General features: G+C 38.9%; 2 protein-coding genes across 3 annotated transcripts in view; one reads left to right on the plus strand and one right to left on the minus strand.

The window, feature by feature from the left end:
• Positions 1–8,426: 8,426 nt before the first annotated feature.
• Positions 8,427–32,113, minus strand: tcf25 (transcription factor 25). The gene is given in 18 exon segments (NM_001079322.1): positions 8,427–9,389; positions 9,935–10,007; positions 10,808–10,887; positions 12,711–12,801; positions 15,223–15,381; positions 17,180–17,267; positions 18,098–18,257; positions 19,990–20,095; positions 20,905–20,997; positions 21,658–21,751; positions 21,951–22,050; positions 23,643–23,773; positions 25,029–25,111; positions 25,793–25,858; positions 26,470–26,612; positions 29,896–29,970; positions 30,098–30,232; positions 31,859–32,113. Coding segments are annotated over 18 exon segments (2,037 nt in total). The 5' UTR covers positions 32,054–32,113; the 3' UTR covers positions 8,427–9,224.
• Positions 32,114–61,853: 29,740 nt separating this feature from the next.
• Positions 61,854–72,089, plus strand: part of tat (tyrosine aminotransferase) — a 14,019-nt gene continuing 3,783 nt past the window's right edge. Inside the window, 9 exon segments of one of the 2 annotated variants that reach the window (NM_001006789.1) lie at positions 61,854–62,004; positions 63,275–63,384; positions 64,419–64,662; positions 64,965–65,069; positions 66,549–66,616; positions 67,009–67,167; positions 68,495–68,633; positions 68,813–68,865; positions 71,753–71,905. In NM_001006789.1, coding sequence (NP_001006790.1) covers positions 64,425–64,662; positions 64,965–65,069; positions 66,549–66,616; positions 67,009–67,167; positions 68,495–68,633; positions 68,813–68,865; positions 71,753–71,905 — 915 coding nt within the window. In that variant the 5' untranslated portion in view covers positions 61,854–62,004; positions 63,275–63,384; positions 64,419–64,424. 2 annotated transcript variants of the gene reach the window in all.

Raw genomic sequence — 72,089 nt, forward strand, 5'->3', positions numbered from 1 at the left:
GTACCCATAGCAGAAGAGCATCAGAGATTTGCCTGGGAGAATCACCACTTCCAATTCTGATGCCTTCCTTTCAGATTAAATACTTTCCCAAGGACCTTCACCAAACTTCTTATGGCGTTAATAGTGAAGATGAGACAAGAAGGCCTGGAAGTGTACTACTATCAGGCAATCTTCTGATTGTGGCCAAGAACAAATCCGCTCACTCTAAATCAATAGGTATATATCGTAAAAGATAAACTGATCCGATTTGGTTGGATTCTTAAAGTGAAACTGACATGAAAAATGACTTTTTAATATATGAATCTACATAAAAAATGTTGACCATTCTTTGCTGAGAGAGCTGCTTGTGTAAGTAATTGTTATTTGAAGTTCCTAAGCCTGACTATTTTGCCAACCTGACTGTCCCTTCTCAGCCTGTCAGTTATAGCTTCTAATGCTAACGGTCTCCTGGTGCACAAATATGGCTGCCCCCTCATAGAGGAACATGGGGGATCAGATAGGGAATGTAAAAGCATTGGACAAATACTTTTATGGCAAACTTATTAGCAGCATGCAGCAACAATGTTATGATAGATGTAAAAAAGGTTTCATTTCTGGTGTCAGTATCACTTTAATCAAGAAAAAAGTCCTCTGGATACTACCCAGAGAATAATATATCTCGATGCTCTTTTCGATACCAACTTGTGGCTGATCTCTCTTCCTCTGGAGAAAATTCATAACATTTCCATGGAGACCAAGTGGGGCTACCAAATTCAGCTCTTTATATTGTCAAATGGGCAAGAAGGAGGATGAGGTCAGTTCAATTTCAGTGTACCCACTACCAGAATTGGGTAGAGGTCTTCATAGATGCTTCAGGTCAAGGCTGGGGAGCCCATATGGAGGGAATCGCAGTCCAAGGTCCATGGGTAACTTTTCGCTCCCACTTTCCTTAGAATATTCTTGAACTGAGGCAGTATTCAAGGACCTAAAAACTTTCAAGCCAATACTTCTGGGAAAGCTGTCAAAATAAGATCAGACAATATGTTGGCAGTGTCCTACATCAGAAAACAAGGTGGTGGGGCAGTGTGAGGCTGCTGAGGGAGACAGGACTAATTATGATTTGGGTACAAAAACATCTCATACATATAACAGCACCTCATGTTTCAGAAGTCCTGAATCAGCAGCCAGATGCCTTAGGGCTCTGGCACACGGGGGGAGTACATGTTCGCCGGTGGGATGGCAGGGGGAAGGCAACTCGGGGAGATTAGTCGCCCGCGAACAGGGAGTTTTGCCGCGGGCGACTAATCTCCCCGTGTGCCAGAGCCCTTAAGCAGAGATTTCCTAGACAAGGGATAATGGGAGCTTTTTGTCTGTTAATGACTATTTACAAATGCTAACAAACTCCCAGAACAAACCCGTTAGGTTCACCTCCCACAGGCAGCATAGGGCAATGAGGTTTCAGTGTTGAAAAGTGTAAAGTTATGCACTGTGGTAGAAATAATATAAATGCGAGTTACACACTAAATGGTAATGTGTTGGGGGATCCTTAATTGAGGATCTGGAGTTGTCTAATTCCAGGCAGTGTCATTCTGTGGCTACTAAAGCAAATAAAGTGCTGTCTTGTATAAAAAAGGGCATTGACTCAAGGGATGAGAACATAATTTTGCCCCTTTATAGGTCCCTGGTAAGGCCTCACCTTGAGTATGCAGTGCAGTTTTGGGCTCCTGTCCTTAAGAAGGATATTAATGAGCTGGAGAGAGTGCAGAAATTTCAGTGGAAGCAGCGTTGGGGGGTTTTTCACAGTGAGGGCAGTGAGGTTGGGGAATACCCTTCCTAGTGATGTTGTGATGGCAAATTCTGTTTTTGCCTATAAGAGGGGATAATTTCACAAACAAGCATAATATCCAAGGCTATTGTGATACTAAAATCTACAATTAGTATAGATATGGTATATACCATATAGTTTATATATGCGAGTATATACATAGGTCGGTATAAGTGTGTATATGTGTGCACTGGGGTTCATTTGGAGGGGTTACACTTGCTGGACATTTGATATATTTTTTTTTTAACCCAACTTAACTATGTAATTATGTCAAAATAAGTCATATACGTCATGGAAGTTATCTCTAATCTCCTTGGAATGTAGAACCCCCAATGTAGTGTTTTTAGAGGACCAGTGGAACCACAAGAAAAATGGTGTAAAATGTGCAAAAAGTTACAATTGAGGTTTCACTGTATTTTACAACTGTGGCAGGAGAACATTAATTTATTATACATACACGAGTGACATCGCAAGACTATTTTAAGGGTTATTTTTTTACTGGTTACCTAAAGATCTTGTATTACTCCATAACATTTCACACTTTAGTGCCAGATGCTTCTCCAGCATGAAATCATTTTGAAAATGGAATCCTGTGCCCTTCTGAGGAAGAATGGAGCCACATTGCTCCTGCCAGGCGTGAAATAGCTCTCTATGCTCTCCTTTCTCTATTGGTAATGAGTAATGTTCATGATCAGAAAGAGTTCCATGGCATTGCTAGTTTAGTTGCATTGATGAAGAAAGGAATAATAAAATGTACAGCAGCAACAAAGGGGCTAGCAATCCTGCTGAACTTTGCCCAAGTACAAAGGCAGTACTACACATAAAACTATACTCCTCACTCACCTTGGGCCTTTTTGTTAACAAGGGCAGGGATGTCATTCGCTACCCTCTTATTTGCTTTGAAGTGGAGAGTCATGTTACTGAAACCTGGCTTTGGGGTGGAGTGTAAGCGTAGGAATTTTATACACACTTTATTACTATGAAGATCAATAGTACGAACATGTTTAAGAGAACTTACATTTAAAATGTCGTTTCACCTGAATACATGTAAGAGATATAATAAAAAAACAGGCAGATAAACCCAATGATATGTAGATATACAAGGAAAAGTAACCTGTAGAAAAGGCTTTAACATTACATACATGTTGAATGTAAATACACTATATTCTATATCCCCTGGAGGGGGGGGGTCACTAACTAAATTCATTATACATGTAGCCTTTATAGCCAATGACCAGGAGTTCCCCTTCCCATTTTCTTACCTTAAGGGAACTGCTTTTGTCCTTGGGTGAAGTTCAGCAGCATCTTTTCAGCAATGCCTTGCACAGGTCCATAGCAGCACTTGCAGGACATTGCTGAGGTGGCAACACTGATGAAGTACTTTAAAGTCATGTGACTGGATACTTCCCACAAGTAAAACTTTAGTAGCCCTTTAAGGCATGCAATATACAAAGCTTTTTTGCTGTTATTGATATGAAACGGATATTGGTGCTGATTTAGTAGCTGGAGAACAACACGACCATAGCCATTATGGAACACAGGTAACTACAGTCTGCACTACAGCAGGAGGTGATTGCTGAATTCCTGTGCAACATCCTCTACCCAGTATAAGGAGTCAAGGTAAAGGGTCCAATTTCCAACCTACTAGTGAAAAGATTATATGTTAGGGATCTCTTCCATGTAATTCCGAATTCTTCTGTGTTCAAACCATGCCTGGATCCCCAGTTTGAAAAAATTAGAAAAAAAAATCTCAACATTTCCCATCAGAAAATAATAATAAGCTAGGGCTAGCAGTTCCAGCACAATTATACTAGAAGTGCTAAACTGGAGATGTGTACTAAAAGATGGTAAATATACCTATGCTCTTGGCATCTAACTATAAACTTTTAACAATCTACTTTGTTGCTGCCAGTTTATGGGAAACACAGCTTGGAGTAATAAACTGTTATCTGCCCCGTGGGAAACTCTTGCTTTATATTAACCTGCATAACACGTACACATTATGAATGACAAATTCCCAGGTAGACTGAGATTTCTTATTGTACAGCGCTGCGGAATATGTTGGCACTTTATAAATAAATGTTAATAATAATAATAACAATAATAATAATCAGGGCTATGGCCAGGCCTTGGTAGCACATTCACCTTTTGCTCCTTGAACAACTCTTGTGTTAATCTGGCCTTGTGTTTGGGATTGTTGCCCTGAAGAAAGACTAATGTCTCCCATGCTTCAGTGTTTATCAAGTTTGAACAAGTTCTCCTGCAGCATTTTGTACTAACCAAGCAGCCCCCCAGCATGATTATGCCACCATGTTACTTCATTATAGGAATCAGAAAGCCATTTCAAGTGCTGTTGTGTGTTCAGTCTGCAGCACATTAGTAGACGGAAACTTTTTATTCTTTTTCCATTTATATAAATTTTATATGCAGAACAGTAAATACTGTATGTCTCGCCTTTTTCCTCCTTTACATAACAGCAATTTATATTTAGACCATGCTGCTGTTTTCACCCCTTTTCTACAATACATTGCAAGAAATCAATGATGGCAGAGAGAAGTTTAACAGAACAACAGAAAGGGCAGCTGAAGTAGGAGCAGTGTTGGTTCAAAAGCTGCTCCATGTTTCGCTCCAGGGGGGAAACAATCAATGACACAGGAAAGCTATATTTTCCAGGGAAATAAAGGAACCATTTGAGACAGACTAAAAATACTCAGTCTGATGCTTCACATGAGTGCAAACATTTTTATGGAGCAGCATTAAGACCATAACAAAGGCTATGAAGAAAAAAAAAAGGCGGAGTTATTAATACTGTGAGACAAATCCTACAGCAAGTTTACATTAGATATTAACCCTTCTGGATAACTACTAAGGGGGGTTAAATGGGGGATCTCTACTCAAAACTTTTTTGACATAGTGGAAGAAAATGTAATACAACTTTCCAGTATATATATTTTCAATTATTTTAAGGTTACAATTTTACTGCTTTTCTATAGATTTTTAATGTCCTCCTCTGTGTTCCCTTGCTACTCCTACCATTGCAACAATCTCTAGTCAGCTCTTCTCTAGCCAATTCCGACAATGCCTTGTGATTAACAGACCAGCAGAAACAAGACTAAGAGAAGTGTGCAAGGTATTGTGGGAACTGGAGCTAAGCTGGACCTAACTCTGATACAGTGTTTAAATAGCTATAGTAGTACAAACAGTGACAAAAAAAAAGCAGAAAGCAGACATTTAAAATGTAGATTCGTTGACAGCCATTAGCACCAGGAGACAGTAGGCCTCTTAAGGAGACATGATTTCTGAATTTATAAATTATACCCAGAGCTATGGCTTTATCACTGACTTTCAAATGTGGCTGAACCAGTGAAAAATCTGAGCTGTCAATCACATATTTGCCTGCTCCACGGTGGGGCAGGCAATATATGATTGACACCTCAGCTTTTTAATGACAATTAAATTGAGCACTTCCTAGCTATCACTTAGATGGCAAATGCAGAAGATTTAAAGCTTGCCTTAATAACAGTATACACAAAAATGGCGCCTACCTGCTGTGATTGTAAAGACTGCAGAAAAAAAAATTACATAGTGTAAGTAAAGTTTATTTTGCTCAACTAGCATGATAAAAAAGTATTTGGAACTAGAAAGGGAAGTTTGAGAACAAACTTCATGTTGGGTTGAAAAACGTGAAGTCACTGAATGAAATCTGATCTGTTGTTGCCTCCGTCCACTTTTTCTAACCTTGGACCCACAGTTATATAATAAAAACCACTGTGCAAAGTTTGGCGCCCCTGGTTTTAATAGTGTCTGAATGGCAGCAACTTAAATTTCCCACTGAAAGTCAATGAGTGACATCTGATTGGCGGTTGGTGGCTCCTCCCACTTTTCCTAACTCTGAACCGCAGTTACCTGGTGACTATCTCTGCAAAGTTTGGGGATCTTAGTATTAATATTTAAAGAATGGCAGCAGTTTAAATTTAAACACATGAAGTCTATAGGTGAAATCTGATTGGCTGTTGTTGACCCCACCCACTTTTCTAAACTTAGAACATAGTCACCCAGTGACAAACTGTGCAAAGTTTGGGACCCTGACATTAAACATGTGAGAATGGCAGCAGTTAAAATTTCCCCACTGAAAACAATGAAAGAAATGTGATTGGCTATTGGCGGCCCCGTCCACTTTTTCTAACCTTGAGTACGAAGTCACCCAGTGACTGCGTACATAAGTAGTGCTTTATAAATAAAGATATACAGTACATACATACCCAGTGACTGACTGTGCAAAGTTTGGGAACCCTGGCATCATACCAATAAAATTCAATAGGTGAATTCTGATTGGCTGTTGGTGGCTCTGCCCACTCTTCAGAAAACTAAAACTGCAGTCCCCTATTGGCCAACTGTGAAAAAGCCGGTAGTGTAGCATCAAAGCTGTAAGATTGGCAGCAGTTTCAATTTCCCTATAAAAGTCAATGGGTGAAATTTGCTTTTTTTTTTTAAAAAAAGAAACTTAGTCCACTAGTGACCAGCTGTGAGAAGTTTGGGGACCCTGGGGTTAATACTGTGAGAATGGCAGCCGGTTGAATTTCCCCATTGAAAGTCAATAGGTAAACTCTGATTGGCTGTTGGTGGCTTCACCCACTTTTCCTAACCTTGAACCACAGTTACCTGGTGCCTAACTCTGCAAAGTTTGGGGACCCTGGGGTTATTACTGTGAGAATGGCAGCAGGTTGGATTTCCTCCAAGTCAATAGGTAAAATCTGATTGGCTGTTCACAGCTCCGCCCACTTTTGGGCATCCAACAATCATCATATTTTCATTCAGGCTGACCCCATGACTGTGTGATTCAAGTTTGGGGAGTGTAGCCTCAAAGCTGTAAGATTGGCAGCAGTTTCAATTTCCCCATGAAAGTCAATGAGTGAAATTTGATTGGCTGTTGTTGGCCCCTCCTACTTTGGGGTCATTCAACAAATGTAGCTGTTTAATTCGGGGTGACCCCATGATTATGTTATTCAATTTTGGAGGGTGCAGCTTCAAAGCTGTAAGTGTGGCAGCAGTTTGAAAATCTTCCCTGTCAAATTGGGGTGTTCGGAGCGGCGCCACAAAAAGACGGGGGGTGGGATCGCTTAGAAAAGCACAAGCAACCTGCTCCGCTATAGGGCAAAGAAGTGTGGGGAGTTTGGGAGTTGTACCCCTAAAACTGTAGGAGGAGTAGCGTTTAGAAAATGGGGGGCGCTAAGAATAAGAAGAAGCGGAAGAATAAGCTTAAGTCCAAGAACAGTAGGATGGGTTTTTCAACCCAACATAATTATTTCCCAGGGCAGGGGGTGGGCAAACTTTTTGGCTCAGGGGCCACATTGACTTTTAAAATTTGACAGATGGGCCGAGCCAGCACCAGATGCGTAACAACGTGTTTTGCGTCGCTGCACAATCCTCTATTTGTTGCAGCCCCAACCCTAATAAATTCAAATATGTACAACAATCTGTGCAAAAAACCTAATGTCAATTTGCAGGGATATTGGAGTTTATTTTCTATGGCTTTCTCTTATCTTTATTTATTCATAGTACGCTTAATTAATACATTCACAGTGCTGCTGGTGTACTACTATATCTAAATTAAACAGCAAATACCCATAAAAAAACCTTGTGTTTATATTGGATCTCTAGAAGATACACTGGGTACCAAAGAGCCTGTTTTGTGTTGATGCAGAAATGTTTTTTTTGTCCCAGTTATCAATGGGAAGGAGAGATGGTATCAAATAACCTCAATGAGCTGCACTGAAAAACAGGAGCTTTTACTCCCCCCTCAGTTCCACCCACAGACACTGAAGCTCTGGGGCTCATTTCTCCCCGCTTCACAGGGGGCTGTGCGTGCGTGGTCTGCCTTAGGGCAGTGAGTGCAGAGGTTCAATGTTAATGCCCTGCAAACGTGTCCAATCGCATTGCACACACAGCCACCTATAAAGGAGTTCTCCTCTTGAGTAGATAAGTGATAAATGTAAGTAGAAGTCTGTGCACGTTTTTTTTAAATAAATCAATGGGGAGAAATGAGCCCCGGAGCTTCAATGTCTGTGGGTGGAAGGGAGGAGGAAATAAAAGCTCCTGTTTTTCAATGCAGTGCAGGCCAGATTGGGCACAATAGGTCCAATCGGCCTAGGACCTGCCCCGACACACCCATCCTCGACAGGCCAGATTAAAAAGACCAACGGGCCCGACATGGTCTGTGGGCCGTAGTTTGCCCACCCGAGTTAGACGTACTTTCTGCCGTAAAATACAGACATATATTGGGCGTACACTCACATTTTCCAACATACTGTCACCAAGCTTGTGCATACTGGGTATAAAGGGTGACCCTGGTTGCAACAACAGGAACAAAATTAGAAACTGTATTTAACTTCTCTTTCTTCTATCTTATCTTCTTAGGGCTCTGGCACACAGGGGAGATTAGTCGCCCGCGACAAAACTCCCTGTTCGCGGGCGACTAATCTCCCCGAGTTGCCATGACCCGCCATCCCGCCGGCGAACATGTAAGTCGCTGGCGGGATGGCACACGCGGCGGCGCGATTTCGGGAAATGAATGTCTATTTGAAAATCTTAAATTAAAAAAAAATATATATATACACATATATATGTACGTATACATTTTATACACTGTTGTAAATGTTACACAAACATAATCAGGTACAGGACCTGAGCATATGAGCCATGGTACGAGGATTTTCAAATATCATAGAGGACTGTTCCTTAACACTTGAAAAAATAAACAATGAAACTCAATTTTTAGGGACTTTGTAAATGTTTATTTTCAAAGAACCTCTGGTTTCTAAATCCTTAGAGTGAATCCAGTGCCAGAAGGCAGACCAGCAGACGCATCTCTTCTGTAAAGCAGTAGAAGCTTAGGCTTGGAAGCAGAGAGGCAACTCTCCCCCCTGCAGGGAACAGGAGACAAGGATCATGACACCAATTTGTGTCCCAGACTACGAGCTGCAGTTACATACAAATAGGCAGTTAGTGCAGCTCATCACTTAAACAAAGATTCTGTTTCATCGTCAGAAAAATGACAATTTCCCATATGACCAAGTCTAATTTCAAAAGGATTGCTGTGGCTCACATGAGATTTATTAATGAAAAAAGTAATTCCTCTGCCTGCTTTGCACTTATGGATGCATGCTCAAATCATTCCTTACAGAAGTTGGTCTAGTACTAAAGCCACATGCATCTAACGTACCTCACCCCCTCAGAGGTAAATGTTCTGCCGTGCAGTTTCACAAATATTTTATAAGGTTTCAGGAACTTCACAAAACGTTAGGTTTCGGTCAGCTTAATAACGGAAACTGGAATCCAAGATTCATTGCAGGGGCTTCAATTCAGTTATTGATTAGTCACATGAAACTTGTGCTGATGGAGCAGAGTTTATATGGAGGCCTTAATCCCATTCTGCATCTGCCTCCCCATCTGGATTGTCCTCACGTGGTGGCTCTTGGAACTGGATGTTTGCCAACATGTCTCTCATCGCAGCCATGAGTCTGTTTACCCCTTGATTTAAGTCCCTGGCAGCTCCAGCCTCATCACCTTCCTGATGGTCCTCTCCCTATGATAAAAAAAAATGTAGGCCAAGTGGCTTTGGTTGCACAGCTATTAAATAAGAGTATGCAAAATCAAAACCTCAGCAGAAGACCTGGTATTTTATTGGAGGACCTGGTACTGTATGGGAGAATGACAGAGAATAAGAGTTGAAAGCTACAGCGTTGAAATAGTAAACCATTTAGGTTCTTAGCAGTCTGTTCTCTCACTGAGTGGAGAAACAGAATGTGAGAATGAGCTGGTCTTGTAATAATGCCGGGTTATTTATGGGTCAACTGACGCAGAGGCACTGAATTATGAGTATTAAGAGAATCAGGGGGCAAGAAGTGGTTGAATTAAAAGCAGGGTAACAGATAACTGGCAGAGGGATTAGAGTGGACAAATAGTGTATTTATACAAATGGTGTATTTATATATTGACTGCATGGAGGGGTTGTGTAAACAGGTGTTGCTAAAGACCTGAGCATGCTTAATGGAACTATATATATATATGATTCCTTATGTGTGAAAGATATGTGTGTATTTACCCATTGTCATGTGTCTCTGAACTTACCTGAAGATTGAAGTTTGGCAAAAGTGATCTAAAGAACAAAGATAAAGTTCCTTCGTTCGATGGCCGATTAGTCCTATAAAAAACAATAGTAAAAATGTATAGCATCATCTGTTCAGTATACGGGGAAGTATAAGTATTTTTCTTTATTTGCTTAGGTTTTCCAGCATTACTAATATTCTGTCCAAATCCCCTAATTTGCATTTTTACAGGTCCACCAATCACTGCACATTATTCTCTAGGTAACTTTTTTTTTGTCTAATAAGCAGTGGGTGGGTTTACCCCTAACTTATGTTGCTAGTCAGTCAAGCAATACTTCATCATGAACCTACTGACTGAAGTAAATGTATGAAAACAGGGTAAATGAGAATTATGGCCTTGTTAAAAACCACCTCCAGAGGCCTCCCCCACAACCAAAATTCACCACTGCAGACCCTTAATTATGTCCCTTGTTCCACACTAAGAAGCAGAGAAGTGCAGCAGAGTTGATGGATGCCATCTTGCACCACATTCACATGGACTGCACGCCTAGTGCACGAGAAGTTGAAATGAGGTCCAGATCAGCTTCAACATATATGATGTGGCATGGAATGTACCGACCAACCAGCTGCAATACTCCATTTAAATTACAGGTATGGCAAACACAGCACTATGAGGGGTCTGCAATTGTGCAGTTCAGGGGGAGGAAGGGAGGCCTGTAGAGGGGGCCTAGGGTTTCAAAGGGCCTTTAGTTCTCCTTAAATTGCTGAAATGTTGGAAATATAATTTACAGAGTAACAACAGTACAGTGTATATTCCAGACATAACTAAACCCAAAAAGAAAAGTAAATAAGACATGCAAAAGACATGCTATGTAGAAGTTTAAAGCAGAATTACCTTTCAGGCCTTGTGTACGAGATAATGGAATCCGGTGGAGGGAGGGGATCATATCCCAGAACTGGCTGAGCTGTCACTTCCTGTTCATTAGTAGACACACACATTTTCACATTTTTTTTTTAACTATGCACCTCTGATTTATTGTGTGTTACTATATGTGAGTATTCTAAACAGATCTTCATTTATATAGTTACACACTCTCTTCATATTTGCACACTCTGCATTGATTCAGTTACACTCTTACTCTCAACCATATCTTTGTTACAAATCCGAGGGTGTTTTAAAGCCTGTTAAAATGACGTACTTGGACACTAAATAATAATAATTACAAATAATATGCAGTGTATATATAGATCCTTGATCAATTCTCTTATTTTACTGAACAAATTCTTTACACTGATATATTTATATATATATATATATATATATATATATATATATATATATATATATATATATATATATATATATATATATATATGAAACATTAAATGTTACAATTTCATTAATAAGACACTGTTCTATGTTAAAAAAAAATCCAAAGGAAAGTATTATTATCTATTTTTTCAGCAATAACTGCTTTGAGTTAGGAGAAATGAATCAAAACCATTTCCCAACAGAAGCTAAATGTAAATATTTACCCCAAAAGAGTCAAAGCAGTTATTGCTGCAAAAGGTAGCATGCGGGAACAGCACATATATGTTTTTGGTCTTAGATAAAATAATGTAATATAAATCAATAATTAATAACTAATTATGAGCTTCATTGCTTTAAAGGAAAACTATACCCTTGGACTTTGCAGGTCTCTATAAACATATTATTATGTTTATTATTAAGTCCCACCCAATAGTTGCACTGTTGCCTCAGCTCCAACTACACAGTGGTTGACACAGGATATGATGCTTAAAGGTTTACACAAGATAAATGTAAACAAGGCACCTGGGCCAGATGGAATACACCCTCGGGTACTGAGAGAGCTAGGGTCAGAATTACAGTGGCCCTTGTTTCTGATATTCTCAGGCTCACTCTCATCAGGTATGTTACCTAGCGCTGGTAAGGCCCCATCTAGAATATGCTGTTCAGTTCTGGTCTCCAGTGCTCAAACGGGACATTATTGAGTTAGAGAGGGTCCAGAGAAGGGCAACTAAGTTGGTAAAGGGTATGGAAAGTCTCAGTTATGAAGAAAGACTGGCCAAGTTGGGTCTGTTTACACTGGAGAAGAGGCGCTTAAGAGGTGACATGATAACCATGTATAAACTATGTATAAATATATAAGGGGATCATATAATAACCTTTCTAATGTTTTATTTACCAGTAGGTCCTTCCAACGGACACAAGGGCACCCACTTCGTTTAGAAGAAGGGAGGTTCCATTTAAATATTCGGAAAGGATTTTTTACAGTGAGAGCTGTGAGGTTGTGGAATTCCCTCCCCGAATCAGTCGTACTGGCTGATACATTATATAACTTTAAGAAGGGGCTGGATGGCTTCTTAGCAAGTGAGGGAATACAGGGTTATTGGAGATAGCTCTTAGTACAAGTTGATCCAGGGACTGGTCCGATTGCCATCTTGGAGTCAGGAAGGGGCTTCAGATGGGGGTTTTTTGCCTTCCTCTGGATCAACTAGAAGTTAGGCAGGTTATATATAGGCATTATGGTTGAACGTGATGGACGTATGTCTTTTTTCAACCCAACTTACTATATAACTATGTACTATGTAACTATTATACATAACAGCGTTTTTGTAAAAACTGTTTGTTAAGTATTCATTCTGAAGGTATATAGTTTTCCTTTAACATAAATATATTAGAACAAATCTAAATGAATAATTGGTAATTGTGGCTCACGAGTGAGAAAGGTTGGGGACCCCTGCTGTATACAATTCTTGGTACTGTAGGTCCTTACCAGTGGTAAAGCTGAGCTAGCTCCCTTAATCTCTGATAGAATCACATGACGATGGATGTTCATAGGGGCACTCTGATACCGAACCTTCCGTCTAGCAACAGAAAAAGGCAGTAAAATTCAGACAGGCTATACCAACATGAAGTGCAAATTAAAATGGGTTTAAAGGAGAAGGAAAGGCAAAGTCACTTGGGGGTGCCAAAATGTTAGGTACCCCCAAGTGACTTTAATCGCTTACCTTTTACCCCGGGCTGGTGCTCCTGTATGGAGAGAACAGCACCAGCCCAGGGTAGCAGCGAGCGATTCCTCTTTCCTGATCGATCGCGCGCGCATGCGCATTAGAGTGAAAAGCCGAACTTTAACAGAGAAGTCGGCATTTCACTCTACTGCGCATGCGTTTGTCCGGGACAATTGGCTAGCGAGCGAATAGGAAGGAGGAAGCGCTCGCTACAGGTACCCTGGGCTGGTGCTGTTTTTGCCTAACAGGGGCACCAGCCCGGGGTACAAGGTAAGCGATTTAAGTCACTTGGGGGTGCCCAACATTTTGACACCCCCAAGTGACTTAGCCTTTCCTTGTCCTTTAAAAGAAAAAGAAAAAACCTCTTAAAGGGGATGTAAACCCAAAAATAAACAAGTTTGCATGAAGAAAGAAATTGTGATTCTAAACAACTTTCCAATACAAACTGATGGACATTCACCTTTTGAATTCCCAAGTGGTAGAACTTTGCATAAAAAACATTTTTCCGATTGCAATACTTAAAATTCAGTTGTTCCCAAGATATTTAAACATTTCACTTACTCACTGTAAATCCATAGAGATCCGCAGAAAGAAAAAGTTTCACAAAAGACAGCTGCAGCTTTAAAAAGGTAGTTCACCTTTAAATTAACTTAATATAATATTTATATTATGGAACAATTTACAACTGGTCTTCATTTTTTTTAATGGTTTTTCAGTTATTTAGCTTTTTGTTCAGCAGCTTTCCATTCAGAACTTTAGCAGCTATATGGTTGGTAGGGTATTTTTGATCAAAGGAACCAAGGTTCGAACAAGAGATGGGAACATGATAGAAAGATAAGCAATAGTTTTTGGCCGCCAGGTCAGTGAGCACCATTTGAAACCTGAAAAGAGGCAGAATAATTTAAAACCTATTGAATAATGAAAACCTATTGCACAGTTGCTAGGAATATGACATTCTATAATATATTAAGACTTTACTTGAAAGCAACCCACTCCTTTTGTGCGCATGCCTGGGCCATTGCTGAACAGCACAGATCCAACAGTGACATGAAACTTTATACCTGCTGCCAATCTCATTCACAAAGTTGTGGGCGAGAAAGGCCCAATATTTGTAAGGGTAATCAGCAACTTTATTTAATAATACAAATAAACTAAACTAATTTAATTCAGTTTAATAATAACAGATTAGGTTAAGAAAGAGAATCTAAAAGTTATATCCCACTGATAGGTCCCAAATCAACATGTGAATAAGCAACAAATATTTCAGTGAAATAAAACATCATTTATTGGGTAAAAATTAAACAAACAATTCAACAAAAAGCAAACATATTAGACATACTATACCAAACAATGGATAGGTGCATCCCAGTGCCTCATGGTACCGACTCTCCTAACGCGTTTCGCACCATGGGGTGCTTCATCAGAGGAGGTGTGGCATGTTCATGTCATTTCCTTTATATACCCCCAACATTTAATTCATACAGTGTGCAGGGCTACTATCCAACCCTATAACAAGCTCATAATATATCAAGAGCTTAAAATATACATATCTAAGGGCTTTCAAACAGCCCTGCACCTAGCATAAATAATATAAAGTCATACAAAAAGTAAAAAACCACAAAAACAAACACAAAAATCATAATGGTTTAACTATTTCATAAAGTATTGCACCTTAGAGATACTTAAGTACATCTAAAGTACATATAGATCTCATAATGAGTACTTAAAGTGTATAACCGTGCATAAGAATCCATTTAGATAATATTGTTAAAGTACATAATATTATTGTACCTTGGAAATACCCAAAAACATCCAAAATGCCAAAAGGCAATTGCTATAATTGTAGTAATAATAACCATTATATATTAATATTATTTATTAATATTGCACATAGAAATTATTCAAATACCTCCAAGGTGCATAAATATCATAATACACATCCAAAGTGCATACCAGTGCAAAAAAAACAAACAAACAATAAATAACAATTAAAGTTTACTTTTGAGCCAATAAATGTTGTTTTATTTCACTGAAATATTTGTTGATTAAACTAATTTAATTACTGCAATAGGAAAAGTTTTTCTTTTGCAAAGTCCTACCACTTTAATCTGTGATTATAGGCACCAATTCAATTAGTATGATTTTTCCTTACCTTTTTGGAAAAATGCCCCAGCCCAGGGAACTTGGTAGAATAAAAGTTTAAGGTGGCATTCAACCTGTCATCAGGTGCACATAACTGATGTAATATTGGATTTTACAGGTAAAAAATGCACTTACCTCATCTCACATTCTTGAACAATCGCTTCTTTATTGTCCACCAAACGCAGCACTACTCTCACATTTTCCTCCAGCCAAGCCATAACCATTGCCTCCTTCCATAGGTTCTGACATCTCCCCACATAGAGTGTTATCAATAAGGTCAAAGCAGAGGGCTGACTGTGCGAAAACAGACATTACAAAATACAAAATAATAATAATATAAAATAACAGTGCATAGTATATCTATAGATATTAAATGCTTAGATATCAGCTATAATATGAGGGGAAGGAATATGAAGACTGTTAGCCAATAGTATGCTGGCTGTCTCAGTGCATTATTAAGACAGATACAGGGTGGTACTTTCGCAACACTGCCAGAAAACCATCTCTACAGAGTTTCACTATACTATAGAAGAGAATGGTTGTACAGTTGTACAGATCAGCACAAGCAGGTTCTTGCACATTTAATAATTGTTCAAATCAAATGTACTCAATCACACACATCATACAGGGGAACTATAGTGCCTCTGTAAACTTTATCACTGGCCCTCGATCCCATAAGTTGTTTAAATGTAATTTCAGATGCAGGGAATATTCATCAATGAGAAACCTGCAGCAAGTGCGCTGTCAGTCATCTTTCTGCTATCTAACATACAGAGACTGTGCTAATGTCTACTTTTTGAGATTACATTGAAATCAAACAAGAAGAGGAGGAGGAGGGACACAAACTCCTGTTAATTGTTTGGCTCTAGAAGAATTGCGTTTAATGCTTCCAGCTCTATGAGCAGGAACAAAGAACATGGAGCCAGATTTACACTCATCTCATTAAAGGATTCCCTTGCAATGCGTAGGTTACTGACCCTGGAGAGCTATAGAAAATTTTGTTGAGTGATGTGAATTATGGGTGGCCTAGATTTGCCCAATAGAATTCTTTGGGTGGGTTACTTTCAACATATAGGACTCTTAGTAGTAACTTTGCGCAACACATGACATTTGCAAATGTTATCTAAATTGTAAAGAAGTAGCCTATAAAAATCCATATTTTATCCTTTTGTGATACATTTTATTCTGTGTGGCTGAACTCTTCCCAAATGTCTGTATTTTTGACTTACAATAAAGCATCTGTATCTCCTAACCACCTTATCTCTGAGTCTTGTTATATAATATAAGGTTTTGGTAGGTAAAAATACCCAACAAATACCATGATCTTGCTAGACTATAGGTCTTCATAAAATGTTGGGGGTATGGTGGAAATTGTAGTCCAGAATTAATCAATGTATAATGTAATGCAGACAATCTGCATTTAGTATTTGCATTCATTTTTTTGTTCTTTCTTTGAATTTTGCAACTCTCAGGTATTTCAACTGATCTAGTCACAAGGGCTTAATTACCTTAGCAACCTCGCAGCAGCTTAGAAGACAACATTTTTAAACATATATACACTTGCGAATATAAGTATAAGATAATCAAAATTGTTGCAGTACAATTTTTATGTTTAAAAAGCCTGTATATTCAGGGACATACTGAATAACAGGTGGCACATTATACTGTAATATGACATTGTTGTAGTGCCTTTTATTTGCAGGAAATAAGCATTGGACATTATTATATCCCTTTTCTAGTAATTGAACTTACTAAAATCACAAGCCTATCAAGTTCAGCATATTTGAGCCACAGGTCTCTGAGCTATAAAACAGAGCACAGAGGCCAACATTGTTTGCAAAGTGCAAAAAAATGAATGACTGAAGCCTTTTTTTTGCATTTTGCACACTGCATTTTGATTTGCAAATGATCCCAGGTATGTTTTAAAGCCTTAGAAAAAATGACATTACACTAAACTAAAATAATAAAAACCTGGCATGTAAAAGACACAAAGGTTTCTGAAATAAAAGTATGGGAGCACCCAACAAATTAAATGCAGCACATTTACTAGAATGGATTCAAGGAAATACAAAAAAATGACATCACTCAATACCTTATCTGCACTTGTGATCCAAAGAAAGGATGAGACTGTACAGTAGTATCAGGCTGCACCCCACAAGCATCTAGCAGGGGCAGAAGAACTAACAAGGAGTGAAAAAGAATACTATTAGAGACATCAATGACTCAGAAGTACACAGCAATCCTTGGCTGTAATTAGCATATGTACCATAAATTATACAACATGTGTGATTACAAACTAGGATGAAGTGCTCAAGTCCTTCATAAAAAATAAATTAGTTAGCAATAAGCAACCATTATAATAATACATAAGGTGAGTCATTTTGCAAATTGCTACATATTAAGAGGAGCTATTTTAAAATAGAAATGTTTACTTTAAGTGTACACAAAAACACAAGTTAAAACTAAGCTGTGTCTCTCTTAAGTCCTTGGGGAAAACAAGAACCATGGGGTAACGCTCCTCCCATCACAAGGCAGTACACTGATAGCAAAAAATAGAACTCCTCTTTTTCCTTTATATATCCCTCCTGCTTATTTTCCACCATTACTTTTTTCAAGGGGCATTTGGGAGGAATCTCGGTGGACTATAATCACCACCAACACCAGCCTGGTTGGGTGGGGTCTAAGATTGGGTTGGGTGTGGCTTAGTACAACAGGAAAACAGAACGATTCTTGTCCAGGAACAGGGACCCACAGGTTGAAACGGTTTATATGACATAGCAGTAGGAGCAACAGCTTATCATAGAGTGGTTTTGGTCATGCCACATGTGAGACTGGAGTTGTAGCTTGCAGCAATTGAAAGCACTTAGCATGAACCAGTCACTTAACATTCAAAAAAAAAATCCTATTGAGTATATATTGACTAAACTGTAATGGATAATTCACCAAATCAGGGATTTGACAATGCAATTACTTTCCTTTAACACTTTGTTGGACTGATTAGGAGCCTTACCTCCAGGGAACATGATAAGTGCCCGCTGAATGAGATTGCAGGCTTTTTCACGAGCATTCCTCTCTTCTTCAGCAGGGAGATCATCCTGCTGGCTGAGCTGAAAGAGCGCCAGAGGCACAGAGAATGCAAAGTTTGGTAGCTGTGATAAATTCCGATGAGCCTGGGAAAAAAAAAAAAAAAGCATTTTATGGTTTTATATTTAAATAATAACGTTATTAAAATTTTAAAAACAATCCCATTCTCTCTTATACCAAAGCCTTTCTAATAGGTAATGTACCAGCTATAAACCTATTTGACCAACTTCTTACCATATATTGGATAAAAAAACAATAATAATAAGATTAACTCACCAATGCTAATGTTTTTCTAGAACAGTGCTCTACCTGGAAACAGATCTGTAAGAAATTCTTATTGCTCCCAACCGGGCAATGTCTTTATAGATCCATAATTTTAAATATAATATAGCCAGCAAAGATCTGGTATATTAGGCAATTCGCTTACTGGACCACATTGTTATAGCAAATTCTGTACACTTGTTCATATGGTCAGAACGATTAACATTTAGGCAGTTTTCATTTCTCAGTGGTTACAGCTGCTTTACAAAGAGACACCTAAAAATTTAGTAACCCTTTAGTGAACTTTCCTTTCAACTTTGGGCAACACACAGGAGGTAACCTCTGCCATAACTTCTTGTCTTTTAAACCTGTAGTAACCATGTAAAACTTAGCAGAGGATTTAAAAAAAAAAAAAAAAAAAAAAAAAAAGGAAAAGCAATTGCAGCATGCAGACTGTGTTTGTTGTGTTATAAATGGGTTCTAAGTACATTTAAGGTAAAACCAAGGAAAGGGAGTTGAGTAAAAAATTAAGGTGATGTTGCACAGCTGAAATTGATAAAAGTCCAAAGATGTGGCAAAGAAAGGTATTAATTGATATAACAAATTGTAACTAGCGATGACTGAATTTTTTCGGCAGGCATGGATTGGGCTTTATGCTATACCAGGTAAAAGAGGAAAGGAGCTGGAGATTTCAACTTATAAATCAAAAACCAGGTCAGACTGAATACAAAGGTATGTTATTCTGGGGGTTGTTTAGAGTAATTTCAAAGATAGAGAAAAAAAAAAAAAAGATTTACTTCTTTTTTTAAGAAGCACTTGGATTACTAAATTGGCCCTGAAACACATGAGAGAGGAACAATAAAGTTTAAACTTTAATTTGAAAAAAAGTGAAGAATAAAAAATAGAAAGTCTTTATTTCTGATGTACTGGTTGAAAAGAATTGCACTGAAAAAAGCACTTAAAGGTGAACCACCCCTTTAATTGACTAGATGATACTAGCCACTAACCATTTTTTTTTACGAGAGTTAAGAGAGTATATGAGTCAAGTGATAAATTAAATGATTGCCCAGAATAACATATTCTTAACCTGACCTGCAAATTAATAAATATATATATATATAGAGCACTCAACAAACAAAAACACAGCATGCCTGGGTGCAAAAAAATAACCCGTGACTTTTTTGAATGTCCATGTGTGCAACCAGCATTTGTTGATGCAATAACAGGGATCTAGATATACATTAAATATCAGTAGAAAACTATGTCCCTATTATTAAAATCATTGTTTGGCTTTTGTGGACAGCAGTGTTTTTTTTAAATGCAGATGTTTACATTTTAATCTAATTTCTTTATACTAAAACATTTTTAACAATACTGTATATATTGTAATACAAATGTTATTAGACACTCTCAGGAGTACATCAGTACAGCAGTAGAAAGGACATGGGGTCTCTCATGTGCATTTTATGCAGAAAAAGGATTTATGTTAAGATATGCGGCAAGCATCTCAGAATGCTGCCTACTTTGCTACTAGTACAACACATCCCTCCTGCTTACCTCCCACTCTTGAAAAATGCGACTGAGGAAGTTGTATTCACGAGCACGTAGAGACAGGAAATCAATTAAAAGCAACATGCACAGTGGGTCATTCTCTGGATCAAGGCTATATTAACACAATAAAAAGGAGGCACTATGAGTTAACATCTCCATCAATTGCATTTGATTTAACAAGTGACATACGCAGCACTGAATTTTTACCCCGTTCTGTCCTAGGCATTCCTCCCCTTGCAGGTCTCCTCTCCAACTGGTGTGTGCGCTAGTGATGTGGGATACGTGGGTTGGCCAGATTTGGGGTGACATTCACACAGGATTTAAGGGTCGTGGACAAGTTCAGGATGAACTCTTCCTTAGGCCCTCCCCACCTGTGACCACACAGATTCCGGCAGCCTTTATTTATAGGTGTGCAACTGCCCCACCCCCTTTGTGATGTCTGACATGGGATGGGTTGGTCGCGGGCCTATAATTAGAGGTGCCTTGCCGAGGGTTACCCCACTCAAGTGGTCTCCTTAAGCATAGGTCCTTGGATGCCTATGATAAAAATATGACCCTGGGCATGTTTTGTTTTCCGTTTTTGCTGTTTAATTTATATATTGTGCACCACAAAAATTGGCGCAAAAAAAAGTCATGGTGGACTGAAAAAAATGGCCATGAAAAAGCTCAATGCGTTTTCGCTGTTTCACCCATCACTATTTATAAATACCAAACTACATTTTAAAATAACCAAAGCACAAAAGGGTAGATTATATTAGTAAGCATCATATGGTGGGAACATTTTCTTTAAATCTATACAACTGTTTATGATGCTGGCTGGCTGTTTAACCCAGCAAAGCTTCCTCAAAAGACCATTTTTCTTTGTTGTTCCCCTGTGTTCATTAGCTGCTCGTGCTTTATAGATATAAAGAAAATACTTACCTGAGAATAAGCTTGCAGAATTCAAGGGCTGTACGTGGGCAGCCTCTCTTCTCCAGAAAAAACATGTGCTTGTAAAGTGCCAGAAAAAATCCTCTGTGGACAAAAACAAAATAATTGCAATATAATAACTTGGGCTCAAGCAGAGACTCTGCAGCAGGTCAAGTTCAATTTCAATAAAATATTATTTATTGATTTGCCATGATGCATTACACAATCTAGTTCTGTACTAAAGAGGTCTGGGCAAGGTAAGTAAGATGGAGGTGTGGAAATATTTTCCTGGGGCAGGTTTTTTTTATTTAAATAAAAGGAGTGTTGCCCAAGGAGAAAAAAATATCAGTGACTGAATTTATTAGGGGTGCCAAACATTTTTACCAGCCAATAAGCTTACCTTTCCAGTGAGGTAACAATAGAGAAACAACAGAGGTCTGCTTCCTCCAATGTTGCATTTAAATCTCTGCTCACCACCGGCTCTTTGGTAAGGGAGTGGGCAGGAGTGAGTAGATTTCCATGCAAACTGGTCTTGGGGATGTGTCAGGACGGGCAGGCATGTCACCGTAAAGGGAGGTAGGAAGGAGGCCAGGGTGATTGCTACTCTGCATCTAGCCATTCCGAAGATTTTTTTTGCAGGTGGGCCTGGCATATTTTCTTATTCTATCTTCCATAGTAAAATGGCGTTGCATATGTTTCTTTGACTAACTGATAGGAGGAAACACAGCTCATCACGCTTGTTTAAGCAGGGGATTTTCATCTTACCTATTTTCAGGCTGACGGTAATCCAATCTGCAGGTTCCACTGGTAAGACTAAACACAGGGTGAAAAGCACACTCTAGGCTGTACAGAGCTCTGTCTGCAGAATAAGGTAAGAAAACAATGAGGAATGATACCAAACACCAGGCAGAATTTAATGCTGTTTAGCTCATCTTTATGCAGCTGAATGGATGAAGGTGGTCAGAATGGTTTCAGACAACATTGTGGCAACAGGTTTTACAACCCATTCTAGAAAATGTGTAACCTACATTTTCCATTGTGTAATTATTAATAAGTACCTATCAAATCACGTGCCATTTCCTGGTCCTCTTGAAGACGACATACATCACTTAGCTGAAGCAGAGAATCAACATGGTAAGGGTTCATCTGAAGTAGCAGCTATAGAAAAGGAAACAGAAAACATTAGAACAATTTAATAAAAATAGAAAGCAGCATGTAAGTGCATCCAGATCTACATCATAATTAACTACAGTTCTCCAACTTGGACTTAAAATTAGTATCTGGTTGCCATTGATTATATCATATTTTCCGCAGCTAATAAAAAACTAAAGCATTAATTTAAATTCGGAACAAGGGCCTAAATAGAACAAAGGGGGAAGTGAAGAAGGCAAATAATAAAATAATATTGAAGACAAACTGAAAAGTTTGAAAAATATAGGTGTCTGCAAATATTATTATGTTACACTGTCTCTATAGAAATAAAGTGTAGCCAGAACTATTTTGAAATGGAATATTGTATCCTAAAACTTACTTATAGTACTTATAGTTTTTCAAGCTATAATAAGGAATTTTTTGAAGGAACAGGCAGGCCAGACACTGTTCAACTAGTCCAGCTCACATACTGGAGAAGGTTGTCACATGGTATATTATTCTAATGAGAGATGTTAGGAAGTCTCTGAGGGCAGGACACAGGGCAGGGAAGCTACCTGCCTGGTTATGAAATGCCCAGAGGGGCTGGAGATGCTGTTTGCCACAGCAGGAGGGAGAATTTGGCTAAGCTATTGATTGAGAGACTGAGTGTGTAAGAATCTGAACGTAAAGCCAAGGGGCTGTGTAACCCCCCAAAAGAATCTTTAGGTGGAGTGAGTACAGGGGTGACCCCAAAAACCTGACTGGTAGTTCACAAGGCACTTAGTGTAGTTAGGAAATTCACCAAATGTGTGTAGGTATCGCCCAGAGGGCAGAGGTTATTTGTATGATTTATGTTTAGCATGCTAAAACGGGCACTATTGTGTTTCACTAAACTGCCTTAAAAGTAAAGAAACTGTCTGTTGCTGAATTTGCTAAGAGTTAATGTAAAAGAGAACATTAAAAAAAAAATCTCATCCATAGTCTCTAAAGAAACAGTTGTCTCTGAATATCAAATGACAGAATGTATGCATGATGTGTTGCATGTGTGTGTCATAACTGACAATTGAACAGTAAATTAAAGGAGAAGGAAAGGTGAACACTAAGTAAACTTTATCAGAAAGGTCTATGTAAATACAGCCATAAGCACTCACAGAAACGCTGCACTCTATCAAAGAAACACAGGAGTGCTTGTCTTCTTTTGTGTATATGTATACTCTTGTATCCGACTTCCTTTCAGACAAAATCCTCAATTCCTGGAGCTGGAGTCTGCATAGCTCTCTTCTCCCTCCTGCATTCCCCCCAATTCATAAGTATTTACTCCCCATCCCATTGGAATGTGTGATCTATGCTACTAACAGCTAGAGCTGCAGCAATTAGCTAAAATGGCAGCTGCTATATTTAACAAACAGAGGGAACTTCTAGGGCTGTTTACTCAGGTATGGTAAAGCTTTCTGCAGAATAAATATAGCATTCTAGGAGGCACTGATATGGCTAAACTACTGGCAGTAAAATGCCAAAATAACTTTCCTTCTCCTTTAACAATTCTAGTCAGTGTTCAACAGTTGCTAAGTTTAGACATTGGATTAGAAGGCAATGTATGCAGATGGGCTATTGCTTACCACAATGTTGTTGGGATCCATAGATTCCACAGCATCTAGGAACTTGAACTGCACATGTTGGTAATCTCTTTGGTGCTCAAATGTAAAATACTGAACTCCTCGTTTAGTCTCTGTAAGGCTCATTGTAATGCCTTGTGAAGAAAAAAAAACCATTACAAAAGTACACAGACTAAATGCTGCTATATTTATTGTTTAAGGCAGTGCAAGATACGTGTTCCATATTGGGCCAAACATCCAATATCCATTATCATATATTTGTATAGCTCAAGCAGGTTATGCAGTGATTTACAACATGGGGACAATTTATACTAGAATTATGGTGACATACATACACTATTGAGCTCTGGAGCAGTTCTAGGATACAAATACATGCTTTCATGGGTGTTTTCTAGATGTTAAGCCTGCCTTAAAAAGCAACTAAAGTTTTATTCTAATAATGGTAAATGGCAGTTTGTCCATATTTCACTTTTACTGTTGAACCTTGCCCACCATTAATGTCTCAGCATAATTACACATATCATTAACTTAAGATAGGAATTGCAGGAATAGACTGGTAAGTGCTACCTGGAATGTGTCTGAATTGACAAGAGTGCATTAGGATTTTAAGGGGAACAAATGCTGGACAGCACAATATTTTTTTAAATTTCTTTTTATTTTGTATACAGGCATATATAAAACGCAGGTCTTGTTTACAAGACAAAGTAAGAAAAGGTTTAAAATCTACACGGTATTCTATTGATTACAAATAAAACATGCCATGTCATATATGAATTGAAGATTATAAAATTCTTACAGATAGGAGTTTCATATATAATTGCAGAACACGGGGGTTTGCAAAGCCCACACATCTCCATGCTAATAATTTAAAATTGCAGTTACAAAGCAAATTTCTTTAGATGTCAATATATCCTGCAGCAAAAAAGGTAGAGAAAAAGCACTGATGAAGGGACAGAAACAATTAACAATGTTGTAGGCACATGTTTGCAGGTGTTTGTGTGCTTTTTCTTTACCTTTCTGGTTTGGTTGTTATACATGGTGAACCATGTGTTTCAAAAAGGACAACGACCAGAACAAAATGGTCTATGTGATCGAAAACTGTACGTGTACTGCATCCTACTTCTGTCCCATACAACCAGCAAAAATGCAGTGTAATTAAGTTGTGCCGTGTCAACATATTTGTACATTTTCAGTTGTAATGAGTATGTAATTAAATCTGTTGTGTGCTCATCATGTAAAAAAAAAACCACCACATTTTATCCAGATTTATGAATATCCATATTTGCAAAGCTACAATCACTATAAATGTGTACCAAAGCTGTGTTTGGTGATACAGTGATACAGATTTCAAACAGCCAAATCACTTCTGATAGGGTAATTTTTATTTACCTGTCTTGCTGTATCTAGGCCAGGTAGTTTTTGGGGTGGTAAGCCAGGTACTGCGATGATGCTGACGTTGGCGCTGCCGTGGCCTGCCAAAAACACATGCAAAATAAGTTAACAAAATACATTATTCTAACCACATTTAACAAATAGCAAAGAAAAAAAACCTGAGTTGGTCAAATTAGAATAAAGTATTCTAAGACAATATGCAATAGGTATTTTTTTAATTATTATTTTGCTGTTTTGTTTAGCAGCTCTCCAGGTTTGTAACTCTCGCTATTACCTGGTTGAAAAGGTCCCATTTAATCTACTATCCAGGCAGTGGAATATAATTAGCAGAAAGTAACAATAATGCACTGTAGCCTCACAGGCATAATCGCAAATTCGCAATTGAATTTATATTTGCATATAAGTGAAAATTGGCGCTATATTCACACACAATAAACACGCATAGTGCAATGCCATTTGCAAATTCACAATTATTTCACTGCGATTCGTAGTGCAAAATTTATGTGTTTAGGAGAAAACATGCACAAAACAACCATTTCTGAATAAATATGTGCTGCGCAAACTTTATAAATGAGCCCAAGAGACCCATATCAGCCAGAGAGCATTTTCAACTGGAATCTGGAAAGAAGCAGGAGTGAGAGGCAAATAAATCAAAAACTAATAAATATAGACCAATTAAAAATGGTGCTAAAGAAAGGCTTTTTTACAGCACACTAAAAGTTAACTTCCCCTTTAACCACCACAGAATTCTCTAAACCTACCTCTGTTCTCCCATGACAGCTCGAGAGCCAAAATATTTTTTCAGTTCTGTCTCTGGATTTAAATTCCTGCAACAGAGAATTTTATTTATTATCAAGCACATTATTATTATTATTATTATTAATAAACTGTGCTCATTTTAGAGACGTAGGTGTAAGGTAACCAGCGTCTTTGAAATATTTAACTTCAACTAGACAATATCTTTTGAAACGATTTTTGTTGATGGACAAATCGCACTTTTAAACGATTGTTTCAAGATAAGCCTGTTGTACAATAACAAAAAGATCTTTTAAAAACCTACACGTCAAGCTTAAATTTTTGTCATTGTGAACAACCTCATTCAACTTCACATGCGAAATATCTACAACAGATAACTGAAAACTGAATACAACATGAAAAAAGAACAGGGTAAACCTATTGCTGTCTCACAAATTGCCAAGCTTAAGATTTGTGCATAGAATCCTTAAGAATTTCTGCTTTCTTCGCTCTACTCCCAGAATATATATATATTCACTAGTGCAAAGCATGAAGTAATAGGCAGCCATACCTTGTGTGGCCCCTCATATGCTCTATGTCCATTGGCTGTGGAGCGTATCTGGTCAGCCTGTGTACATCTGCCTTAACAGTGCTGAATATCTCTGTTCTCTTTATATTAAATGAAGCATCTAATTCACCTTACCTGTGCTCAATATATAACAGTGGGCGACTCTCAGTACTCCCACTACTAATGGTTTGGTATGTGAGCCCATTGGTAGTTTCTATCTTTTGTAGGATACTGTCTATATCACCAAGTTGATCACCATCTTCTGAACCACCATCAGTCTATGAAGTAGAAAAGCAGAAAACATGCAACGGTATGAACACAGGAGTATAATGTACATGCTATGCTCAGTATAAATTAGATAATTGCATCCACATGCAGGCTATACTGCATTACAGGCTTACAAACTAAATAGCAATACATTTCTAAGCACATTTAGCAATTAGAGTAGTCACACTTTAGGTAAGTTATTTAGCCTATTCTTTATTTTATAACCATATTTTAAAAATATACCTTATCTTCTACTTTTCATAGCACTGCAACCAGGCAGACAGCTCTGAAATGCAGACATTTCTTCCTGCTTTAAACTTCCTATGCTTCTTCCTTAATTAGGAAACTCAGCTTCTGACAGCTGAAAGAGCTTTATGCCATAATAAGTTTTTACATAAATGATTCATTTTGATTTCCGACTAAAGAAAAAATCCTACCAATGCCAACAGGCAGATTTCCTTGTTAAGTCAATTAATGGTCCATTAATCAGAAGTCCTTACTCTTCTGAGATAAACATCACAAGGATACTGTTAGTACAAATGTAAGCCTTTTATTATACAGGTATAGGACTTGTTATTCAGAATGGTCAGGATAACAGGTCTTTCCGTAATTTAGATCACCATACTTCAAATCTACTAAAAAATAATTTAAACATTAAATACACCAATAGGATTGCTTTGCCTTTCAGTAATGATTAATTATATCTAAGTTGGGATCAAGTACAAGGCACTGGTTTATAATACAGTGCTGCGTACATAAATAGTGCTATATAAATAAAAATATACATACATACATAACAGGTTTTCAGATAACAGATCATGTAAAGTTATTGTTTAAAGGAGATGTATTGGATAAATGAAAAAATCTCGAACCTTGTAGGCAATTATGAATAATATATGGTGCTGGTTTTGCTTTGGACTAAAATACTAACTTTAAAAATGGCCCCTTTATTGGAGTTTCCTATAGATCCTCTCTGGTCCGTGTCAGTGTTTTAAAAGAGGACAGGTGTGTCCTAAGGGTCCCTGCCAGAAGCACAACAGGAGAGGACTAGCCAATCACAGCCCTGCAGTCACACAAGCAAAGACAGGTTTCAGTTTCCTATCAGGTCAGCCTAGGTGCTGATTGGTTCCTATCCTACAGTGCAGTGTGCGGAGTGCTGCCAGCTCCCCTGCACATCCAGAGTTCAGTCAGCAGGAAGTGGAACAGATTGGCAGGACTAGTTAGGTTTTTCATTACAAATATATATTCATAGTTGGTAAATTAAATGCATCTGTTTAACCCCCTCAATGAAGTCCCCTTATGTCTTTTACTCTCATTGTTAAAGCAGCCATCAGCACTGGAAGGTGCAGTGTAGTAAATGAGCTATTCTGACAGAGGGTGTTTTAATTCTATTTCAGTGTCTCACCTCAGATGAGGGGTTTATGAAAACAGGAAAGCAACACTTTCTGAAAGCTTACAGCAACATGGCCTTTTGTGGGAAGAAGCAAATAAAATATTGAGGGGAAGTTAGGAACCCCTGCAGCCACTTAGCTGTGTGAGTAACAAAGCAATGTGGTGGAAGCAAAGGCATATGGCTTACAAAAATGCTGGGCATCCTGTGGGACACTATCTCCAGATTGGAGGCATTTTAATAAATGGGCTAAAGAGACATTTGCCCATGACAGATGGGCTAATATCAGACTTTTCATCTGGTACAACCTTCAACAGAAGCATTCTCTAGAGATGGCAGACTGTAATCAAGTGAAACTCTACAGAGTGGTCATTTTGACTTATTTGCATTTTTTCTTAAGTCACTTATGTCATAGCTACTTGTTAATTTAACTAAGCATGGGCTACTTCTTCACTGCATGCCTTATTATATTGAATTTCACCTGCTTGAGGGTACAAATTTCTTGTGAGAGTGATCACACTAATGAGATCTTTACTTTTTAAACCAAACTGATTTAATATGCACCATATTACGCATTGTTTTTAAACAAATAAAAACACTCTCTCTCTTTAAAGGTACACAAATGCAAAGCAAGCAAGACTGTATTTTTTTATCATTTTCTTACTATGTTCCCTATTTGTGAAGCTAGCTATAGCTTATGGCACACCAAGTACTTTGACCTACAAGATGCTCCCTGGGTGAGACACAGAGATCAAAATACCTGTCTCAGCCCACAGTAATTTTCTAGTAAGCTTGGCTCACACATAAAATTGGTCTGTAAAGGCAATGGCTCATGGGAAGTTTTGTCTCCAACAATTAAAATTTGCTACCATTGGTGACAAATCTCCCGAAAAGTGCAATTACCTTTGGCAACATTTGAATTGCCGCAAGTATATTACATAACTGACAGCGATTCAGGAAAAGATCCTATTTATATATATATATATATATATATGACAGATAATAAAGTGCAATGTAAACATTATAAGTTGAAACAAAAACCAGCTCCACTCTTACCCTGTCTGCCCAGGCCCAAAGTTGCCTCCATCACTCCTCGTATCCAAGGATAACTAAATTGTCACATTTATTTAAGGAATATTTCTAAAAATGACCATGAATATGGCTACCAAACTCATTGATCTCACCAACCATTTCTGCCCCTTGCAGGTCCTAACACCAGTCTCTGCTACTAAATCTCTGCTACTAAATGCTACTAAAACTTAATCTACTATGCTTGAAATGTCCCCACCCTAATGTATCTCCAAGTATTCACCAAACCATTATGCTTTTTTAATTATCTGCATTGCTCTAACTGGCAGAGCCCTCTTTTTCTCCTGCATTTGTCAGTATCTGTCTGTACATTTACTATACAGCGCAGAAAGTTGGGTAGTCTAAGAACTTTAGGTGGCCACACACGTGGCAATTTTCGATCTTTCGTGCGACATCGTTCCAATCGGCCACTGACGTTCAGGGCTGAAACGGCAGATATGGAGGCAGAAACAATAGGATTTCTACCTCCTTCTGCCGATTCAGCAGAAGGCAGATTTTGCTCAGACGTCTTCTATGGCGCCCGATCAAAATCTTTTAAACCACCCGATTGGCGAGTCGACCGATATCAGCAGCCTCCTGCGATATCGGTTGCCTCGCCGACTTGCCATACACGCGTGTATGGCCAGCTTTACTAGTCAAATTCCGCCTCATTTACATTTCCCTTTTTTGTTTGCTCTTCCATTAGGACACAAACAACAAAGTGGATGGTCTCTAATTAAAAGCAAGTATGCTATCCCTCTTATCACTGCTTTGCCAAATGTGCTCTTCTGTTATGGAAAACATAACATCATGGGCATGAGCTGATGATATGTTACCTGGTTCTCTGAAATAGTGCATTTCTTTGATTTCTTCTTTTTTTTCTTCTTCTTTGGTTTGTTGCTTGGAGCAGCCTATTCAGGTACAGAAATGGCAGGTAAATATGCTACAGAAAAAAAAAACAAATTCCTAATAAAAGCAGCCGGTTGGCTGATAAATACTCCCATATTCTAAGTAACTCCTCTACTATTATTTCCTCACCTGGTTCAAAGCAGGATCTTCAGTGGCATCTTGGTCCGTCTTACAAGTATTTGTCTCTTTCTCCTCATTAAGCCTAGGATTTGTGACATGCTTGATGTTTGAATCACTCCGAGCATCACAATCATGGTCAATTATCTACAGACATAAACCAAAAAGCAGATATGACAAGTGGTTCAAGGACTAGATTGCTAAACTTTATAATGCTCCAAATAACACAAGCTGACAGATCAGTTGGTACCAATGGCCTGAGTCTCCAACAGACCCTGAAGGTCCTCATTCTTATCAGACCCAACTGTCCCTTAGGCTAATGCCACACAGAGTGATAAATCTCTGCTACCATGGGTGACTAATCTTCCCAAAATGCCTTTCCACTGGCAACCAAGAGAATCTCCAGTGGAAAGGCCTACACATCGTGGCGCGAAGTTTCCAGCTGCAGGTAACTTCTGAAGAACTAAGCAATGTGTAGGTCTTTCCACCAGCGATTTTCTTTGTTGCCAGTGTAAAGATTTTATCGCCCTTTATAAATCTCTGCTACCGTGGGCTACTAATCTCCCCATGGGACATTAGCCTTACTTTCAGAAGTATTTTTATCCAAACACAGCTGATTGCACGGAAAGGAAAAGGCAGGATGGTAACTTTTAGTACGCAGAGTGGGTGGTGTGAAGTCCTCTTGAGAAAAGATAAAGGAATTTAGATTCGCAGAAAGCATCACTTTCACTTAAAACATGGTAAGGGGGGGTCCTAACAGCCTCTGTGGGGTGGGGATATGGTCCCTTTGAATCAGAGGCAGGGTATTTCTTGCCTAAATGTACATAGGTTGGATATTCCTCTGTTGAATGGTCCCTAGATTCTTCCTCAGTGCTGCTCTTGAATGTTGACAATTTTCATGAATATCCCAGCTCAGGCTAAGCAGCCATCAGCTAGTGTTTGCAAACAGGCCATTATACACAGGACTGAGCAGGTGCAGGATGCATTCTTCACTTCATATTAAATATAAGTATTATATAGTATTATTCTAGGGCAATTTGCAATTAGTCTTCAGTTGGTATGGCTTTTAAAATATTTATTTCTGTTCAGCAGCTCTGAGCCTTGGCATTTCAGCTGTTATCTAGTTTCTAGGACTTATTTACACTAGTAACCAGACAACAGTTTGGAAGTCAGAATGGTAGACAAATAAGAGATGGCCTAAAAACTAAAACCGAACCATCTGAACATTAATGCTAATAAGGACAGAAATACTGGGCTGAAATGCTATATACCACTCTATACCATACATAAATTTCATTTGCAGGTAAACTTTCCCTTTGTTTCCTAATGTTATGCCAAGATAATAAACACTTATCTAAGATCTATGGTTCATAGAGCACTTTACTGTAGGGAGAACATTAGCCTATCTCTCCACTGAATTATAATGTAATTGTACCAGAGAGTGTATGCAGAACTCCCCCCCCCCCAGCTGGGCTTATATAAAACTCACTTGGCCCAAACAGGCCAGGGAAACCGAGCCAGAAGCTATAAGTCAGAGCTGCGGTTGACAAGCAATACACCAGAGGGCTGCAGTTACTGCACCTGTAGGGTAGGTGTCACTGGTGGTTCTCACTACTGAGAGGATGTAGCCAGCTGATTACTAGTTGTTCCTAACCAACAGTACTGCACCTATCACTGCTTGGTCTAATTCATGTTCCCTTATGGCCGGTTCTGGCTCTGTACTAATCTCACATATAGGTCCCGGTGTCCCTGGATTTGCCTTCCCCCACTCACCAGCTGGAAGGGGTTATTTAGGCCCCGCTCCTCCAAGAGTTTCCGGTTTCCACGTGCTTTACGGCTTCGCGGTTCCGGGAGCTTTGGTGCTTCTTCTTCCTCATCGTCTTTTTCATTTTCGTCTCCTCCAAGGGCCCCGGGCTCCTCCTGTCCTCTCTGCTCTCCTCTCAGCCTCCTCAAGGCCCGACGGGACATGGCACCTAAACAAACTCACAGGGCAGAAGCCCAGGAAGGATTTGCAGCCAGGCGCATGCGCTCAGGGTCATTAGCGGCTCGTAGCGTGTAATGCCTATACATGACAGCCTGGGGGCGCTACTGTAACATCTCATTCAGTAAATCCAAATAAAAGACGGCGTTATTCAGCAGCTAGCTCATGCTGTTTGGCTCCTTTAGTAACTGCTGATCTTTGTCTCCCAGCATGCCCTGTGAGGCCAGGCTCAGGCTATCTGCATTAAGGGGCTGCGGGGAGATGAAACGTTCTGACAGAAGATTATACATGCTAGACAAGGGGTATCCCTGGGATGTATGACACATGGGGGGAGATTTATTAAGACATAAATGCTCGGAGCGTTCGAGCGTATTTTTGACGATTTTTTCACGCTTGCACGACTTTTTTCATATGCTTGCGTGAATTTGGAAAGGTTCTGTCGCTGTTTACAATCGTTCGGTATGAAAATTTAGTGACTTTCGGATCGTCAATACGATATTATCGTGACTAATACGATTTTTTCGTAAAAATTTTTGTAATATTTGCAATCTATCAGAAATTATCGTGTCCAATCCAAATTTTTCCCATTCGAACTCGTGTTTTTATGAATCGGCCCCAAAATATGCAAGTGTTTTTGTAATGGTTTCAGCCAGTACTAATTCTAAATGTGTGCACTCATTCAGATACATAGAGGTATGTAGTCTTACATGAAATTTAAGAAACATGTTCAATTGATAATATGGGGACAAGTATGTTCAAAATGTCATCTGAAATTAACAGGAGCAGGAGCTCATTCAATTGCATCAGGTGCATTATTATTATTATTCTTACAGTGCATATTATCATAACTTTCATATGGACCATTTCTATATGCTCTTTAGAATAATTCAATCCCTCCCAAACCTAATTTTATTGTTAAATGATGGATACTGGCACTTTAGTATGACAAAAACTACATTTTCCATCTAGACTGGATAGAAACCTTGTACAGTAAATAAAAACATACCCCAAAAATCTTTGACACATGGCTCACTAACATTACCTCCCCTCAACCAATCAAATACTTAACAATACTTGGTTTTCAATACACCACTTGGTACAGTGCTGAAATACTCCAAGGCAAACCACGAAGCGGAACAGGCATTTTCGTGTTCAAACCTCCCAAGGCAACCTTAAACATATGCAACTGCCAGGAGTCACCTGACAGATTATTAACAAACTATTTGGAATGATTGGCATGTACTAAAATCCTATAGCTACATCATTAAAACCAAAATTCTATAATCACCTCCCCACCACTGTGAGAAGTTAATTTAGGATTGTTTTGGATACATTTTACAAGATTATTTGTTTCATTATTTCCACTCTCTTCTTCTTCTATCTATTGAACAACCAATGTTACTTTATCTCAAGAGCTTTGTTTATTTTAAAACTTAAATAAAGACAATTCATAGAAAAAAAAATGGAAGTCCCTCTGTTTTTCATATTGGGTGGTGCTCAGATTCTCCATATAGACTGCAGATTGGTACACAGCAGGAGCTCAAACTGTTATCTAGAAAGCTCTGAATTGTGGGATGCTCATTTAAAAATGATTTCTTTTTTCCCTGTAATAGTAAAATAGCATCTTGTACTTGATCCAAACTAAGCTGTATGAATCCATATTGGCAAAACAAACCTAATGGGTTTATTTAAGGAATATGCAAACTTTTAAAATAAGTAAATGTAAATTGACAAGAATGCTATCCTAAAAACTTTTGCAATTTGCATTCTTTTAGGACTTTTAGGTAAGGGAATGACTGGTTATTGGGCCACACAGCAACATCTCTGGGTCCCTAAACTCTGGAGAGAGAACATTTTCCATGAACAAATATTCCAGCTGCTTATCAGTCCCATGAAGCCCCCTAGAGTTCCTGGGTCCCCCAGCAGTTGCAAAATATGTTTTGTCTATTGTTACACACCTGTTTTCCTGCAAAATGATTGTATTATAGTAGCTGTGGCTAAAAAATTAAATAAGTCAAGTTCAACCTTATGACCTAACAAAACCTATCCACCTACTAGCTGGTCATTTGTGTAGCACACAAAAAGTGCATGACCAAAACTGTTGGTTATAATAACCTACTCATGACATTAAAAACTGACTGTTAATAAACAGAATAGATTTTTCTTTCCTTTGCTGATCAAGAAGTACCTTGTTCTGCAGTGTTCCCTGATAGATCAGAAAATCACTGTAACATTATTATCCCAATCCTTGGTGAAATCTCTGAATTTCCCATGCAATCTGGGGCAGGTGTAACCCACTTACACACACATATATCCATCAGCTGTATAGGTAGGACACACATAACCTAACAGAATTTTCCAAACTCTGGTGTGGGGCAACAGGGCCAGAAGTAGGGGCAGGCAGGAGAGGTATATGCCTAGGGTGCAATGGTGAGGGGATGCTGGGCTAGTACTTCTGCCTACATTTCCATAGCTCTGGTGTTTCAGTAACTCTTGTGCCACTAAATTTCCTTTCTCACTGCAGGGGGATTCAGTGTGGGGAGTGACACGTTGTTGAGTGGGAGGGTGAGGGATTACCCAAAAAATCTGCCACAATCAAAGGTAGAGATAGTGAATGTTCCTTCTTTTATACATACAAGTAGTCAACCAACACCAGTGGGCTCTCTTACCCAACCAAAAAGAGAATCAACCGGCAACAGAGGAGGCACATATTTCATTTATGGATGGATTTCTGCTACTCCACTCCAAGGTCCTTTTTCATTATGGTTTTGCCAAGTGCAGTCCCATTAAGGGTTTAAGTGGCATCCCAGGTGCATGACCTTACATTTATCTACATTAAATCTGCATCTACCACTTAGCTGCCCAGGTTGCCAGCATCCCTATTGTGTATGGACGTGGTTTTGTGCATGGGGGAATTATTCTGCTCAAACTGCTCCACAAAGAAGAAGGCATGGAATTGTCAGGAATGTCATTTTACCATTTAGCCTTCACTGGAACCAGTGACCCAAACCATGGAAATAGCCCCAGCCTATTATTCCATATGGTATATGTAGACAGTGTACATGGAATTGTATGCAAGAGCAATGCCTGTTGGGTGTGAGACTGTTTTCCTAAGTTTGCGAAACAGTTAAGGATAAAAACATCATTAACTGTGAATACTGCTATCAACTGAAATTGGAAAAAGAAAAAAGTTAGAAGCAGTTAAAGAAAAAAAGGCAGAAGTTATTAGCTAATTAAAAGGTTATTCATGAAAAACAATGTCCGGGTTAATAATCTGCTATATCATAGTGCAGAAAAGCAGTGCAAATTCTATAGAACCCCTGCAAAGTCACATAATAGTTTGCCATCAAACTGGGCTTAAAGGACACATTGGCATCTCCACTGGTATTGGCTGAAGTTTTGCAAAAACAAGTGATTGCTTAAATTGCTTGAATATAAAAATTGCCCAGAAGATGGCAGTGAAAAAACACAATACACTGCTCCAAACCTTCATGGCCATACATGTGCTTGAAAATGTACACCCCAAGAGTATAAAAATGCAGTCAATGTTCTGATAATAGACATCTCAGTGCTAGAAGAAATGTTATATTTTAATGTTTAAAATGTATGGCTTATTATGCACAAACCATCTGACTATAGGCCTGTTAGTCGGACATCAGTGGTAGGAAAGCTTTTGGATGGGTTAATAAGGGATAGGGTACTTAAATACACTGCAAATCACAATACTATAGGGTTGATTCACTAAGGTGCCTTAAAACGAGCGCTATTTATATCATGAGTTAAAATTTTTGGCGCGTCTTATTTTTCGCTACTTAACAGGCGATTCACTAAAAGGATACTTGTGTTAATTTAGACGCGATGCTGTTTGCACTATTTAAGTCGTGAAGACTATTCTGTGCGCAATGCGCGCTAATTAACGTGCGCACGCTACTTTTCGTGCGCGTGCTAATTAACACACGTGTGCTACTTGTCGCACATCTGCTTAATATTAATGTAATACAATGTTTTCTACAACAGATTCATCCTTACCACAACCTGGCACAAACAGACGCAGACAATCGTCATCTGCTCCGATTCACTGTATTTTTGTTACCAAATTTTGTTGGACCTGGGTTTTGTGTTAGGCTTGTGCAGTGGCATAATAGTGAATTGTGTCCGCGTATATTGCAGGTGTTTCAATTACAGAAGTGCAGTGTATTGATAATAATATAGGTGTGTTATTGGACAAGTGTGTCTTGCTGGGTTAGGTGCAGTCAGTTCATCTTGTACTTTTGGACAGTCTTTGGACAATACTTTTGGCTCATTTGGAATGAATCAATGTCCACAAATAGTTTTTGCAAAATAAACTTGGCCATGTTTTGAAACAAATGACAATCATTATTGTCCATGAAGTTTGCCTGGCATCATGAACATAATAACAAAAAAATAAATAAAATCTGTTTCTTTTTTTTAAAAGGTGGCCGCAGACGCTCTGCTGGACGCTCCTGCTCCACTTCCCACAATGTGATCCTGAAATTGAAGGGGAAAATTTTAGTGGGGAGGCAAGTGAGAGAGGGTCACACGTATATGGCAGCGACGTGGCCTTGTTCTCAGATGAGGAGCCAGCCAACATTCCCCAACCGCAGGTCACAACCCAGGCCAGAACAGCTAATGTGGCCCCCCAGGAACCTGAGAAAGATAGGTTCCACAAATCCCTAATGAGGCATAATAAAAATTTTATGAAAAAGATGGACACTTTGCATGTCGACTTGTGTGTGGCCACTAACGCCTACAATGCCAGTCAGGCTCGGCAAGCTGCACACAAGGCTGCCATGTTAAGCCTCCAACAGGCGAGTCAGGCACGCCAAGCTGCACACGAGGCTGCCATGTGAAGCCTGCAAGAGGAGCGTTTAGAACTACAATGACAAAAAGTAGCATTGTTGGCTAGGCAAAATTCGCTCCTAGAGCAACAAATTGCCTTGCAAGAAAAGGCACAAAAGCCAATTCAGCCAACATGCTCTACCAGTAGAGCTAGTGGTGAGAGCTCAGCTACCGCTCCTGCAGCTCCCACTAGGCAGCTTCGTAAAAGAAAATAAATGTGCCACATCAGGGCACCACCTGTGGAACCTATCTTTTCTTAGGCCTATGTTCTTTTGTAAATATTTCTTTCTGTTTTTTTCTATTTGTGTTGCGGGTGGGGGAATCACCTGCTCAAACCATTTCTTTTGGAAGTGGGTTCCCTGTAAATAAAACCTTTTTTTTGTTGTATGGGGTCCTCCAGGTCATCGGCCACATTGCCTGGTAAGCCATGCCGGTTCACCAGATTGTGCAGTACAGCACACGCAGCCACAATTTGGGCAACTTTAGAGGGGCTGTACATGAGGCTGCCTCCTGATTTATCCAGGCAGCAGAACCGGCTTTTAAGGACCCCAAATGTCCGCTCAATCACAGACCGCACTCTGACGTGCTTCGTTAAATGCATGCTCAGCCTGTGTACACGGCCTGTGAATGGGTGTGATCAGCCACCTAGAGCACGGGTAGCCAGCATCTCCTGAAATAAAATAAGATGTAATAAGATGCTGCAAACAAATAAGCTGCTTCCAGTCTCCCTCTGTCAAAACATGGCCCTTTTGCAACAGATGTGACAGTGTGAGACTGATAAGTGACACTACAAGTAGCTGCTTTGACTCTCCCAGTGGCAAAAGAGGGCACTTTTCAAATTGCAAAACAAGCTTATGGCAGGCAGGGCCTGGTTTGACAGTGGGAGACAGAAAGCAAATGTGGGCAAGTTGTGCTAGACGTGACACAAAAACTTACCTAACAGCCACCTGTGAGGCATTTGTCCTGTCTCCAAAGCATCGTAAAGTGCGGACTGCCTTAGGATGTAAGCATCGTGAGAGGAGCCGGGGAACCCAGACACGATGCTCAGGATATTCATGTGTGCATCGCACACCACTTGCACATTGAGGAAGTGGTAGCTCTTCCTGTTCCTAAAAATGTGCTCCCTGTCTTGGGGGGGGTTTAACGCCACATGGATGCAATTAATTGCACCCAACACATTGGGGATGCCACTTACCCCATAAAATTGCCTTTTCACGGCGTTCCACTCGTTCCAATTTTTGGGAAACAAGATAAAATTCCCAGACACCTAGCGGATGGCTTCCAGGACCTGGCCAAGGCAACGTGAAAAGGTAGGCTGTGACACCCCCCCATAAACCCCCCGACCCTCTGGAAACTGCCAGTGGCCAAAAAATGCAGGGAGCACATAAGTTTGACCATTCCAGGTACGGCATGGCTTCTGCGAGTCAGTGGCTGCAGGGAAGGCTCAAGCAACTCATACAGGCTGGATATCGCCGCCCTATTGAGCCTGTAGCACCTGACCACTTCATCCTCGCTTAAGCCCTCTAAAGTGGCCCTTTTGTGAAAAAAGAGGGGCTGCATGACTCTGGAAGGCTCAGGGACTTGCTGTTCCCCCTCCAAATCAAGCAAAAACCCCATTGCAAACTCCATATTGCCTTTTTTCACTCAAAAATGAAAAATGCGGTCTGTGCAGCCTATGAGCCTATGGAACCACCATACTTCCTGACATGTGATGTTTTACAATGCATTGTGGGAGTCCAGACTCCATTTTGTAGCCCACGCTGTGGAAGAAGCACACAACATCTATCTTCTCCCCCATGGAAGCATCGCTGCTAAACATCATGGACATAAACCTGGAATGAGCCACCATTAAAAAGCTGCCAGCATCTCAGAGACACTGTGGCACATGATTGGATCCAGTATTGATGTGTATGTTGCAGCTGTTTCCTGTATTAGTATATTTGCCATATACTCATTGTATTTTATTTCATTTGTGTTACAGTTTCACCTATCATTTTCCACAATCACCCAGTAAAGTTCAACAGATTTCACCCTTGGTCTCTTTATTGGAGTATGGGAAGGTTTAGCTGTATGTCAAGCTGCACACTACCTCAGGGTAACATGTGGTGAGGACAGAACACATGCGATATGCGTCTTAACACATGCGATAATACATTTTTTTCGTGTCTATTTTAATGCAAAAAAGCATGCGATAACGCTTATCGCACCTCAGTGAATCAACCCTTATAAGTTTGCACCAGCATGGTTTTATGCAGAAGAGATCTTGCCAAACTGGTTTGATTAACTTTTATGAGGAAGTAAGCAGAAACCCCAACACTAGAATGGCAGTTGATGTCATCTACTTAGACTTTGCTAAAGCGTTTGATACAGAACCTCACAGAGGGTTAATGATCAAATTGAGGAATATTGACCTGGAACATAATATTTGTAATTGGATAGAAAACTGGCTGAAGGATAGATTACAGAGAGTGGTGGTAAATGGAACATTTTTTAATTGGGCCAGTGTGGTTAGTGGAGTACCGCAGGAGTCTGTCCTTGGTCCCTTGCTTTTTTAGGTGGGCATAGCCAGTACTTTTTCTATTTTTGCTAATGATACTAAAATGTGGGCATCAAAAAGGAAAATGAGGTTCAATGTTGACACGTGCAAAGTGATGTGCTTTGGTAGAAATAATATATACACTTGTTATACACTACATTGTAGTGTGTTGGGGGTATCCTTAGCTGTGAAGGGTCTAGGGATTTTTGTAGAAAACAAGTTGTCTAATTCCAGGCAGTGTCATTCTGTGGCTACTAAAGCAAATAAAGTGCTGTCTTCTATAAAAAAGGGCATTGACTCAACGGATGAAAACATAATTTTGCCCCTTTATAGGTCCCTGGTAAGGCCTCACCTTGAGTATGCAGTGCAGTTTTGGGCTCCAGTCCTTAAGAAGGATATTAATGAGCTGGAGAGAGTGCAGAGACGTGCAACTAAACTGGTAAAGGGGATGGAAGATTTAAGCTATGAGGTTAGACTGTCGAGGTTGGGGTTGTTTTCTCTGGAAAAGAGGCGCTTGCGAGGGGACATGATTACTCTGTACAAGTACCTTAGAGGGGATTATAGGCAGATGGGGGATGTTCTTTTTTCTCATAAAAACAATCAGTGCACCAGAGGTCACCCCTAGATTAGAGGAACTTTCATTTAAAGCAGCGTAGGTGGTTTTTCACGGTGAGGGCAGTGAGGTTGTGGAATGCCCTTCCTAGTGATGTTGTGATAGCAGATTCCGCTAATGCCTTTAAAGGAGAAGGAAAGGCAAAATCTATTAAGCACACTATTAAATAGTACTACTATTGCTGTGTAAAAACGCTATATTCCTGGCTTGCCTAATGAAAGATTTACAGAGATACACATACTAGAACTTACATGCTTGTTTCAGTGAACGGCGCCGCTATCTTGTCCAGCGTGTCTGTATGGGCTGAAAAGCACAAGCCAGCTCCCCGCTCCTGTCACAAAGATTCTGCAGCTCCACAAACCCCCCCGCTCCTCCCCGCTCCTGCCACAAACCCCCCCAAGCTCCACAAACCCCCGCTCCTGCCACAAACCCTCGCCGCTCGCAGCACCTGCCCCCCCCCACTTTCCCCTCCTGCTTGTCACAGAGCTCGGCAACGCTGTGTCGCCATGGCAACCGGACGCTCCTACCCTCTGCGCATGCGCCGCCTGCAGTAACAAGTCGCTAAGTCTTGGGGGAGCGATGCATTATGGGAATCTTCTCTACCCAGCTCAGCGTTTTTTCTCTGTTTGGCTTCTGATCTTCTGAACGGGTGAAGTATGGGGAGACTTAAGGGCACTATTGAGAGAACTGAAGGTATGTCTGCAGCTTGGGATTAACTCTTTATTAGCCTTTCCTTCTCCTTTAAGAGGGATTTGGATGAGTTCTTGAATAAGCATAGTATCTAAGGCTATTGTGATACTAAAATCTAGGTCAGTATGGGTGCATTGGGGTTCACTTGGAAGAGTTGAACTTGATAGACTTCAACCTTTTTCCAATCCAACTTAACTTTGTAACTAGGATTGCAGCATTGTTGGGTCTTTAGTTTTATTAATTCATAGGGTAACAGGATGCGCTGGTGACTCACTATTGATGGAGGGGCTATAGTCATTTTTGTATATGGACCTTGTGGCTCAACAGCACACATTGAGTTGAACGTAGCCTAATAAGAAAGGGTTATAATATGCACAATGCATCAAATCCAGGCTTTGCTGCAAAATTCATCAGAAAATTAGCACATTTTTTGCGGGATTGGGCTGAATTCAAAGTTCTTAATTGAATCTGAACCCTTAAAGTCATGTAATTTTAAAGCTAAGGAATCTTTTTTGGTTCACAATTTCACTTTAAAAAAAAAAAATGTAATGATATTAGTGTTCTGATTCAGTTTAGGGTTTAGCTCAGTACATTATTACTATATGTAAAGAATTTGTGGTGGATAATCCAATAATTCCTAATAAAGTGGCATGGAAAACCTCTAATAATAGGTGGTGGGCACAGAGCACAATTGCACTCTCTGCTGTACAAACAGAAATTTGTCTCTTAAATTTCCCAGAGGTGCCTTTTTGTCTCACCTTGCCTCATGCCAGGAAGTAGAATTACACAATAAATCAGGCAGATTTGGAAAGCTCAGGTAGCCTTCAAAATAACTTTAACTAGTATAGATGTACGTGCTTTAGTACAGCTCAGGTTTTAGTGCAACAGTATGAAACCGCCAGTAACTTGTCAGGGCTCCAGAATGAGTGACCCTCTTTTCTTTGTTTATATCCTTCAAAGCTGCTAGAGATGTTTTCTACCAGAACAGCAAACAATGAGCACAAAGCTCATGATAAACATCAAAATATCCAGTGCACTGTGGGAGAGGAAGAGGAACAAGATCTTTTACCATCACAGTGTGAAACTGAGCAGAATTCTGCCAAAGCAAACCTTGCTTCCAAGGCCTCCCTGCCACATGTGGCTGATTCTGAGTCTTCTGGGGATGAAGCTTTACATAATGGAAAAAAACACAGCTATTGGGGGTTGAGATTTTGGAAATACAGATAAACACACCACAGTGTAATACTTCTGTATAATAGAGAGTTCTGTGTAATAGAGTGTTATAAAAATCTTTCTGTATGATAACTTTATCAATCGCATAAAATAGAATACATGTTACAATGGATCTATGGGACAGGTGCTAAGACCTTACTGTAAAAAAACACAATTTGCATAGAGTGCTGGGACACATTTTTGAATCTGAAGAAAAAAAGCCCCTGTAACATCCCACAGAAGGAATTACAATATGGCAGAACAAGCTGGGCAAATTGCATTATGCCAGTAGCAACCTCACTGTAAATGTAGGTGTTAGTTGTTTGTATACTATGGTGCTCTTAAGACAGCCCTGGGGAATATGACTGATATTTTGCCTGTGTATATGATATTTTTTTTTTAAGTCTATTTTCACTTTTTTGACAAATATAGGGCAAAAGTAGAGATGGGAGTTTGCTTTGTTTTCACCCTCTCATAAATATAATTATTTATGTGCTTTTCAGCTGGCTCAAAACATGGCAGGAGTTTCATCAGCCTAATTTTCACTCCCCTTACATCAGGCAGGTAATCAGATTAGCAAATCAAGGGTTTTCATATGCCCTTGCTTTGCTCTATTCACAGCTGGATTAAAGAGAAATGTAATTGCCTTAGAGGTTTATAGTGCTGGAAGCCATATTAAACATGAAGTGAAATGAATCCGATTGCATGCCATGGGTGTTTGTGTGGCAGAATCTTCTTTCCTGTTTATTTGTAATCCCTTTCATTTTTTCATGGGTAGCAGCTTGCTTTACTGGCCTGTATCTGTTTGCTTCTTACACACAGGCTATAGATCTTTCATGCATTCCACACAGGAAACAACACAGCCTATTCTATTAGTTCATACTCATTAGGGAGCAGGCAACCAAATGCAGGAGGAACACAACTTGATGCAGGTAAGAATGCCCTTGTGTATGAGCCCTTAACATTACCCCAATACCTCATTATGACCCTACCTTTGGGGCAATGAAGCAAATGTCAAATTTGTCAAAAAACTTGTTTTTTAGTGGTCCAAAGACACAGGAACCAAATTGCAAAATAGTTGTATCAAGTGCTTTTCCCAGCGCCACATAAATCAGCTACTGACGCATGGGTTACTCAGGAGAAAATTCAAAAGAGACTTGAACATGTAAAGGTAAACAAAGGTCCAGGACTGGATGGGATTCATCCCAGGGTATTAAATGAGCTGAGCGCTGTTATTGCCAAGCCTCTTCACTTAATTTTTCATGATTCGTTGAGGTCTGGCATGGTGCCGAGAGACTGGCGAATTGCTAATGTGGTGCCGTTATTTAAAAAGGGATCCCGTTCTCAGCCTGAAAACTATAGGCCTGTTAGTCTGACGTCAGTAGTAAGAAAGATTTTGGAAGGGGTAATAAGGGATAGGGTACTTGAATACATTGCAGTTCACAATACTATTACCGTATATACTCGAATATAAGCCGAGTTTTTGAGCACTAAAAATGTGCTCAAAATGTAACCCTCGGCTTATACTCGAGTATGATATTTTGTGCTGACTCGCCCCCTTCAGTTACTCATGGCCTGATCTTACAAGGTCTAAGATCAGGCCATGAGTAACTGAAGGGGGCGCGTGACGTCACTGGCGCGACTGCGGCGCCAAGCAGAGCAGAAGAGCGCACCGGAGATGAGCACACCGTAGAAGAGCACTGGAGAAGAGTGCACAGGTAGCAGGATGGCGGTTCTGGGAAGCTGACATAGGGAGAGCGCAGGTGCACTGACACAAGTCCGTCTCATTCCCCTCCTATCCTTTCCTTTCTGGTCCTGGTCTGTGTTGCAAATGAGCAGTATTGATCTGCAGATTGGTACATTGCCCCCTTAGTTCCCACAATCATTGCATCTTATTAGTTTCTCTATTTATATATCTTATGTGCATATTTCTGGGAAGCTGGCATAGGCAGAGAGCGGGACTGAGGGAACTTTAAGTCGCTTGGCAGTAGCTGAAGGGCAACCAATTGGGGAAAAAGATATAAAAGCGTTATGTGCAAAATTGGTAAGTTGCCATTTTTATCCCACAATGCAACCTTTTTTACTGACAACTGCTCCTTTTCTGCACCTGCCACAAGTCACAACAAAAGCTGATACGAACAAGTCATACTGGAGTACAGGCCCAATGTTTGCCCTGCCATACAAGTCATTATGGATGTTATAAGCTGAGGCATGGGCATTTATATAAAGTTATATTTATAAAGTAGTGATAAGAATTCAATATATTCCTGGTATTAGCAATGTAAATGCTATAATGTTGAGTAGGGGATTATCTAAATGTTCCGTCCTGCTTTTGTCTGTCCTGTTTTATGCCTGTTCCAACTTGCTCCTACCTGTCCCGCACTTGTCAGGCCAGTTGGTCCTGTTCTTTTCCAGTCTCTCCTGATCTTTGCCCACTCCACCTTGTCTAGTCCCTTTCTAGTACCTTTCTTAGGCCACCACTGTCTAAAACACTCTATACCCTATATATATTTCTTAGGATAGACAGGGGGCAATTTTTGGGATAATCAACTAAACCAAAGTTTGAGCACACTTTGTGTGCTGGCTCACTCGCACCAGCCCTACTGGTGACACCCTAGGCTTATACTCGAGTCAATAGGTTTTTCCAGTTTTCTTAGGTAAAATTAGGTACCTCGGCTTATATTCGGATCGGCTTATACTCGAGTATATACGGTAGTTTGTGCCAGCATGATTTTATGCATAACAGATCTTGCCAGACTAATGTAACCCTATTTTGGCTACGGTTGTACTTTTAACACGCAAACCCTGCGTGTGGCGCTACAGGAGCCCTGAGCCCCCGCTTATTTATGGGGGACAGGTATGATATAAATGGCGTGTCTCCACCCAGGGTAGGTATAGGTAGAACTATATGTCTATTCCCTGGGAAAACTCAATGGGGTCCTTAACTCCAGCCATGAGTGCTGGGGGGTCTTAACCCCTCTCTCTCCTGTTGGGGCTATTGCTACCCATTCTCTCTATCCTGCCTGTCACTCCTAGAGTGACCTGTTACAGTACCTCCTGTACTAGAACACTAGCCTGTTATACGCTTCTTTACAAGAAGCAGTCCCAGGACTAAGACCTTCACAAAATGGGTGTCAGCCCCTTTTATATTGCAGCACACTGCCACCTAGTGGTTGCTGCTGCATAACAGGGAAACTCCCTTTTCACACATAAACACCTAGGACCACCTTTAGGTGTCCAAATCTCATAAGGCCACCCTCATGGTGCCTGTCTAAAGGGGAACTAATCCTGAAGGGGCCCAATTCTTTGGGGTCCCTACACTAATTTAGTTGCCTTTTATGAGGAGGTGAGCAGGAACTGCAACTAAACTGGTTAAGGGGATGGAAGATTTAAGCTATGAGGTTAGACTGTCGAGGTTGGGGTTGTTTTCTCTGGAAAAGAGGCGCTTGCGAGGGGATATGATTACTCTGTACAAGTACATTAGAGGGGATTATAGGCAGATGGGGGATGTCCTTTTTTCCCATAAAAACGATCAATGCGCCAGAGGCCACCCCTTTAGATTAGAGGAACAGAGCTTCCATTTGAAGCAGCGTAGGTGGTTTTTCACGGTGAGGGCAGTGAGGTTGTGGAATGCACATCCTAGAGATGTGGTAATAGCAGATTCCTATAAGAGGGACTTGGATGAGTTCTTGAACAATCAGAATATCCAAGGCTATTGTGATACTAATATCTACAGTTAGTATTAGTGGTTGTATTTATAGTTTATGTATGTGAGTGTATAGATTGGTAAGTATAGGTTGTGTGTGCTGGGTTTACTTGGATGGGTTGAACTTGATGGACTCTGGTCTTTTTTCAACCTTATGTAACTATGTAACTATGATAAGGATAATGATTTTTGGTGTCTTTCACCAAATGGAGCATCCACAAAATCTTTTAATACCACAAAGCAAAAGAAGATCTTTAAGGTCTATTTATCATCATTCTCATAGTTTTAGAGGTTTTTGAAACCACAACTAAACTCTTTTTCTCTAAAACCATGAGTGCCAACTGATTTATTAAAACAGCCTTTAAAAAAAAGCATGAATAAAAAATGACTCACAGTTTTCATATTGTTGCACAAATGAAAGCATCAAAAAAGCCCCAAAACCTCTAATACCACAAAACAAAGAAAGATCTTGCAGTTGTAAAATTGTGCGGGGGGGGGGGGGTTCTGCGCCAAAAAACACAAATCATGAAAAAAAATAAAACCTGAACTTTAGTAAATGCCCCTCTGTGTGTATGCCCAATTTTGTCCAATTTGCCTGTGCATATTTATTAGGGATGCACCGAACCCCCGAACCCACCCTGATGGATTCTGCCGAATCCCGAACCAAATCCTAATTAACATATGCTAATTTATGCTAATTGGGATTCGGTTCGGTCGGGCCATGGATTCAGCCAAAACTGAATCCATCAAAAAAAAGGCTGGATTCGGCCCAAATCCCGAATGGAATCCGGGATTCGGTGCATCCCTAATATTTATATCAGATTTAGATTTGTAGCAAAGTCACAAAGGCCCATTTAGCATTGTTATTCAACTTTACAGGAACAAAATTTTCAGATTTTGTGCTAAGCTAAACATGGCATTCTGTCATCATAGGGGCAGATTTACTAAAATGAACTAAACTTGTTTTCCCGAATTTCTAATATTTACTAAAAAAAAGTCGCAATGAAATGTAGCTCCGAGAAAAGTTGTAAAAAAGGATTCGGTTCTGGATTCAGCCAATATTTGGGCTTTTTCAACAGGATTCGGATTCAGCCAAATCCATTGTCCTGGCCGAACCAAATCCGAATCCTTAAAATCATGTGACTTTTTGTCACATAGACACGGAAGTTTAAAATTTTTGTGTGTGCGGTTCTCTTTAACTATTCCTTATCTTGATTTGCATATGCAAATTAGGATTCGTATTCAGTTCAGTATTCGCCCGAATCATTCACAAAGGGTTCGGGGTTCCAATAGCCATCAATAGCCTAGGTTTTCAGATTTCATGATTTTTTGTGATAATCCATCTGGCTTCAAATAAAATACTTTGGTGGCAGTCCTTGTATGTTGTAACTCAAACTGCAATAATACAGCCAAGGTTATTGTTCCCTCATCTTAGTTAAATTGTTATGCCTTTTGTAAATGTAGTTTGTTACACTATTTAAACAATTTTCTCTGTAGTAATAAAACAGTACCTTGTACTTGATCCCTTCTAAGCTATAATGAATCTTTATTGGAGGCAAAACAATCCTATTGGGTTTAATTAAAGTTCAATTGATTTTTTAGTAGACATAAGGTATGAAGATCCAAATTATGGAAAGATCCCTTATCCAGAAATCTCCAGGTCCTGAGCATTCTGGATAACTGGTCCCATACCTGTATTATAACTGTGTTTGTATCCAAGGAATACTTGGATCCCTTGAGCCTTGAATTGAGTTGAATACTAAGGGGCATATTTACTAAAATCCAATGTTTTTCTGGGCTTTAAGGAGAAGGAAAGCCTAAGTCACTTGGGGGTGCCAAAATGTTAGGCACCCCCAAGTGACTTTAATCGCTAACCTTGTACCCTGGGCTGGTGCCCCTGTTAGGAGAGATCAGCACCAGCCTGGGGTAGCTGCGAGCGCTTCCTTCTTCCGCGTTGGTGCATTGCGCATGCACAGTAGAGCGAAAAGACGAACTCAAACAACAAAGTCGACTTTTCACTCTAATTCCCATGCGCCGGCCTAGGTATTTCGCCGTAGAAGAAACGCAGAAGAAGGAAGCACTCTGCTACAGGTACCCCGGCCTGGTGCAGTTTTGTCCGAACAGGGGCACCAGCACGGGGTACAAGGTAAGTGATTAAAGTCACTTGGGGGTGCCTAACATTTTGGCACCCCCAAGTGACTTAGCCTTTCCTTCTCCTTTAAATCACAATATGGTAAAAATATGTAGTAACCACAATAATTTCTGATGTTCTAAAATGTCTTTTATCGGTCATATGAAAATATCACAATTGCTTTCGAAAAGTCACAAAATTTTTGTGCCATAAAGTTCATTAAGTCACGAAAACCTTTCTGGCTTTGACGCCTTCCATGTCTGGCTTTGGAAGCCTTCCATAGGATTCAATGGGACTCGACAGATCAAACTGAAAAGATAGTCCTGAGAAAAGTTTAACCAAAGCTATAAAGACTTCCAAAATGTTCGTTATCTTAGCGCAAAATCCAATTTTTTTTTACAAACTTTTCCCATACATTCTGAAATGTTCTATAAGTTAAAAAAAAGTTCGGCAAAATACGAAATTATCTCAAAATTGTTTAGAAAATGGGCCCCTTAGACTACTAGTAGATTTGATTCTAATAGGAATTGCTTGCAGACAGGCAAATGTTGCAAGCTCAGGGTGAAAATTGTGTAATATATTATTCTCTTACAGCGGGATGCAGAACGCTTTGTCCTGATGATTGTTTGCACTGACCACAGAATTAATCTCAAGTACTTTATACGCACACTTGTACCTTCTGCCTACAGTAAGATGCAATAGCCTCCAACAGTGCCTAGTATTTACACAGAAACACTATTTATAACACAAGTGTATATCCTTCTATAAACAGGCTTGGGGTTTGTATTTTCTTTTGTAAAGAAAAGAAAGGACATAATTTTGCATTATAGAATAATGAATACAGTGTATGAAAAAAATTCTGTTTTACCATTCAAAGGCATAACAACTTGTGTAATGTAAATCTGAGCAATTGCCTATTTAAAACAAATATTTTAATTTTATTTTGTGTGTACAACAATTTTGTGTGCCACACAGGGCAGCAAAGAAGGCATTAAATACAGACAGACTTAGGTTGAATATATTAGGCAAGATGCTGCAGAACATGTGTAATACTTTATTCAATGCTGTCAGCGGGGTGAAAGTGTTGAATGCTGCACTTTTAAGCTAAATACATACAAAGCATGAAGTTGCACTGGCACATAAGCTGATTGGTCAGATACAGTGTGCCCACAAATAAATTAATAAAAGAGGAGAGCACTCTAATGCAGAATTATTACTGCAAAATGCTTTATTGCTGACTACCAAACAGCAATAAGGCATTCCACAGTAATAGAGTGCTCTCTTCTTTTGTTAATTTATTTGTGGATGCACTGTCTGAATTACAGGAGGTCTGAGAGGACTGATGCACATTCATTTGTTATTCTAGTAGAGTGCTGAAATCGCTAAAACGTTGGTTAGATACAGTGTGGGGCAGCCCCATATATGGCCACTGTCATTTTGTCATTTGCCCATTTCACTTTTTGTGTATGAGGCTCTCCATGTCAACTGTGCCAGTTTGAATTGCTTGCTGTCTATGTATCTACTTTGTGGTACATGCCAGCATGTCAAATATAGAAGAAACACCTGTATAGTCCACATAGTCTTTCGCTGCATTTTGCTGTTTTGTGGTTCTTGGAATCATATCTTTTTGGTTCATTCAAGTGATTTATAAATGAACATTTGCCCCTGTGTTTTAATGTATGGGCTTTATGTATATTTTACATTTTTAGGCAGAAAATTGTACTAAAAGGCCACTAACTTAGTAAAAACCATTTAGCTCATTTACAGAAATCTGTTAAAAAAGACATAAATGGAATACAAATGTGCAAAACTAAGAATAAAAATAAGCAGAGGCCATGTGCTGCAATACAGAGGGGGGCAGTGCCCCCTGATACTGTGCAACTCATTCTGGAGTTATTAACATTTATTATTATTAACATTTATTTATAAAGCGCCAACATATTCCGCAGCGCTGTTTTTATCGAATGTGAGGAGCACAGTGCAGCTATTCCCCAGGCAGAAGTGATGCCTGAATGAGCACTAAGGGGTATACTCTTGTAAATGATCCCATTTGTCAACCCACACATCAACTTTTCTTTTCCATCTTGTTTAAGTCTGAGGAGTTACTATAGTGACCCACATAAGCACCTTTGTGAGATAACGTGCCAGTTATAATGATTGACAGTATGTCCTCAAGGAGAGATAAGCAAGGCTGTAGCATGGATGCCTAGTAATAATGGCAACTTGAGAAGATATGGAAACAACTACAACAACAATAAAAGCTGTTGGATTCATGCAATTATTTAAAGAACATTTTATGGCCTATTATACTACCTGTGTAGAAATATTTTGTTAATCTATATTTCCAGACAAAGTTTCAAAACAAAACTACTGGAGTAATTCTGAAAGCTTATATGTAGCTTATAGAGAGTGTAAATACTGTAATTTTCTTTTCGGATATATCCCAAAGATACAAGGACCGCTGAGCAAAGCAAAAGAGGATGAATGAATGAATGAATGCTATTTCATATTCTAATTATTTTAATTAATGACATCATTTTTAAATGAAATAAATTATTTAAAAGTCTGGTCACACCCTGTCAGTGTTCCACTTCTCTTACTGGCTATGTGTTGTTTCTTTGCTAATCCACTAAACCACCCAGTTCCATTCCAATTACAGAAACTTTGTCCTAGTTGCAGAGCCCTTATCATATATAATGTACCTCCCCAAGACTAGAACTGCATTGAAAAATATAAATTTTTTTTATTCTAACTGTTAGTCTAGAGGGCACATTTATTAACACTTGAGGTCTTAAATAAATGTATTCTGTAGCCTACGGCAAGCTAATGGAGGTTCTGTTTTATTTATAAGTGCTGTACTGATCTATATATTGCAATTCAAGTTTTTGTGATTCGAAACTCTGTGATTTTTTATATTTAGGATACCATGAATTAAAAAAAATCAGAAGTTTCAACCACCATCATCTGAGATGCCATTAAAATCCATGGGGATCAGAGATTCTGAAATTTGGCATGTGGATAATCATGTCTTTTTTCCCTTGTGTATATCTCCCAAATCTTCAAATGGCTTGAAATGGATGGAAAGCTACAATTTTGAAAATGACCAAAATAAAATTCTGTTATTAAACACGATGATGATTTGTGATTTTTGCTTAATATGTTCAGATTCGTGGAAAATCAAAGTTGCGATTGCTGTCGTCACAATGGAGATTAAACATGATCATGACCATGACTACACAAATCTTGACATGCCCCTAACTGACCTTTAGTTGTACAGCTGAACTTGAGTTTGAATGGTTACGTAAATCATTTTAGTATCAGTAAAAGTGGCCTGAGCACACTGTGTCTGCATTGGGCTAAATGAAGTTCCTGTTCAAAAACAGTTATTTGGAAGAAAGTGGTACTTGACCATTTGCCCAGTGTCATAGAGACTGCAAACAAATTATTTACTTTCTCTCAAGGCCGAGCAGCAAACAAATTAGTTAACATTACATTAGTATCTGAAAAAACATGGTTTCATAGGTTCATTTATGGTTAAAATGTTATGTTTGTTATTTTATTTAATGATTTAGTCATGGTGTGCATGGTAATGCTCCATTTTAATTAGAAAATATAACTATAGAAAAGAAAAACTGTACTTTTTTAAAAAAACATTTAGGTGGCTATTTAATAATATGTTCAAAGAAAAGGTAAGCTATAATTACTGGGGGTGTCAATATTTTAGGTACCCCCATAGTTATCACCATTATCATAAAAAGTGCGTCTCTCAGGTTGGAGATTGGAAATACTATCCCATATTCATTGATATAATGATGTATACCTAAAACAGGACCTCAGCAGATAAGCTTACGCTAGCTAATCTGGACAAAAGGCATCTACTCAGGAATATTATGAATCATAGGAATCTTTTTGCAGGAGAGCTTACTCATATCAGAAAAGGTAACTGTACCTTCCAGATAAATAACTACAAAGATGTCCCAGAAATCTCTGAATGCATTATAAACAAAATGTTGAAAGGTAACCCGAAAGTAAGGAATTATGTAAAAAAATAATTATGCACTAGGTATATATGGGTTAAAAGTTGTTTTATGGTTGCACTCCTGACTTGGCCGTCCACATCCGTTCACATCATTGTTCCTTAGACCTGGAATGTAAGGAGGCAACATATAGAGGGCCTGATTCACTAAAGGGCGATAAAACGTGCGCTATTTTTATTGTGCGCTAAAATTTTTACCACGGCTTAATTTTGCCGATTTTTCGCACGATTCACTATAAGCATACTCGCGCTTTTTTACGCGTGATATTGCATGCGTTATTTAACTTGCGAAGACTATTTCAATGCGGTATTTGCTGGTACATGTGCTAAATTACGCCAGCGAATAGTCACCGCATATGAATAGTAGCTTAGGAATAGTGTATAAAAATTGTCGCCGCATATAAATGGTGTATATAAATATTAGCCACATATAAATGGTAGCATATAAATGGTATCAAATAAATAGTAGATGCTTATAAATAGTAGCCACTAGTGATGAGCAAATGTGTTCTGGTTATCTTTAGTGAAAAATTAGCAAATCTTTCGAAAGATCCACGAAACGGCAAAAATGTTGTGCGGGCAAAAAAATTGTTGCTGTGACTATTATTTTTTGACGCTTGTATAAATTTTTGTATGTGCGGTGAAACATTTCATCACTTGTAGCCAAATATAAATAGTCGCGCAAATGAACGCACGCCATGTTAGCCATACACGCCAATACTTGCAGAAAATTACTGTATTAAAAATGAACATTTCGCTGCAAACTGGCGGCTGCGTCACTCTAGGGGAAACACATACTTGAATAAATAACACTGTAAGTCCATATTTTATTGCAAAAAATCATTTACTGTACTTTTGTATAATTTTTCGCCTGCCTGTAGTAGGTGTTAATTTTCGCATAGCCAAATGCGATATTTAGCGCGCAAAAGTTATAGTGAATCATGCGATCGTATTCTTTTCAGCGCGGAAATTAATGCATGCGGTAAAACTAGTGCAAGAAATAACCCATGCGAAAATGGCGATTTTTCGCACGCGATAATACTATGGTGAATCGCGTGCAAATTATTTTGCGTTTTTTAACTCAAAAAAGCGTGCGATAATTTTTATCGCACTTTAGTGAATCAGGCCCAGAATGGATGGGGGGTGGTGTATCCCACTGAGGATGTATATATCCATGAACAAAGGAGAGTCAGTCAGTATTAAAGATACTTAAAAATGTCACTTTGGTGAGTGGTGGTTGTTGATCATAGAACCTACACAAATGTATTAAAGATACAAAATATTTAACACAGAACAATAGTCAAAACAATTTAAACAAGTCTAGTATTCAAAAGGACCATGTTATGTTCTAGAGGCCATTTCCCAGTTCTCCCCTTAGCAAATCTTTACCAGGTTGTAGGCTCCTCTAAAATCAAGTCTGAAAAAAACTTTAGCACTCATCAGATGTTTAAAACATTTAGTGATAATAGATGAGGTATACAGTACATGCTTATATTTTAAAAAACCCTATTTTGAGTTAACCTTGTGGTAATCCTTGAGTTTATGTTGGATAAATACATTATGCCAAACAGAACCACCAGGTAAATGATCTATTGGGCAGTAATAAATTCTATGCAGAGGTAACAACTCAGGGCATAGATTGGGGCATTATGTTTTCTGATAAAAACACAGAGCAGAAATGGTTGTCTTTTAAAATTATATTAAATCATTACTGTTCTCAATTTATTCCATTAATAAGAAAAAGTAGAAGTGTTAAGAATCACCCTATGTGGCTTAACTCTGAGATAAAGAAGTTAATAGGGAAAAAAAGGAAAGCTTTTAAGAGATATAAGTCAGAGGGGACAGAAGCTGTGTTTAATGAATATAAACACTATAACAAGTGTTGTAAAACAGCAATCTGGAAGGCAAAGATAGAAAATGAGGAGCGCATTGCGGCCGAGGCCAAGACTAACCCCAAAAAGTTTTTAAGTATATTAATAGTAAAAAGATGCAGGTTGAGGGTGTGGCCCCATTGAGTTATAGTAACAATATGGTTACAGCAGATACAGAAAAGGCAGATGTGCTTAACCAGTTCTTTTCTTCTGAGTGCCAAGTCCCACCCAATAGCTGCACTGTTGTCTCAACTTCAACTACTCAGTGGTTGGCACAGGATATGGTGCTTAAAGGGTTACACAAGATAAATGTAAACAAGGCACCTGGGTCAGATGGAATACACCCTCGGGTACTGAGAGAGCTAGGGTCAGATTTACAGTGGCCCTTGTTTCTGATATTCTCAGGCTCACTCTCATCAGGTATAGTACCTATGGACTGGAAGAAGGCGAACGTCATTCCTATATTTAAAAAGGGAGTAAGATCTCAGCCTGGCAGTTATAGGCCTGTAAGTTTGACATCCGTGGTGAGAAAGTTATTCGAAGGCTTGTTAAGGGATCACATACAAAATTATGTACTGGAGCATGGCATTATGAGCAGTAATCAGCATGGCTTTATGAAGGACAGGTCATGTCAGACCAATTGAATTGCTTTTTATGATGAGGTAAGTAAGAAGCTGGACAGTGGGGATGCAGTAGATATAATCTATTTGGATTTTGCCAAAGCATTTGATACTGTTCCCCACAAACAACTGCTTTCTAAACTAAGGTCTATTGGTTGTTTGCACATGGATAGAAAACTGGCTACAGGATCGGGTACAGAGGGTGGTTGTTAATGGCACATTCTCTACTTGATGTAAGGTTTTCAGTGGGGTCCCTCAGGGTTCTGTACTGGGTCCACTTTTGTTTAACTTGTTCATAAATGACTTAGGGGAGGGTACTATAAGCAATGTATCAGTGTTTGCAGATGACACAAAACTCTGCAGACCAGTTGACCAACTGGCAATCTGGGCAGCTAAGTGGCAGATGAGATTTAATGTGGATAAATGTAAGGTTGTGCACCTGGGATGTAAAAATATGCAAGCCACTTATACCCTTAATGGGACTGCACTAGGCAAATCCATAATGGAGAAGGACCTTGGAGTCCTTGTAGATAATAAACTTGGCTGTAGCAAGCAATGCCAGGCAGCAGCTTCAAGGGCTTCCAGAAGTATGTGTGGCATCACTTCCAGGTATGGGGGGGGGATGCCCCTGAGCACCCAAGCTATCAGGCTGTCAGCTTTGCAAAAGTCCAAGTGTTTGTTAGGGAGTAGATTAATTTTGTCACAGATAGAGGATATAGTTATTGGAGCAAACTGAAAAAGATAGAGTGACTTTTTTCTGAGTGCAATGTAAGTTCTGTGGAGACCAAGTTAATAAGGAGAATGAGTTTGCCGAGCCACAGTAAGCCCAAAATTACAGGAAAGAGGGGAGAAGGGACCACATCAAAGTTCAAAAAACCCTAATATAGAGAGGAGTCTTTTAAGTTGCAGAGGACTAGAATTTGTTGAAGCCATTCGGGCTTGTTTTCCCACTGTAGAAAGAGGCAAACAGTAAAAAGAGCAGCAGCGTACAGGGCAACACATTAAAATAAATAGGATTTTCATCCTGTGTTGGGTTGGTAGGGTTTTTAAGGAGAAATCACCTCAACTAAAGCAGAGATTCCATTTTTGGCACCAAAGGCTTTTTTCGAAAAACAGTGGTAACCTTATTGCACAATGCTAAAAAATTAGCACAGGTAGAAGGAGAATGAGCTGTCAACCAAGGGATGGTTAAATCACCTAGTGGATTCAGTGTAGAGAGGAACTCATAAGCACCTCACACTAACAAAAGCTTCCCAATGTTAAGTCAGGTGGTTACTGTAGGGAGGTATAGCCTGTGGCCAATAGAAATCAGATTGAGTTAACCAGGGAGTGAGCAGGGCAGGTAGTCTGGGTTGAGGTAGGTAGAAAAAAAACAATCAATGGAGTCAGGAATCAAGTTGGATTAGAATCAATAGCTCAGTAATCAAAATACAGGATGCAATGGGCTTAAGACCAATATAAATTAGCAACTAGCTAAGGTCACTTGGTCTCTAAATAAGGGTCTGGATGGCAATATGCAGGCGCTCAGATGAAAGCAGCAACTGTCAATTGTGTAATTGTGTCATATTGTACTGATGCATATGCAACTATGCTGCTGAATCCCTAGAGGCAAAACTGAGGAGGCCCAGACTTAAGGTTAGTTATGAGAAATTCCTGGATTTGGTGCATCCCTACTTTAGATACTCTTGAAAACCCAGCTAGAAGCTCTGTGGAATTTGAAGATAAGTGCTTATTAGTTGTCCTAGATATTGTTGGAACTATGGCGCATTCTAACTAAAGGGCAAAAGATACAATATGGAGTATTTTCACCATAAATAAAAATTAGCAGAAAAAACCTGGCATCGTTCAGATTTAAATTTCAAATCGGCTTTAACATTGGATGGATGCAGAAAAAGGACAGAAGTTGCCTGAAATAACCAATAAAAATTTCAAGTTACAAAAAAAAAAAAAAAAGAAAGAGGACTGAAGTAAGCAGTAATAATAAATAAAGCAGATTCCATTTGCAAACAACATTCATGTACAGCGGTGTTGGAAACGGGTTGGTAAGTCCTCATTGTGCCATTTTATTTGTCCTGTCAGGCAGGATGCAGCTGGAGCTTCCTCTCTGTATACCCTTTCTATTGGACAGGGGAGAGTGTGTGTTCAGAAAGGGACATTTAATGTTTCTTCTGTTCTGTACAATTAAAGTTAAGCCTTGTCGAGAGAAAGCCCTGTTAAAGGAGAACTAAAACAAAGAGGTAGGGTAGAATATGTTTTAGCTGTAAAAATCTATGAATCCAAAGATTCCCCCACTAGCTTCCCATCTTTTTTCAGGTTATCTGCAAACATCCTCTATTACTGTCAGTTACCTGAGTTTTGGGACTGACTAACTTGAAATATACTGTATATATAAAATCTAAAAGTCACAATATAAGGCTGAAAATAAAGTAAATAATTCAAATTCTCATTACCTGGCAACTACAAAACCAGTACCATTTTCACCCTAATTTAATAACCAGCCCTTTAGCATCAGCTTCTGATGAATGGAAGCATTTTTGTGCTGCTATGCACTCTGTGTAACTCCACACCAATGCTGTGCCTGTCAATGGAACTATAGGAAGGAGTATATGACAGCGGATGTGCTTTCAGATTAAATACATGGGCAGAGTAAAACAGATGATCTGCTTTGTGTGCCCCTACCCTATGTTTTGTGCAAGGACTGTTCCATACTTGGAGCGGGGACAGCTGCCCTAAATGAGACCTAAATGTCCTGTAATAATTGCTTCTGGATGCATAAGCGTTTATTTTACCTTTTCAATGCTTCAGCAAAAGTGCTAGGGCTAAACTTCATGGAAGTTTTTTAAGGGTATCAGATCAACAAAACGCATCCTACAGATGTAGTTGTGTGGGTCACAATTTAATGGGACTGATACAGAAATCTGATGTGTAAACTACAAGAAAGGATTGCCATCCTACACAACACACCTGTCAGAAGTGAACACTGCATGCTGCGTCTTGATCTGACTATAAAACATCTGATGGTGTCTGACAGACTTGTTTTCTCATTGAAATACACTGACTGTTGGCTGTAGATGCAGGAACAAAACACACCAACTTACTTTATCTAATCCGACTTTACATTACAGCCTATGGAGATCAGATTTTGTAGGATCCTATAAAATCTTGTGCTGTTGCATGGTGTTGCATAACAAGATCAGGCAAAATCTGCCCCACAAAACCTGATCAAAATCTGCCATGGCGTTTAGCCCTAATGGGAGAAGTGTATATTAGGGCATTGCCCTAGTTCTGTTTTCTCTGTTTTATAACAGAGAAACCCCTAATATACTAATCACTGTAATCTGATCCTGCAAAACGTATGAATAAATACCAATATGCTATGCTGAAATTGAAATCTAGCTTCAAACTGTTCTTCTCTTTCTGCATCATTTGACATTCTGGGAGGGGAGGAGGGACTAAAACACTGATGGTTAAAAATCGTAACAACTTATCCACAGTTTACAGACAGCATGTAGGAACTACATGATCCACAATGCATTGCACTGCAATGTAATTTTCCTTATTCACATCACATGTGCAGAAAATTGTGAGATTTGGAGCATGCAGGCTGAAAGCAGGCTGAGCAGTTGTCAACTACTGTTACATTTTTTTCAATCTCAAAGTAGTCAGCCAGATCAGCAGGAGAACAGGGGCCAGGTTTAGGTAACTGTTCCAACCCATATTATTACATTAAAAAAATCAAGAAAAGGCTGCATAAATTCAAATTGATGTATATTAGTTGCTTGAAATAATGTTTACTTTTTAAAAAGCTTTAGTTATGTTTGGGTGGAGTTCCCTTTAATGATCTTTTTTAAATAATCGGAAAATCTTTGCAGCATGTTCAAGTAAGAACTATGCAGAAACATCGCGTGTCTCGTCCTGCACCATATGTTTGTTCAATAGTATAGCAAGGACGGCAGGGCAACAACCTTAGTTATTTATATTCAAAACACACCTTTTTTGTCCTTGATCCTCTCCAAAGTTTTCTATTTATTCAATCATTACATAAAATGTTATGGACCATTAGAGACGAAACTTTAATTCCAGGAAGCTTGCCTTTTAATGTATCTGTTGTACATAATATTAATCAATCTATTCAAACAGCCAGTGTGTAGCCAGTGTGTAGCCAGTGTGTAGCCAGTGCGATAGAATGTAAAAAGATTTTATTTTTAACATTTAATAAAACTCTCTCTTTATTTCCATTTTAAAACCCTGTACAGGTATAGGATTCATTATCCAGGATCCTGTTATCCAGAAAGTTCTAAATCAAGAGAAGGCCACCACCCATAGATTCCATTATAAGCAAATAATTCTAATTTTTAAAAATGATTTATCTATCTCTGCAAATGCATTGAAGTCAATAGGCGTTTTTCACAGCTAGAGCGCTAATGTTTTTAGCCATTTTTTCTCACTCCAAATACACTGAAATCAATGGGTGTTTCTTCTCAAGTTTTTTCTTACTCCAAGTGAATGGGCGTTTTTTTTCATACTTTTTTTGGTGAATTTTTGTTGCATACTGTATATATATATATCTACAATAAGTGCTAGCAAAGCAGCATTATAGAGCTCATTTACTGCACATAAGAAGACTTCTGTTATTTCTTGAAACAGTTCTTCTAGTTCTATTTATCTGTGCAGGCTGCTGCTGGAAGTGTAATGCGAGTGTGTTTGCACATCCATGCTCCATAGGCTTATAAACACAAAGCACACCTCCGGTTTCTGATTGGCTACAGTCTAAAAACACCTTCAGATGAAGATTCAATTTAAAAAAAAAGCACAAAAAAATAAAAAAAAGAGATTCCCTAAAGGTACAGTTACAGATGCTGCAAATTGGGTAGGCTACACAGAGTACCGTAGCTACACAAAATAAATGCCTTATTATATATTTATTTAAATGCTTAAACTCTTGAAAAGAACTACAGCAGAATTAATACAAAATTAATGCTTCCACAAAATCAGAATGTGCGTTTTCCTGTGTAACTTTTACAAAAGCACCCATCCCACAGTCCCAGAGTGCCCTTTTATCACTTACTGTATATTTTCTATTTTTAAGCCCAGATGTTTTTAGTCTACAATTCCCAGCGTTCTCCACAACTTCTGGATGTTGCAGTTGAACAACTGCATTTCCAATTTGAAACACTCTAGTATGTAGTATGTTATCTTCATAAACATAGGCTGCTGTATTTATATCTGCACAAGTTAAGTTGTCTGTGTGCGGGGACTGAGGGTAGGTTTGGGACCACCTGCTATCAGATATCGGAAATCTGAAAATTCAGCTTCTGCATGCTACAACTAATTCTGCAGTTTTTATTCATTGTTATGTGTATCTCTGTTAGCATTGGGCATTCACTGTGTGTTCCCAGCAAATGCTTGAAAGCTATAGATCCCTGGAAAATGGCTGAACAGATCTGCTCGGGGGGAGGGAAACTGCTGTTCTAGGGATGACATTTTTTTTTTTTTTGCTTCTACATGTACCTGTATGTAGGTGTGTAGGACATAAATTAAGTTCATAGTTAAATTTTAATATTTAAAAGATCCTGTTCAAGGTCAAAAAATCACTGCCCATTGAAAACACTTTTTACATTTTTTTTTAGTTTAGTAAAAACATACATTTAATAAAATGCTGCAGGGATAATTTATGGCCACAATTTCAAGATGTTTTTTTCCCAGAATTCCATCCTTGTTGTGATCCATAGGGGATGTTGAGCCTGATGCCATTGCAAGTGATGCAGAAAAATTAGCGGAATTACAATTGCACTTCATCGCAAATCAGACACAATTGTACCGTTGACATAATTTCTGGTGTTCAGCATGTGAGTGACATATGCACCCTATTCTTTAGCCGCAAGTGTGCTGTGCCCATTGACGGGGGGCCCTGAGGGAACCATGGAGCTATCGTCTGGTCTGGAGGTGGTGATAGCTTCAGGGTTCCTCTGTGTCAATAGGAGCAAATGCACTCTGTTCAGAAGGGGGTGCATAAAGGTCTGAGTGGTGCCAAATGCAACTAAGTGTAAAAAGAGCATTTTAAAGTAAGTACCTTTAATTTTATTCACAACTGACTGTGGTTGTAAATGATCACTTATATATGTTTACATTAATGGGCAGTGTTACTGCCTATTAATCACTATAGCCTTATTACCAGGGCATTTGATATTATCAGTATAAAATTATGTAACATGTCTTTAAACACTGATGGTGGTTTTAGCTTGTACTGTCTATTTCTCTCTGTATTTGTGCATTAAAATAGTTATGTTATATCTTTGTTCCATAAAGCATGCAGTCCCCCCCCCCCCCCACTGTACTATATCTCCAGAATTCTCTTGCTAGATAAACATATATTTTAAAGTCACTGACCTTTTATGATGTTTACTGAACACCAGGCAGTGGGAGTAGGAGGCTGTGCCTTTTCAGGTTGTCTAGGGAGGATGTCTTTAATCCAAGTCAACAAAGAGATGCTTAGTCATTTGTACTGTTAATACAAATGTTTACTAGTACAAGAACACCAATTTAAAAGAGGGGGCAAGAATGTTGCAGGTCCAATAAGACACTGCTCCAAAAAACTTAAATAGGGACTAATGGATGTTGTGATCGTGTAGATGTAGTATATTATTACAAATATACTGGATATTCCAATATTTACCACAACCAGGTAAAAGGTAACAACCACGGTTCTTTTCCAGAGATGAAGCAAATTTATTTCGATTATCCAGCCCAGAGACAGCAAATGATACAGAGTTCCTTTAAATAATAACTTGTTTATAAAGATCTGAACTGGGCCCTCAGATTCTAAAGGCCCCCATACACGGGCCGATAGAAGCTGCCGATATCGGTCCCTTGGATCGACTCGGCAGCTTATCTGCCCGTGTAGGGGCAGAAACGAGCGGGCTGGCTGACCGATATCTGGCCTGAAATTGGCCAGATATCGATCGGCCAGGTTAAAAGATTCAGTCGGATCAGGGGCCGCATCGGCTCGTTGATGCAGTCCCCGAACCGACTGCCCCATTGCCGCCTACATAATCCGGTCGTTTGGCCCCAGGGCCAAACGATCGGATTATTATTTTTTTCAAGCTCCCCGATATCGCCCACCCGTAGGTGGGGATATCAGGGTGTAAGATTCTGGTAAAATATAGATATATATTGTGGGCTCCTATATTTTATTAATCAATAGTGAAACCTTTCTTTAGTAGAGTAAACAGCCTAATTAGCTTAGCACCTGGGTGTCTGGTCCAAACAATAGGAGTTTCCTAATTTGGGGAAACAAAGGTACTGCTCTGGGAAAGGTTCGGTCACACCTAAACTTTAATTAACAATATAAAAGAGTGAAAGACACTGGAGCCAGCACTGAATGGATCCCTGGTGATATGCATAATCAGTTATTCAGGAAGGACAGATTTTATGGAGATGATCCAAAATGGAGGACGGGTAACTTCCTGTAACTGACTGGTATGTGCTAGCATCATTCAAATGGACCGATCAGGAAGTTCTAGAATCCACCCCTCTCTCCTGTATATAGGTTGGTTTCAGTGGGGCATAGGAGAGACTCAGGGCCAGGAGAGGAGTGATCACAGTACCAGATCAGAGGGAATCCTGACATCACGGACCAGGCACTTATTAAACCTAAGGAGAGGTATACAATCAGAATGGCATGATCGCTAGCAATATAGGCTGCTCCGGGGAAACATATATAGAGCTCATTGACAGAGGCACTCAGGCTACCGGGCAGTGGATCCAAAAGAATAGTAGACTAGTGGAGTATTAGTTACTTACTTATTAGACACTCAGCTACGTAGGTGTAGTGCAGCGCTTCACGGGCAAGTAGTCACAATGAAGCGATTTGATGGACAGGTGTCACAATGGCTCTAAGCGTAAAGAGCAGCTACCGCTCATGTGCTGGTACGGATGGCCGTAGCGCTCATTCCAATAGTGTAAGTTAGGATAGCGATCAGCTTAGAGGGCTGCCAAGGCACAGAATCTAGCGGTCAACATGGGGGAATGCCGGTACACATAGAGCAGAGGCACCCCAGCATATAGCAGCTGTCAACTTGATTGTAGTTGCGCGCACTGACATTTCAATTTTACCAGCCCCAGTGGATATATAAATATATGTACAACCTTGTGGATATATCTTTATGGACAGACACACAATGTAGTGACAGGGATTGACAAGAACTAATATTGCATATAAGAAATATTGCACATAGAAACTACCATGGTGTATTGGATGTGTGTGGAGTAGATGCAGGGACTTTGTTGTAGAGTCTGACAGCGATTGGAAGGAAAGACCTTCTGAATCTCTTCTGGTTTGGGGAGCAGTGAGCAGAGAGTGTGGAAGCATTTGCCCACCTCACATCCCCCACTAACAAATGCAAATGTGCCAGGCCTCACAGGTATGGGTGTGTTTGCATAACAAAAGCAATAGAACAATGGAGCTAACGGTATGTTAAAAAACTCAGTTTAACAAACTTTAAAAAACTAGTTTAATGACAGTGTCCTTTTAAAGAACAAGTGAAGCTATTGTTACGTACCCTGCTAGTAAGTGTCAGGTCCCATACAGTGTAAGATGTACCAGTGTGCTTTTACTGGGATTCTGGTTTGACTGCATGTTGTGAAAGGGGATACACATTTAAACAACCTTATTTGCAATATAAAGAAATATATTATGCTTTCCATTTTACTTTAGTACAGTATCTACATAAGCTACAAACTGGTAATGTAATATGCTCCACTGAAGCACTGATGCATGAAAAGGTTAAATCGAATGCTTTCCAAATCAGTTCAATATGGTGCAAAAAACTAAAAGGAGGGATGTAAGAGTCACAGAACACTGCCTTCTTCTTTAACCAATAGAATCCCTGTTTTAGGTACAACTCCCATTTTTGGAACTATTTTATTGACAGCTAATGCCTGACTTGTCAATGATTTTGGTCAGCTGCATAGAGGAATCCAGAAAGATAAGAGAAATCCTGCACTTCAAGCAAAATTGTCGCTGCTCACAAACAAAAATCATGTAAGTGTTACATCCAGTCTTTTGCCATTCAAGTACATTATTTGTGACTAACTTTTTAAAACTAAGGAAAAGGAGAGATATTTTTGTACAATATTTTCTTCCTAATATTTTCTTATTGTGGTATTAATAGTGATATGCACAAGTTAGACCTCCCTTTTTTTCCTTTATGTATATGTATAGATCTGAGTGTGTCTCTGTGTGTAAGGGTCAAACATATTTTTTGTTATTTATATATATATATAATCAGGGGCGCTTCTGCCATTAGGCGAGTTGGGAAACTCGCCTCAGGCGGCAGAAGTGCCCCAGTTACCAGGGGCGGCAAAAAGCCGCCTGGTAACTTTAAGAGCCGAATTTCCAGTTTTTAAACCGGAAATTCGGCTCTTCTAATGCAGAGAGCGCCCGGACCCGCTCCTGCGCTCAGAAGGTAAGCGCTGGGGAGTGGGGGGGCGGCATCCAGGAGCCGCCTCAGGCGGCGATATGTCCAGAATCGCCCCTGTATATAATATGTAGCTATACAGTACAGCTATGGGACCTGTTATCCAGAATGCTGGGAACCTGGGGTTTTCCAGATGAGGGATCTTTCTGTAATTTGGATCTCCATACCTTAAACATTAATTAAACACAACAGGATTGTTTTGACTCCAATATGGTTTGATTATATCTTATCTTATATTTATCAAGTACAAGATAGTGTTTTAATATATACAGAAAAAAAGAAAATTATTTTTACAAATTTGAATTATTTGTTTAAAACGAAGCCTATGGGAGATAGTCATCCTGTAATTCTAAGCTTTCTTGATAAAGGGTTTCCGGATAAGGGATCCCATATTTGTACAAGTTAGACATAGCTACATTTAGAAAGGAATAAGTCAACTAAGCCTTTGTCCATCTCGTTGTACCCATACATACAAAAACTCTTATATAAAATTTGAATCCTGTTAATAAGATAAATTGTATTTATGATCATCAGCCTATAAGATTTGTGATCATGTGGCCCTTACACTTATTTCTCTGTGTTGTTTTGTTGTTTCCAGTTGAAAATGCAGACAGACGCTTACCTAATCCATGTGAATGGATCTGTAACTCATCCCAAGGTCCTCGATGTTCATGTAAATATTAAGGGACCCAATGCTGTGGAGAAAATAAAAAGCCTAAAACCAAGATGGGCAGTGCGTGCATCTGAGATGTCAAAGAAAACCTTTAATCCTATCCGAGCCATTGTGGATAACATGACAGCCATACCCAATCCTGAAAAACCAATGATTGCTTTGTCTATAGGTCAGTAGCGTGTAGCACTCAGTTATTTCTGTTGCAAAATATATGCTTGATATTTAGTCTATAGTTCACTAGGCAGTGTACTGAGGGTTTTTGCTTCATAAGGGGATGCCAGCAGGAGTTAACACAATATTCTGATGATATTGATAGTTTTGCTGATAATAATACAAACTTGGTTTCCACATTTAAGGATCATAGACATCTATATATATATATTTTCTAGGTTCTGTGGTGAGCCAGCAAGATGTGTCATATTTGTCATAATATGTATGAACAGCTAATGCCTGACTGTATCATCCTTTCAGGAGACCCCACAGTTTTTGGAAACCTTCCTACCGATAATGAAGTAATGAAGGCCATGAAAGAAGCTATTGACTCAAAGAAATACAACGGATATGCTCCAAGTATAGGTAAATATATTGCTGCCTTGTGGGTATAGGGACGGTATCTGTCTATGTTGGGCAAACTGTATCTCATACTGTATATCGGTAAATGTACAATGGGAATGAAATTCTTTTCAACTATTTGCCCCAGACAGACTATGAATGAATGTTTATCTCTTTGAACTCTAAAGTATTACTTTGGAGTTCAGAGAGGTTGACAAATACAGAGATCTTATGCCACACCAACCTTTACAAGAAAAATAATTTTTTGTCTCATAAGTGTTTGTGTAAAAAAACTGGTGTGTTCACATATTTTATATTTCAAGTATATATGTTGTTATATATTGTTCTGAGGGAAATGTTGCACAAAAATTGAAGTGGGAGAAAAAAAAATGCTTTAGTGAGATTAAAGAACATCAGTAGTGTAGTAATACATTTATTAAAAGATATTTCACAAATAATCTGTTCCAGCAACCAAAGCAGCTGTTTTTCCGTAAGAGCACTAAGCAGTCTGACTGATAAACATGGCTGACTCATGCATAATTGCACAATTGCTATTCCCATCACATTAAGAGCCTATATACTATAGCAGTTGTTGTACAAGTGTAATCTGATAGATATAGACTGGATCATTTAGTACAGCTGTACTTGCTCCCCATAAGACTAATGAAAAATTGGATAGTCCAAACCAAATGACTAACTGGCAGTGGAGTAACTACTGAGGAGGCATGGGGTTCAACTGCACCCAAGCCTGTCTCTTCCAATGGGCCCTGGTGGTGGTGATGGTGAGTTGGGATGGCAGGTATTTCCCATGAGGGATAGGGGTCCATTGCAAAATTTACCCCTTGGCCCATGGGTGTCTAATTCTGCAACTCTAAATACTGAATACAGAGGTCATGGTAAACAAGGATAGTCTTAATCTCAAATAAAATAATGGCTACCTCTGTTAGCTCAAATGACAATGAATGATGTTAAATTAGCATCTATAGAACTGAACACTGAATAATAATGTCATATAAGACTTTAGACAGCTGATGTCACATTTCAGCATCCACTTACATTTCTCGTTGCAGAAGGTGGGTGAATAGATTGACTAATTATTGGCTACTTGTGAGTCTATTTCCAGCAGTGTAATTGTTTCTATACCATATCCCAGCTTCATAATTCAAACTTAGTTACCTTATCATGTTCTGTGACTAACTATTGTACCCCACAGTGGGCTATTATTTAAATCTTGTGTGGACATCTTGGTATAGAGGAATATATAATTCATGTGCATTTTGTGACAGTTTTCCATAAATTCCTGCAAGGATTGTCACAGACCAAGCATGTCTAACATACTGCACAAGAAAGCACTAAGAATGGGTAGGAATGTTTATTTTTCAGATGGATATCAAAACAGGCACCTAGATTATACTAATTTACTTACTGTCAGTACCACTCAGTTCACTAATTCAAGGTACCAGGTAATACTGTCCAACAATCTTGTCTTTATGTTTTCTGTAGGATATTTGTCAAGCCGAGAAGTGGTTGCAAAATATTACACATGCCCAGAAGCAACTTTGGAAGCCAAGGTGGGTTTGGGGCTTAACAGTTCAAATCCAAAATTAAATTTCTTCTTACAGTCAGATTTAGATTGGGATTCAAATTATGACCTGGCATTTCAAGTACACAAAGGCTTAAACAGCCCCCCCCCCCCACTAAATAGTGACTGTCAATGTTAAAATATGATTTCTATTTTCTCTATAAAGATAAAACAATACATTGTACTTGATCCGCACTAAGATATAATTAATATTTAAGTATGGAGATTCAAATCATAGGAAGACCTTTTTTCTAGAAACATGCATATCCTGAGCATTCTGGATAATAGGTCCCATGTCATAATTAAAGTAAATAGATACAATGGTGCAGTTCTTTGTTGAGTATCTGCATTTCTAAATATCCTTAATTATTTTCTTTTCAGGATGTCATTCTTACCAGTGGATGCAGTCAAGCTATTGAGCTTGCTTTAGCAGTGCTTGCCAATCCGGGCCAGAACATACTGGTTCCACGTCCAGGATTTTCTCTTTACAAAACCTTGGCTCTTTCTTTGGGAATAGAAGTCAAGCTATACAATTTGCTAGTGAGTATTATTACATGGTACATATCAGCAATGTCTGTTACCTGTCAAGTACTTTAGTTGAGCTTTTATAGAACCCAATGGGATGTGCTGCATCATATGTCTTAAAACACCCACATTAAAATATCATAGTGCAGACAATTTTTCCTACCACAGTTATTTTCTGGTAAGTGTCTTTGGGTTTTTTCTCATTAAAGTGGCTGTTCACCTTCAATGTTCAAATCTTATTTAAAAGACCACTGTAAAAACTACTTTTTATAGCTGTTCTATCAGTCCTTCTGTCTCTCTGATCGGTTTTCTGAAGGGATGGGAGAGGCCTATTTTGAACCTGACACACTGACACACTTCCTACATACTTACATCATCACATCCAGGCTTTGCCCTAACTTTTTTCCTTTTGGACCAAGTGCTTGTGCACTCTAACCAGTTTCATAAATTGAAAGTTATTTGGTTAATTTCTCCCTTGCAATGGCATAGGCAAACAGACTCAGCATATCACAAATCTAATATACTGTTATGTTAGATTTGCAGAACTCTGTCACGGGCACAAGAATTAAGGAGTTAAGTCTGCTGCAAGTACTGTGTATGACATCATCTTAGGAAGTAAAAAAAGCAACTGTAGTGTTTATAGGGGTCACTGACCCCCCCCCCCCCAGCACAGGGTCATAACTGTTAGATTTTGTGAATGTAGGTGACCTTTTAAATATTAAAAAAGGTATTAAATACATTTTTATATTAAAAAATAGCCTATTCCAACATTCAGTGCTATATAATGGCATTTTAAGCAACTTCATAAGCATAAATAAAAATTATCAATGGTTTTAAAGTTATAAATAGTTGTTGGTATAATGTTGTAAATGTAATTGCTACCAAGCGCAGTATTTATTTATTCCTTTCGCTTCTCTGATTGTGGGATCTGTGACTTTGTTTTAGGAGTCAAAACAAGAAGTGTAAAAATTAGGAACAACCAGAGTGATACTGATTTCAACAGCAACCACAAACTTTAAAACCATTCTATATCACTAATTTATGTTTAATGGAAAGTTGTTATTGATGACACATGCTATGTATGAGATACATAATCTGGAAACCCATGATCCAGAAAGCTCCAAAGTGTGGGAAGGTCATCTCCCATATAGTGCATTTTATGCAAATAATTCTAAATTTAAGAAAATGGTTTTTTTTTCCCTGTAATAATAAAACAGCACCAGAATGATCACTTTTACAAAAAAAATATGTCCTCTGCATTCCAGATTATAGTTTCTATACCTGTATTTATTCATTACACATAAAAAATATTAGCTTTCTGAAACCAATTCTACTTTTCTAGCCTGAGAAATCTTGGGAGATTGATCTGACACATATGGAGTCATTGGTGGATGATAAAACAGCGTGCATTATTATCAATAACCCTTCAAACCCCTGCGGCTCAGTTTTCAGCAGAAAGCACCTGCAAAAAATCCTGTCAGGTAAGTTTACCAACCAGCAAAATTGATGCTATTACCAAAAACATTAGATCAAAAGCAAAAATAAATTGGTTATAACATGATGGGACTTGTGTTTCTACAGCCTCATGTTATTATTATCATTGATGTTTCAGCCACAAAAAACTAACAAATAATCTTTCCTGGTATAACTTTCTCCACAGTGGCTTCCAGGCAGTGCGTGCCTATTCTGGCAGATGAGATCTATGGTGATATGGTAAGTATTATTTTGTTAATCTCCATCTTGTTAATCTCCATAAATATTTAGCAGGGTGCAAATGAGTTCCCAAGAAAAACTAGCAAATATACCCTTACCTCATTTCACATAATACTCCTCACTTGAAAACTTCCTAAATCGTTCCAGTAAAGAGTTAACAGTATGTTCTTACTTTGTTCTAAGGCACAAACATATATGATCAACTTAAAACTTAAATGGAACCAATGATTGGGAAGACATAGAGGACACCATGCAAAGTCCTGGTAGATTCCTTGGTACCAGACATTACAAGATGTTTTATGTTATAGATCTCTCATTTATAACACTGCCTACTTGCTTGGGTAAATAACACAATATCAACCAGATAGCTGCAAAAATAACTAATGGAGAGCTGCTGGACAAAAAGCAAAATAACTGAAAAACCATAAAAAAATGAAGACCAATTGAAAATTATCTCAGAATATCAATGTCTACATCATTTTAACAGCTAATTTGAAGGTGAACTACCCTTTTAGCACTCAACTGTAACTTTCCAAATTGATGTACTTTAAATTCAATAAAAAGCAACATTTTTTTTTAAAAAAGGAAAAACCTCCAACTATTCCAATGCTGCCCCCAACCTATCCTGCAGCTGGGATGTAGCTGCAGGTAGAAAAAGTCTATTGTTCTGATTTGCTTTGCATCACTACAAAAGGTTTTGTTGGCAGTGGCATTACTATCACCAGTCCCTGGGAAGGGGGTCATGGGGCCAGGACATGGCCTGCATCCAGAAATGGCCTGCATCCACCTGGTACTTGCCCTCTGCCTGCAGCCATGCTGTCAGTTTATTTGCTTGCCATGGGAGGGAGAAGGTTGCAGTAACATGACATGAGGGTCCCACAAAAACAAGAGGTCCCACAAAATTTTTGCAGTAGGGCCCAGGAAAGTGCACAAGTTTTATTAACATTAAGTCTTTTAATGTACCTTGGCTTATGTGTTTTTCAGGATAGATATAATTGTTGCTAAGATAGATATTATTCTTACTGACATGGATATTATCATCAAGAAATTGTCTGTAAACTGTACCACTGCCTGTGTCTTGTTTTGCCTTAAAGTTCTGCAGTTTACTGATAACAAATGTTCTTTGCTCCTGATGTCACTGTCATAATTTTGCAAGCAGCAAATCATAATGGACAGACCAGTCCATCATTTTTAACATGTCCCACTGGACTCCTGCTGTACTTATGGGGATGTTTGTGCACTGTACGCGATGAGCTCAATCTTCCTGTGTTTGTGCAGTAGTCACAGTGACTTTGCAGTTTGCACTTGCCTTTGAAGTTACCCCTTCACTGCCAAGACTTTCCATGTAAATGCTTACAGATGTTTCTGTATATTTTCTTCACTGTGTTACAGGAAGATACACACACATATGCATTCTAAGAAACTTGAAACTGTTTTTGAAGGATGCCTGTGGGTTTTAAATCTGTTTTAAATACACATTTTATATAATATGCATTTTATAAAAAATGCTTATATGATTTCTATACTATAATATATTATATATATATATATATATATGTATATATTATAATATATAATAATAATACAAGTTGTACTACGTAAAAATATAAAATGTGTGGATGATTTTGACAGCAGGGGTCATTTGCTAATTAGCCACGCAGGGTATTTACTGCAGTTGTGCCTTTTAGCCGCAAGCTGGGGTGATGTCAGTATTTTGAAATAGGCATATACTTGGTCTCTAATGCCAGTGTAAATGAAACCCCTGTGAATGTTTTGAACTGCAGATATGGGTTAATGTCAGAATTAGAACCTGTTATGGGGCTAACTAACCAGAAAGCCACTCATTTAAACAGCCATTAAGTTTCAGGAAAAAGCTCCTGAGGCTGCAGTAATGGCAATGAACTTGGCAGATAGTTTATAAACCTATTAATGTCAAAGGGGCCGATTCATTAAAACACCAGTTCGAATCCCGAATGGGAAAAATTTGGATTGGATACGATAATTTCTGAAGATCGCAAATATCACGAAAATTCTTACGAAAAAATCGTATTAATCACAATAATATCGTATTGGCGATCGGAAAGTCACAAAATTTTCATACCGAACAATTGTAAACAGCAGCAGAACCTTTCCGAATTTTTCGCACAAGCGTACGAAAAAGTCGCGCGGGCATATGAAAAAGTCGTGCAAGCGTGAAAATATGCTCGAAGCATTCATGTCTTAATAAATCTCCCCCATAGTATGGTCACCAGACCTTATGATTAATATTTAAAAAAATAGGATTTTCTTTCTCAGCTCAGAGTTGTCCAACCTGCAGTCTATACTAAATTACTAGTGAAAGCATTAATGATTTATTGGCAGAGGAAGCATTTCCTGGGGTCATTTTTAACGCTTAAATGGCTATATAAGCTGCTTGCAAAAAAAAATCTGAGATGATCAGTATCAGTATTTCACGTGGTCTTACTTATGCAACTGTGAAGTTATGGCTTAATGTATATCACAAAGGAGAAAGAATTATATACAGTATAATTATATATAGCGCAATAAATGTTCATAAAACATTCCCCTGCTGAATATAGGTTATTTACAGAAATCCAACAATGTGATTCTGTTTGATTCGTGTTTGATTGGGAGTCATCTCACTTGTTAATCTTTCTGATAACCTGGCAACTGACTTCTCAGCTGTGACAGAAGAAGAAATATTGCCTATATATCTCTTTTGGTTGTCATAATTATAATCCTTTCAGTGCCATCATACACGTCACCACTAACAGTTTTACAGTACAGAGTTTTATAATACAGTACAGAGTACTTTTAATATAATAAATATACAGTAAAAGGAATACAATGATAAAGCACCTCTATAATGCATCCAATTTTTTTCTAGGTGTTTGAGGAAGGGGCATTTCAGGCTTTAGCGCCCCTAAGCAGCAATGTTCCAATCCTCTCATGCGGTGGGCTTGCCAAGCGGTGGCTTGTGCCTGGCTGGAGGCTGGGATGGATTCTAATCCATGACCGGAAAGAGATTTTTGGAAAAGAGGTAAAGACAATCTTTCATACTGTTGGATTCTAAGATAAAGGACTAGTTCTATCAATAGGCTTCTTCTTAGTCTTGCCTTTATGTTAGTCCTTCCTTGTTTCTTTATTCAAATGTCTGTGCGGGATCCCACTAATATGATTGCCAAATGGTGACTGATATTACTTTGGATCAGTAATAACAGACT

The sequence above is a fragment of the Xenopus tropicalis genome, chromosome 4 (genome assembly GCF_000004195.4).
Source record: "Xenopus tropicalis strain Nigerian chromosome 4, UCB_Xtro_10.0, whole genome shotgun sequence".
Taxonomy (NCBI): Eukaryota; Metazoa; Chordata; class Amphibia; order Anura; family Pipidae; genus Xenopus; species Xenopus tropicalis.